This window comes from Myotis myotis, unplaced genomic scaffold (genome assembly GCF_014108235.1).
Source record: "Myotis myotis isolate mMyoMyo1 unplaced genomic scaffold, mMyoMyo1.p scaffold_m19_p_2, whole genome shotgun sequence".
NCBI classification, from domain to species: Eukaryota; Metazoa; Chordata; class Mammalia; order Chiroptera; family Vespertilionidae; genus Myotis; species Myotis myotis.
The window spans coordinates 217,680,955-217,751,878 of NW_023416324.1; the positions used below are offsets into that span (position 1 = coordinate 217,680,955).

The 70,924-nt window shown below is 49.3% G+C and overlaps 2 protein-coding genes across 2 annotated transcripts; both read left to right on the plus strand.

Annotated features, from left to right (window-relative positions):
• Positions 1-4,576: 4,576 nt before the first annotated feature.
• LOC118675835 (beta-defensin 12-like) lies at positions 4,577-17,384 on the plus strand. The gene is made up of 4 exons (XM_036348606.1): positions 4,577-4,649; positions 5,075-5,116; positions 8,450-8,573; positions 17,306-17,384. Exons 1-4 carry the CDS (start codon positions 4,580-4,582, stop codon positions 17,382-17,384), a joined length of 315 nt encoding a protein of 104 aa, XP_036204499.1. The 5' UTR covers positions 4,577-4,579.
• A 1,937-nt stretch (positions 17,385-19,321) lies between these two features.
• On the plus strand, positions 19,322-26,926 carry LOC118676082 (beta-defensin 107-like). Its single transcript, XM_036349408.1, has 2 exons — positions 19,322-19,391; positions 26,784-26,926. Exons 1-2 carry the CDS (start codon positions 19,322-19,324, stop codon positions 26,924-26,926), a joined length of 213 nt encoding a protein of 70 aa, XP_036205301.1.
• The last annotated feature ends 43,998 nt before the right edge of the window (positions 26,927-70,924 follow it).

Below are 70,924 nucleotides of genomic sequence, written 5' to 3' on the forward strand. Positions count from 1 at the left end.
TCCAGGGGTACCTTTGCTGGCTTATCTGTGTTTCTGCAAACCTGTGACACTCTGTCCCAGATAGTAATGGAAAAGGGGAGGTGTTTGTAAAAGAAGCACTAGGGGACTGTCACCTCCTGGAGCCAGTGGTCCCCGCAGGGCCATGGGGCCCAGGGCGCCCTTGTTTCAGGGAGTTGACCTTGGCCACGTCCTCCCCGAGGCAGGCCCTGTCTCCGGTCCACCCCCTCTGATGCCCATCTTGCAAAGGGGCTCATGTTACCTGGGGCCAGAAGGAGGAAAACAGCGAGGAGCAAGAGGATTGTCTTCATGACTTCCGGGGTCTGGAGAGACCAGCTCGGCGTCCATGAAAAATGAAGCAAATACCCCCATTTATGTGTTTTCCCAGACCAAGCCCGATCTTGATCGCTGAGGCATGCAGAACTGTCTCTGTGCTCGGCTGCACTGAGCCCACGTACCTCGGTGGGTGTCAGCCTGCGGCTCCGGGTGTTTTTTTGTGTGTTTTTTTTTAAAAAATATATTTTATTGATTATTTACAGAGAGGAAGGGAGAGGAATAGAGAGCCAGAAACATCGATGAGAGAGAAACATCGATCAGCTGCCTCCTGCACACCTCCTACTGGGGATGTGCCCGCAACCAAGGTACATGCCCCTGACCGGAATCGAACCCGGGACCCTTCAGTCTGCAGACCGACACTCTAGCCACTGAGCCAAACCGGTCAGGGCCCGGGTGTTGGTTTTACTCTGGAAAGTTCCCAAGAAGAACTTGGGATGTCTGGAGGGCAGAGCAGGTGTGCACTGAGGACCCAGCACAGACATGTGTCAGCAGGGTCTGGCGGCTGGCATTTCTAACGGTGCCGACGCTCCATGACAGCCTCGGTCTACTCCCCTGTACACCGACAGGACCTGGGCGATGTCCCAATGTGTCGGGCAGAGCTGGTGCCAAGCCCAGGAGAGACTGGGTTCCCGCTCCAGTATCTATGAGCCGCACACACTCGGCACATAGCTTCATGAGGCACACCCATCACCATTTATCTTTTAAATACATTTTTTTTTATTAATTTCAGAGAGGAAGGGAGAGGGAGAGAGATAGAAACATCAATGAAGCAAATCATTGATCGGCTGCCTCCTGCACACCCCACACTGGGGATTGAGTCCAAAACCCAGGCATTGAATCGTGGCCTCATGATTCATTGGTTGGTGCTCAACCCCTGGGTTCACCATTTATTTTAAAACTAGTGGCGTGGCCTAGTGCACAAAATTCATGTGGGGGGGGGGCGTTCCTCAGCCTGGCCCGCACCCTCTCCAATCTGGGACCCCTCAAGGGATGTCCAACTGCTGGCAGTCAGACATCCCTCTTGCAATACGGGACTGCTGGCTCCTAACCGCTCACCTGCCTGCCTGCCTGATTGCCCCTAAGCACTCTGCCTGCTGGCCTGCTCACCCCCAACTGCCCCCTTGCTGGCCTGCTCACCCCCAACTGCCCTCCCCTCTTGGCCCCTAACCACCTCTACCTCAGCCCTGCCACCATGGCTTTGTCCAGAAGAACATCCGGAAGGTCTCCTGGAAGGTCTCCCAGTCTAATTAGCATATTACTTTTTTATTAGTATAGAGAGGCCTGGTGCATGGGTGGGGGCCAGCTGGTTAGCCCTGAAGGGTGTCCCAGATCAGGATGGGGGGTTCCCTTGGGGGGTGGGGCAGCCTGGGCAAGGGGCCTGTGGTGGTTTGCAGGCCAGCCATGCTCCCATGGGGTAAGGGTCCCCGCTGGGGGTTGTGGCCAGCCTGGGTGAGGGGTTGATGGCTGTTTGCAGGCTGGCCACGCCCCCCAGCAGGGACCCACACCTCGATGGTGGCCAGGCCAGCCTGAAAGAGGGGCTGAGGGCCGTTTGCAGGCCCTTTCCTCGGCGGCCGGCCCAGTGGACCCAAGCCTCCCGTGCACTTGGGCTGGCTCCTTGGTGGCCGCCCACAGGCCCCTCCTTCGGCGGCCGGCCCAGTAGGGCAAGAAGCTTGGCTTCATCCATCGCCAGGGGTGACCCAAGCCTCCCACCTGCTCAGGCTGGCTCCATGGCCACTGCCATCTTTGTCCTGCTACTTTGCATACTCACTCCTGATTGGCTGGTGGGTGTTGTGAAGAGATGGTCAATTTACATATTTCTCTTTTATTAATGTAGATGTGACTCTTCTTGCCTGGCTGGGTGGCTCAGTGGTTGAGCGTTGACCTATGACCAGGAGGTCACGGTTTGATTCCTGGTCAGGACACATGCTTGGGTTGTGGGCTCGATCCCCAGTGTGGGCCATGCAGGAGGCAGCTGACCAATGATTCTGTCATCATTGATGTTTCTCTCTCTCTCTCCCTCTTCCTTCCTCTCTGAAATCAATTAAAAAAATTTGACTCTTCCTGTATGCCACACACTTTAAGTGCCACATGCATCAGAGTAAATTCTTAAACAACTCCCTGGATAGTTGTGAGCTTACGGGGTTCTTGATTGACATTTCATATGTGTGTTTTTGTGTGTGTGTGTGTGTGTGTGTGTGTGTGTGTAGTACTTTCATCGTTAAATATATATATATAAATAGTCTTCTAAATCTTATTTAAGAACAGGTGCCATGGTTATTAACATTAGTAATTACTAATGTAGATACATTAGGGGTGGGTGGGGGAGGATACGGTACTGTCTTTGAAATTTTTCAGTAACTGAAGATTCCTCCTTAAAAAGACTATTAGGGAATGTCCCATCTATCCTCAGCCTTGGTCACTATGACATTTTTAGGGTTTTTTTGTGCATATTCATTATAAATTATGAATAATCCAGTTAAGAATGATTGAAAATGCAAATTTTCTCTATTCTCTTCCAAACATCACTTAAAAAAATTTAAGTCTACAAGAAAAGACAAACTTCCAGATAGTCTCTGTGACAAATGGTTTCAGTCACCTCATTGGTTACCTCACGATCTCGTTGTTTGGGCCTTTCTGAGGCGAGTCTTTGTCAGCAGGTGAAGGGGGGAAGGTGGGGTCCTTGTGGGACTGCCTGGAGCGAGGGAGGGCCCACCCGGCAGGGGACCCGCTGCTTCGTGTTAACTCCCCAGCTTCTCTTCCCAACCTGGACGCACAGTGCCGGTCCGTTTCGGCTGCTGTGGCCAAATACCACATTCTGGGTGTGGTCTGTAAACACCGAACATTCATGTCTCCTGTTCTGGAGGCCAGAGGGCAGGACCAGGGAGTCAGTGGTGGGCTTTGGTGAGGACCCTCTGCCAGGGCACTTCTCCATGTCTTCCCCCTGGAAGGGGCAGGGTCTCTCTGGAGTCCCTTGTAAGAAGGCATCGCTCGCATCCCATTCATGAGGAATTAGCACCCAATCGCCTCCCAAAGGCCCCACCTCCTAACACCATCGGCTTGGGAGTTAGGGTTTCCACATTAGAATTGGGGGTTGGGGGCAGAAGCATTGGAGGTGTCTGAGCGCTCACAATAGCCCCGTAACTCTCCTGGAGGCAGTGTGGCCTGGCCCGGTTAGTAAAATGCCCAAACACTGCAAGGCAGTAGGCTCCCCTCTAGCCCTGTCCCCACACACGAGTGTGTCTTCCTGAAGGTGACGTAGCGAGGCCTGGGGACAAGCACACAGCCATCAGCGCTGGCGCGTTCTCTGGCCGGGACAGTCCCTCATGAACGATGGCCCTGAAAAAGTGCTCCCAGAGAGGCTGGCTCCCAGCTGGCTAGAGTGAAGAGTGGAGGTCGTACCAGTCACCACAGCCAGGCACTCAGTAAGACCTTCCATCCCTTGTTTCAGGTCATTCTCTCCAGTGTCCTGCGAGGACCTACCATGACTACATCCTCATTTTAAGGATAAGGAATGTGAAGTTCAAAAAAATTAAGCGACCTGTTCAAGGTCATCTCCTTAAAAATTCTGTCATCAGAGTCTGCATTGGCGGGTGGTCCTGTTGTCTGTTCCAGAAACGAAGGACAGAGCATCGCTTGGGCAGAGACAACAGGGTGGGCTGACTTGGCTGCAGTGACATGAAGACAACTTCTGACTCCCACCTCCTTCATGATTCCCAGGACGTGGTAACCATGACTCGGACCTGCTGGGTGACATTGTTACAGGCTCAGGGATTGGGTGCTGACTGCCTTCCCCCCTTCCTCCTGGGTCATTTACAGACAATCCCATGGGAGCCAGGACAGTGCTGGCCCACCCTGCTGAGCTCGGACCAGGCCTCCTGTGAGCATCCCGGTCCGAACATCACCACAGAGCCTCCAGCACCTGGAGAGGCCATGGGAGACCCCTGTTCTCTCTCCGTGATGCAGCCGGTTCCCGTTTGATGGAGGAGGAATGACTCCCCGTCCTGGGCATGGCTGTGTGAGGCTCTGGGCTTCAACGCCCGCCTGCTGCCCTTTCCACAGAGCAGAGTGCTTGATGGAGGCTGAGGGCTGTCCCCCATCCTGTCTGCTCTTGAACCGGGGAAATGGAGCATGTCCCTGTGCTCTCTTTGTTGATTCGCTTCACTGCCCAAGAGCAGGGCACATGGTTCTCGAATATAAGTGGGCCTCCTGTCCCCTCAAAGCTGTGGAGACACGTCTTCTGCCAGCAATGGCCCCAAGCAGGAAGATGCTGTATTTTGTCTTTGTCTTTTTCTTCATTTTGGCTCAATGTCCATCAGGTAAAGGAGAATGGCTGGGATTTCAATGGGGCAGAGCATAAAATGGGATGACTCTCCTATGCACCACCCTAAAACTGGGAGTAATGGTCAGCTCCCCACTGTGCGTCTCACAGGAATTTCTTGAACTTTCTGTGGAATTGTCTAAGAGGGAACAGCTATTTTCTTCTCCTCCTCCTCCTCCTTCTTCTTCTTCTTCTTCTTCTTCTTCTTCTTCTTCTTCTTCTTCTTCTTCTTCTTCTTCTTCTTCTTCTTCTTTTAACTTCTTCCTGGTTACCAGGAGGGCTAGGCTTCAGAAATAAAATAAATCTGCATCCCTGTGTCCTGCTGCCCCTAACAGGAGATCTGTGGGGTTGGAGTACTGTTTCCTACAGCCCTGTTCCCTGCATTGATTTTAATTTTCAAAATGTGCTTTGCTTTGAATTTAGGGTCCCGGGCAGGACTTGAGTATTCCCAGCCATTCCCTGGAGGTGAGTTAAACCCTTTGTGTGTAGTTTCACTTTGAGGAACACTGGCCTGTCCGCTATCTCTGATTCCTGGACACAGGAGGTGAAGGAGAGAGCAGTAAAAATAGAATTGCCCGAACTCCCACTCACTCTTCTCTTTCTTCCTCTTGGTCCCAGCACCGTATTTGGATTTTTTATTTCACGAGAAATCTGTGTTACTGGGTTGTAATGTTGGTTTGGACCTGGTGGCTACACTCATGGTGATCCCTAAACCAAGGTCAGAGGATTGAGCTGGAACCAGCCCATTAGCACTGCTCTGGGAACATGCTGATCCATCGCTTCCAGGCTCTTTCCTGAATCCAGTAAAGTGTGTCCCAAATGCATGTCACTGGCCTAAGAGGGAGAAAGGATCATTCAGCAAACACTCCATGACAGAGAGCTCTTAACAAATAGCCCACTGATGTGTGTGTGTGTGTGTGTGTGTGTGTGTGTGTGTGTACTTTACAGGAAGAGAGCGTATTATACACAGAACAGAAATAAATGTTCTGGGGTAATTGCAAACAGAATTTAAAAATGTTTAGACAGAATTTCAGAGTGAGGAAATTAAGGCTGATACTAGTCATTGAGTACTTACTGTGCACTGGGCAGTCTATTAACTACTTTCTGTGGATTATCTCATTTCATTTTCAAAACATCCCTAGGTCTGGCTGGCATAACTCAGGAGTTGAGCTCCAGTCCAGCTACCAAGAGGTCACCGGTGTGATTTCCAGTCAGGGCACATGCCTGGGCTGCAGGCTCAGTAGGGGGGATGATCCACAGAAAAGGGGGGGGCCGCGCAGGAGGCAGCTGATTGACAATGTTTCTCTTTCATCAGTGTTTCTATCTCTCTTTCCCTCTCCTTTCCTCTTTCTCTAAAAATCAATAAAAACATATTAAATAGAGACACCCCTAGGTGGTAGGTACTATTACAACCACCATCTATATATATAAAGAGCCAGGCTCCGTAAGGACCTAAGGCTTGACCTAACACCAGAAGTCAGTGCTGGGTTGCCATGGCGACTCAGCACTGACTGTAGCCAGTGCTGGGGGCATTGACTGCCAAGGGGCCTGCTGATTAGACCCGGAGAGAGGCCTGCAGAGAGAGAGGCAGGGTCTGATCTGCAGCCTTAGTGGCAGCTGTTGATCAGCCCCGCCTCTTTGATCAGGCCCAGAGACACTCACTGGCATAGAAGCCGACCAATCAGAACCTAATCTGGATGAACTACGAAAGCAGACCCTAAGGTGGGGGCTGAGGAGGGGTTTTAAGGGCAACAGCTATTTGGTGTAAGGTGTAAGAAAGCGGTTCAATTTTTAAATGACCGGTTTGGCAGTATAGTGCATATGGCTGGCTATCAGTCCAGATATAGGGATTATGTGTTTTTGTCTGCCAAGAGCATCTCCTCCTGCTGAAAAGCCCCCGCCCCCATTTTAGCAATCCTACCCCATATAATCTATCTATACTTACAAAAGGGTAATATGCTAACTAGACCGGGTCAACTGGCCATCTTCCGGACATCCAACTTCCTTCCAGACAAAGCCATGGTGGTGGGGGCTGAGGCAGAGGCAGTTAGGGGCAATCAAGCTGGCAGGGGAGAGCAGTTAGGGGCGAGATCAGGCCAGCAGGGGAGGGCAGTTTGGGGTGATCAGGCAGGCAGAGGCAGTTGGGGGCAAGATCAGGCTGGCAGGGGAGAGCAGTTGGGGTGAGATCGGGCAAGCAGGCAGAGGCAGCTAGAGGTGATCAGGCAGGCAGGCAGGGAGGTTAGGGGCGATCAGGCAGGCAGGCAGGTGAGCAGTTAGAAGCCAGCAGTCCCAGATTGCAAGAGTGATGTCCAACCCCTGGTTTAGGTCCAATCCCTGTGGAGAGGGTGCAGGCTGGGCTGAGGGAACCCCTCAATTGGAGAGGGTGCAGGCTGGGCTGAGGGAACCCCTCCCTCCCCAGTGCACAAATTTCGTGCACCAGGCCACTAGTTTTACATATAATGAAGCAGAGACATAGATGGGATGTTATGTAACTCTGCCCGGAGGGTGGGGTGGGGTCACAAATAGTAAGTGCTAAATTAGGCTTTGCCGGGGGACATCAAAGTCAAGTTTTAATTCTGTGATTCTCAACCAGGTAGAACAGTGCCCACCAGTACTCTTAAGCAGGGGTGGCACCGCAGCACGGGCGTTGGGCAATCAGACCGTCTGCTGCCTGAGAAGTGCAGATGCTGTCATACAGAATCGTTGTGCTGGCACCTCTGGGTACCAACTGGATATAAGCCCTGCATGCAAACACCCAGAGAGGGTCCCCAGGTGATGGCGGGAGAATGGACCCTCTAGCTTGCAGTGACTGAGCTCCTGGAGAGAATCCCGAATCCCAAAGAGCAGGTCACATCATCAGTGCTGGCCCCTGAGAACTAGAGGAGCACAGGAATGTTCCTTTTGTGGCAAAGACACTGCGTACCTGGGCCATGAGGTTAGCTTGGACACTCTTGCGGTCATGTAGGGAAACTTTTGCTTAGCCCTGACCAGTTTTGCTCAGTGGTTAGGCATCAGCCCATGGACCAAAGGGTCTCGGGTTTGATTCCTGGTCAAGGGCATATACCTGGGCTGCAGGTTCAATCTCCAGCCCTGGTTGGGACACGGGGGCGGGCAACCAGTTAATGTCTCTCTCTCTCTCCGACCCTCCCTCCAACTGTCTCTAAGAATCAATGGAAAAAATATCCTCAGGTGAAGATTACTAGTAAGAAAAACCCCCCAAAACCTTCTGCTTAAAGTACCAACAAAAAGAGCTAATTGAGTGAGTAGTGCTGGAAAAATATTCTCACATAACTTGTTCCATTTCACCACTAAAACAATGTAGACGTTGACTGGTGTTTGTAGCACGTCCACGTGACAACTGAGAAGGCTGAGGTTCAACAGTTTCCTGAGGACACAAGGCCATTCCAAGACGCAAATTATAACTGAACCTAAGTCTTTAACTCCTCCACCAAGAACCTTTTAACACTCCATGGTGTCCCTCCCATCATCGTCACATAGCCTTCATGCAGTGCCAGGTGTGCAAGGGACAGTCCTGTACACGCATGTGTTGATGATGCTCCCTTTTGACCAGGCAGGTTAGAAGCACAGGGGGGACCAGGATAGCACCTCCCTGTGGCTTAAAAATGAACTCTCTCCAACTCCATTTTGAAAAAAGCAGAGCTCTTTGAAAAATCCCCAATGGTTCTTGAAAACACCCTTTATCATCATAAATACAAACCCTCTCCTTTTGTGGCCTTGGACCTTTTCCCCACCTCCAGGGTCCGGGAAAGAGACGTGAGCAGCTCTTTCTCCGTGTAGGTGAGTTTGCTGCTTGTGAGCCATGCAGGCTGGGGCGGGGCAAGTGCAGGAAGATGTGCACTGAGGATGAGAAGGTGGTCGGAAGTTGCAAGCTGAACTTCTTCTGCTGCCGACGGAGGATCGAGTAAGTCAGACCAGCGCTCACCCGGCCTCTGCGGCAGCCCTGGCTACTCAGAGAAGGTCAAGGAGGTGATGTGGCTGAACACAGTCATGCAGTGCGTGAGGGTCAGGGCCCTTCACATTCCCCCCCTTGTTTTGTTTCTTCGCTTTTGTTTTAAATTTATCTTTGCTGTTGAAAGTCCTCATTTCCCCCATTGACCTTCGTCCACCCTGCACCCCATCCTGCTACAGGCCTTCACCACCTATTGTCTATGTCCATGGGTTATGCATCTCCAAATAGAAGTTCTTTGTTACTTTCATCTCACCCCCACCTCCCCCCTTCCCTTTGAGATTTGTCAGTCTGCTCCATGCTTCTGTGTCTCTGGATCTATTTTGTTCATCAGTTTATTTTGTTCCTTAGATTCCACACATGAGTGAGATCGCGTTTTACTTGTCTTTCTCTGAGCGGCTTATTTCACACAGCAGAATACTCTCCAGGTCCTTACATGCTAGATCTCAAAGGGCAAGAGGTCCCTTGTATTAGTAGAGTGTCTAATACCTGAGAAAGCTCTTCCTCCTATGACTCAAGATCTCTGCATGAGGCGGATGTTACCATCTCCATTTACACTGGGAGAAATGGAGGCCCAGAGAGATGGTCCTTTCCTCAAGGTGGTAGCCAGACCAGGAGAGGACGCTCACACCACTGTCACATTCTGCGTATCTGCCTACATGCACCAATTCTCACAAAACAGGAAAACATCTATGGAGTTCTACTTCTATGGAATCCAATAAATGCATTGTACCCCCACCAGCTCCTGGTAGGCCAACATATTGTCCTTTCTTGATTCTAGTGCTTACGGGGTTCCTATAAAACAACTCACACCAACTCAGTTAATGTCTATGCCCCAACTTGGCCTTTTCACTTCTTGCCAGTGAATGACAACGTTAGAGATCAATTTAAAATATTCAGCACGGAATGTACCTGAATGCTGAAATTGTGTCAATGATCTGATTATGCTAATCCCTGTTACCCCTTCTTGGTTCTGGGTTTCATTCCCAAGCCCCCTGTCAATAACTGGAAGGGAATGAAGATGCCTATAAAGCAGGATTGATCAGGTTGGGCTGAATTCTCAAGAGGTAGTGGATAAAACATTAGGCATCATTAACTCCCATATACCCAATTAAGGTACTGGACCACAAATGCAAGAATAGCAGAGAAATTGTGATTAGAAGCACTTAATCTTACGCAGACCTAAGGGTGTAACAGAAAGCAAAAGAAGGCAGGGCACAGGGTTTCTTTGGAAAATGTGCTGATAAGCACAGTAAGTTGTAATACAACGTAAGCGACACTTAGCACGAATACAGTCGCTGGTTTAGTGTTCAGGAGATCCAGAGGGAAAGGAATAGGATGGAGTCCCAGGCCTGGAGCCACTCTAGCTGGGTGTGCTGCTGAGCGTCATCAGAGAGTGAGGAGCAGGTGATTGTGACTTCACTCTGCCCCTCAAGGGTGAGAAAACCACCAGTTTTACACCAGTCCTATGAGATGGGCTTCAAGGAGGGTCCTTGGGGAACTGTTCATGCCGGACTCACACCTGAAAGTATATGCAGGCAAGGAGGTCTGGCTGCGGTTGGCAGGACAAGAAGAAAAATTCAACAACAGAGTGTATTAGGCAGGGCAAGGTGTGATTCCCATGGACCAAGTGAATGCTATTCAAGGTCACTGGGCTGGAACCATCCTAAATGGACAATCCCCAGGAATGTGGCTCATTAAGCAAAGGAACCCAGCAGTAAGGGATTTTAGGATGTAGCCCTGGGAGAGAGGAGTGGAAGGAGCTTCATAAGAGATCAACCAGAAGGAATACTCATTCTGCAGGAAACTGAGCAATGTCATGCGTCGTACAGGATCCTTGAAAGAACGCACACATGCGCTTCCCCAGCCAAGTCCTGCGTTTCTTTCTCTCAGTGACAACAGAGCACCACCCCGTTAGCAAAGTAGAGCAGCACACGCATCTCACACTCTGTGTCAAGGTCTGGGCCTGTGCGGCTCAGGGTCTCAAGACTGAAATCACGGTGTTTGCGGGGACGCTGATGTCATCGGAGGCAAGAGCCCTTTTCCAAGCCCCCGTGGCCGCTGGGAGGCTCAGTCGCGTGCAGGTGCCTGCTCCTTGCCGTCTGCCAGCGGCCACCGCCACTGAGAGCAGGTTGCCAGGCCCGTGGCTCTTGCTCCATTAAGAGGCAGCTTTTCTCCTTCTAGGCCAAGGCCAGGCCATCACTCTCAGACTTCAAAACTACTTGACTTTTTTTTAACCGCACAAATGAGGGTTGCGGGGAGACAAAGTTGGCCTGAGGACTGAATGGTCCCAGGTTTGAGGGTTCGATTCCAGTCAAGGGCACATACTTCCATTGCAGGCTCGATTCGCGGATTGGGGTGTGTGTGGGAGGCAACCAATTGATGTGTCTCTCTCACATCGATTTTTCTCTCTCTGTCTCTCCCCTCCTTACAATTCTGTTTAAAAAAATCAATAGAAAAAATATCCTTGGGTGAGGATTAATAAAAAATAAAAATAACAAAGGAATTAAATGGTAAACCAGACAGCATCTATTAAACACAAAAGAAGGCAATAATGGAGTAACAGAAGAACAAAAAAGATATGATATTTAGAAAACAAAGAGCAAAGCAGATTTAAACCCCACCTTATCAATTATGACATTAAATGCAAAATTAATTAAACACTCCAATTAGCAATTGTCAGAAAAAAATCTTTAAAATTATCCAACTATATGCTGTGCACAAGAGGCACACTTTTGATTTGGTGGCTATACTAATAACAAACAAAATGTGCTCTAAGAGAAGATCATTACCAGAGGCAAGAGGAACTTTTTATAATAATGATTAAATCCATCAAGGAAACAATAATTATAAAGATGCTAGAGGCCTGGTGCACGAATTCGTGCCTGGGTGCTGTCCCTCGGGGTGGCCTGCGGGGATTGGGCTGAAACCAGTAGCCCAACGCCGTCTGCTGCTCCTGCCTGTTGCCCCCACTCATCCTGGCCCCACTGCACCTGCCACAGGCTGGTGCCCAGTCAGTCCCGATCGGGAGAGGATCGCAGCAGCGCTCACCAGCCCTGAGCCCTGCATCTGGTGCCCATCCAGAGAAGGGTGGTGGGGGGGGTCAGGATGTGATTGGCCCTCTGGATGGGCCGTGGGATGCCCTTGCAGGCCCAGGATCTGGATCCATCCCGCTGACGTTCACACCGGTTGTAGGGAGCCACCTGGCAGCCACTCTTATAATGTTTCTTTTCACGGAGCTTTTAGGAAGGGGAAGTGGCCATGGTGCCCAAGGCCGACTTCCAGGAGGGCGGCAGCACTGTCGGGATCGTGCTGGCAGCGCCGGTCCATCAGTGCCTGGCCCATTCTCTGGAGATTCAACCTGCAGGACACTGAGGGAGGGAGTGGCTGCCACGGGGCTGGTGGGCCACCGGGATGGGTTGGTCAGCTGAGCGGTGATCCTGCTGTGGGAGTGCACTGACCACGACGGGCAGCCTTCTGGTGGTCAGTGAATGTCATAGCAACCGTTCGACTGGTCGTTCGGTCAACTGGTCATTCGGTCACTTAGCCTTTTATATTTATACTAGAGGCCCAGGGCGAGACATTTGTGCAATGGGGGGGGGGGGTTGGGGGGGGAGGTTCCCTCAGCCCGGCCTGTGCCCTCTCGAAGTCCGGGATCCCTCGGGGTATGTCCGCCTGCTGGCTTAAGCCCACTCCCTACTTCTAGCTAAGCAGCACACCCACTGTGGGAGCGCACTGACCACCAGGGGGCAGCTTCTGAGTGTCTGCCCCCTGGTGGTCAGTGTGCATCATAGTGACCAGTCATTCCACCGTTCGGTTGATTTGCATATTAGGGTTATATTATATCCTATCTAATAATAGACAAACATGGTAATTAACCGTAACTTTGCTACCCTTCCCATTGGCTAATCAGCAAGATATGCAAATTAACTGCCAACAAAGATGGCGGCCAGCAGCCACGCAGCTGAAGCGAACATGAGGCTTGCTTGCTCCAGTGATGGAGGAAGCCTAGGTTCCCCGCCTGCCACAGCCCAGCTCTGAGCTCTGGATGCAACAATGTTGCAATTATAGAAGCTAAACAAACCCAGAAACCTGCTTTCAGCCAGCCACAGCCTCAGAGCTGGAGCCGGGCCTCAGCTCCAGTGACAGCCATAGAAGGTAAATAAATCCCAGGAAAAAAAAAAGAAAAAAAAAAGAGGCTGGGAGCTTCAGTCACCCTTAGCCCCTTACCCAGACTGGCCAGGCACCCCAGTGGGGACCCCTACCCTGAAGGGGGTGTGATCAGCTGCAAACAGCCATCATCCCCTCATCCAGGCTGGCCAGGCACCCAAGCAGAACCCCCACCCTGATCCAGATCACCCTTCAGGGCAAACCAGCCGGCTCCCACCCATGCACCAGGCCTCTATCCTATATAATAAAAGGATAATATGCAAACTGCCCCTAACAGCAGAAAGACTGGGAATGACTGGTCACTGTGACACACACTGACCACCAGGGGGCAGACGCTCAATGCAGGAGCTACCCTCTGGTGGTCAGTGTGTTCTCACAGCGGGGAGCTCTGCTCAGCCACAAGCCAGGCTGATGGCTGCCTGCCGGGGTCCAGCCCCAGCGGGTCCAGGGGTCCCCAAAGGTGTGGACGGAGTTGGCGAAGAAGGAATGACACGGAGACAGTGTTCAGTTGATCAGTAGCCTAGCCAGGATCTCCAGCCAGGATCTCCAGCCAAGTTCTGGTCAGGATCTCCAGCGAGGTTCTGGTTAGGATCTCCAGCCAGGTTCTGTAGCCATGTTCCCTCGCTAGGTTCTTCAGCCAGGTTCTGTCCAGGTTCTCCAGCCAGGTTCAGTCACCAGGTTCTAGTCAGGTTCTCTTGCCAATTTCTGTAGTCAGGTTCAGTCCAGGATCTTTTGCCATGTTCTCTCCAGCAAAGTTCTTCTGTCTCTAGAGAACGTTCTGTGTAGGTTCTGTGCCTAGGTTCTGTCTCTCTTGGTTCTGTCTTCTTACATCTGTATTTATACCAGTTGATTCCAATCCTATCAATCTCTATTTCAAAGGTTAGGGCGTTTCTTATCTCCATTCCAGGGAGTAAAGATTATGTAGCTTAAGCATGATTGTTCATAGTTAAAGTGATTAATTACCCGCCTGGCACTTAGTTGAGGGGTTTTATTCCCTCCCTAACTTCAGGGGAAAATCCCTACCTGGGGAAACAACCTTTCTCAGAGACCTTGGTTAAAACACATAGTGCCAAGAAGGTGAGCAAACATATTAAGAACAGTATGCCATATATGCCAGGTCCCTTGAAACAGCAAGCATGGACCGGCTCCTGGCAGCTGCCAGTACAGCGGTGGTGGTAGGAGCCTCTCCTGCCTCCTCAGCAGCACTAAGGACGTCCCACTGCAGTTTAGGCCTGCTCCCCGCTGGCAAGTGGACATCCCCCGAGGGCTGCCGGGCTGCCAGAGGGATGTCTGATTGCCATCTTAGGCCCAATCCCTCCAGGGAGCAGGCCTAAGCCAGCAGGTGGTCATCCCCTGAGGGGTCCCAAACTGCGAGAGGGCACAGGCCGGGCTGAGGGACCCCCTCTCCCCCCCGGGCCTCTAGTAGGATATATAAAAGCCTAATATGCAAAGTGTCCCCTCAAGAGTTCGATTGCTTGCTATGACATGTGCTGACCACCAGGGGGCAGTGTGGCATGAAGGAAGGCCCCCCGCTGGCAGATGGCAGCCAGGGAAGGGAGGCCCCCATGCATGTGTTTTGTGCTCTGGGCCTCTAGTATATACATATGCCCCTAATACCAGAAACTTAACATGTGTGAAGTGAAAAACTGACAGAATTAGAGGGAAAAATAGATAATTCAACAATAGTAGGAGACGTCAATCTCCCACTTTCAATAATGGATAAAACAACTAGAAAGAAGATCAGTAAGGAATAATGAAATTTGAACAACAGTGTAAACCGATTAGACCTCACAGCATACTCCACACAATAGCAAAGTACATATTCTTCTCAATCAAGTTTACATGAAATTTCTCCAGGATGGGCCATATGTTAGGCCAAAATAAGTTTAAAAGAATTGAAAATTCGTTCTCCAACCACAAGGGAATAAAAGAAGGGGATTTGGAAAAGTCACAAATGTGTGATGATTAAACCACCCCTCTTGCAATAAATAATGAGTCAAAGGAGAAATCACAAGAGAAACAGAAAATAGTTCAAGATAAATGAAAACAAAAAAGTAAATCCCAAAACTTATGGGATGCAACTAAACCAATGCTTAGGGGAAATTTTATAGTCGCAAATGCCTGTATGGAAAAAACCTCAAATCAATAAACTTTAGAAGCTACAAATTAAGAGCCAACTAAACCCAAAGCAAAAATAAATAAATAAATAAAGCCAAAGCAAGCAGAAGAAAGGAAATAATAAAGATTAGAGTAGAAATTAATGAAATAGAGACTAAGAAAATGATAAAGTAAGTTAACAGAACCAAAAGTCCGTGTGTTATTTTGAAATGATCAACAAGATAGGCAAACTTGTAGCTACCAGCCGTGGGCAAACTATGGCCCGCGGGCCGGATCCGGCCGTTTGAAATGAATAAAACTAAAAAAAAAAAAAAAGACCGTACCCTTTTATGTAATGATGTTTACTTTGAATTTATATTAGTTCACACAAACACTCCATCCATGCTTTTGTTCCGGCCTCCGGTCCAGTTTAAGAACCCACTGTGGCCCTCGAGTCAGAAAGTTTGCCCACCCCTGACTAGACTAACCAAGAACAAAGCAAGTAAGAATACCGAAATCACGAAAATCAGAAACGACAGAGGGAGAGAGAACATGACTACCGTTCTTACCAAAATAAAAGTATTATCAGGATATGACGAGAAGGCCACCACTGGGACCTTAAAAACTCATCATGCCAGTCTCACCTGAGGAAAACGTCAGACAAACCCCATGGAGGGGTCGGCAGCCGGCCAAATGCCTGACCAGTAGCCTTGAAATTATTAGTCATGCAAAATGAAGGAAGTTGCTCTGGCTGGTGTGGCTCAGTTGGTTGAGCATCATTGCCAGAAGGTTGTTGGTTTGATTCCTGGTCAGGGCACATACCCAGGTCGCGGGTTTGATTTCTGGTTGGGGTGCATACAGGAGGCAAGTAGTTGATGTTTCTCTCTCACATTGATGTCTCTCCTTCTCTCCTCCCTTCCTCTCTCTACCTCAAAAAAATAAAACATACAAACATATTTAAAGGAAAACCTCTGAGAAACTGTCACAGACCTGAGGAGACTCAGAAGATGTGACAACCATGGAAAGTGGGATCCAGGCGCAGAATGAGGACATGAGTGGGAAAACTAGTGAAATCTGAAGAAAGTCTGTAGTTTTGTTGAAAATTTATACATTATATAATTTGTGTTATTTTATATTCTAAATATATTTTTCCTATATTTATATACTATGTACTTATAAGTATAGATTTAGATTACAAATATATTATATATGGAAAAGAAGAAAAACATAGCACTTGAATCTATGCAAGAATAAATCAATATGGTCAGTAATCTTGTGATAACTTTTATAGTGACAGCTGATTCCTAGACTTAATGTGGTAATCACATCATAAGGGATCAGATAAATGCTGAATCACGATGCTATACACTTGAAACTTATATACTATTATATGCCAACTATACATTAATAAAACATTTTTTTAAATCCTAGAAACACTCACAACGTATTACCAGGGAATACTACAGACAATTGTATGGTAACATTTTTTTCCCTGGTTTAATAAGGACGTGTTTATTTTGAGGGGAAAAAAGGTCCCAAACATCAGGCTGTTCACAAAAATAACCCACAGTATCAACTTTAGAAAACAAATCTTAAAACTATTACACTAGCCCTAACCAGTTTGGCTCAGTGGATAGAGCGTCAGCCTGCGGACTCAAGGGTCCCGGGTTCCATTCCGGTCAAGGGCATGTACCTTGGTTGTGGGCACATCCCCAGTAGGGTGTGTGCAGGAGGCAGCTGATCGATGTTTCTCTCTCATCGATGTTTCTAACTCTCTATCCCTCTCCCTTCCTCTCTGTAAAAAATCAATAAAATAAAATAAAAAAAAACAAAAAAACTATTACACTAATTATTTACCTAGAGGATGCATTTGACAAGCCAACTCCCATTCACAAAAATACATTGTTCCCTGTGTGCTGAGCACTCTTACATGGGGTATAAAACACACACCTCTAACTCCAAGCTGCGCTCAGTGCTACTCAACCAATGCCATTGCCTTTGCAGTTAGGGAAGCAACGACTGAACTCACATATGAATGAAAAGAACTGTGCTCCCTGCGTAACAGGAGATTGTTCTGGAGACAGTTGATAAGAACCAGACATCCTTTTTACTGTTAAGTCATACAGAGGTATCAAAATTAAAAGCAAAAATTACAGGGTTAAGACTTAACTACTAGGAGCATCAAAGGAAGTGAACACGGGACTAGGCGCAGGGCAATAGGAATCAATGGACACGGGAGGGACAAGATTGGGAGAACAGTGAGCATGTGCTGAAGGTACTAGGGAGAGGATCTGGTGAAAATTTTGATCTCAGACAAGCGCCTAGATAAAGAAATAGTGGGACAACATTTCTAAACCCCACTATGTGCTTAAGAGTCATCCTCGCATTGGCGCTGCCTCTGTCACCCTCTCCTTCCTCAGCCTCTTTTCCATCATCCTTGATCAACGCCAGCTGGTCATCCCCCCGATCTTCATCTTCATCATCATCATCATCCGGTAGGTCCCCCTCCTCAGCAGAGTCCTCCGCACCCCTCGGACTCCATCTTCACGTCAGACTCATCTTTCTTCAGGAAGCTGGTGGTCTGCCCCTCTCCTGTCTCGTTCTTCATCTCTACTGGGGATGAGAAGGACAAGCCTGCTTGTTTGCTCTGTTCTTTTCAATTTTTTCCAGGCTTTCCAGTCGATAATCCACTTTTTGTTTCATTTGGGTCAATTCCTTCTTAATGGCCCGAAGCCCCGTCTTAAGGTTCTCTTTTGGAAGCAGGTGTTTCTGTCTGAACCTCCTGGGCAGGGAGGTGGGGAGGGCCAAAGGTTCTTTATGAGACTGTTTCGTGAGAAACAGCTTAAAACCAATATTCCAAAAAGGCAACATCAGGACGGCAGAATTTGGGACCCTTCAACATAAATGCCAAAATGGGCTGGAAAATAAATAAAAAATCTGGATAGACCTTTGACACGTAAAAAGAATGAACCAGCAATAAGAAAAAATCTCACACAGTACCAGTAAAACCCAGAGCAGATGGCTTCTCTGGTGAGTTCTAAAGATGACACTTCATTTTCTCCTGGCTTGCATATTTTTTAGACCAGACGTTCGGTTCAGTTCTTCTCAGTGATCTTCCCCATGCCCAGTGGCTACTAGGCCCCCCTATGAATGACTTTTCTTTTCCAAGGATAGAAGTGTTGTTGTTATTGTGGTTTTGTTACAGTAGGTAGATAGTTATTAATAAAAGAGAAGGGAAAAACGGGCTGAGCCTAAGTCAGTAAACTACAAATTCACAGACATTGCAGGGAACAGCTGGAGTCACTCTGCCAAATGGATTCAAGTTTGAGTGGGCAGGAAAGACCGGCTTTCCTATCACCCCAGGGAACAATGAGCCAGTTTCCCAAATTAACAGGGGGAAGGAGAAACAGTGAGAGGGAAATTCCTTTACTGCCTGCATGTGCAGTGGAAGTCAAGATGGCAATCATAAACGGGAGGAACAAACCTGGAAAAAAAGATCGGATACAATAAGGATGCAAGCCCAGGAAAAGCCAGGAAAGGAATTGGATGGTTTGAGAGAAAGCCTGCTCTCTCCTAAGCCCAAGGAAACAGGAAACACAAAGGTCTCTTTAGCAGCAGGGCCGAGGGCAATGCCAAGGGGCCCGGGCACCACTGGGCCCTGGCGGGGGATGTACAAATAGGGAATGAGGGACAAGGAAGTGAGGTAATGACCACGGTCGCCCTGTGCCAGGGTGAGCAGCTCTGGGCCCTGTTGACCCTCCTGGGCCCCACATGTGGGCTGCTGCCCGGCAGCTGGACTTCTTTCTCAGCATGAGGGAGCTAAGCCACCTGGCGGTGGATGAGGCAACAGGCGTGGGCACCTGGGGCAGTAAACACGATCTGCCTGCTGAGTGGATTGTCCAGGGTACTCTAGTAAATCCTGCCACTATTGCTAAAACCCTCTTACGTGTGTGTCCCTGAAATTCCTTTTCTGTGACCCAGGGAAGAAACTATTTCCAAACTGGTCATCTCTAGTAACAGTGTTAAATGTCTCCTTGCCTCAGCCTCACTTTATTTTAACCAGTGCTGTCTGTTTGCCCTTAAAGCACAGAGGGTACGGTGCATGTAAAATCTTGGGTAGGAAGAAAAGCAATGGTGGGTGTAGATCTCATGGAGGAGGTGGACCTTGAGATGGGGCTTGAGGGAGAAGCAGGAGCTGCCTCGGCAGAGACGTAGGCGAGCGTTCCAGGCAGGAAGACAGGGTCCCGGCCTTCCTCTCCCATAAACGTGACGTAGGTAAAGCCTGACTTGTCAGCCCACACCTTGTTTAATGAGGCATTCAGAACAGTCGATTCTTAAGGAACATTGCAAACCCGAGTTGACTGCTCGTCCTTTCAGAGCCTCAGCACTTGTTCTAAGTTCCTGTTAGAAGCGTTGGGTGCGGCCTCTCTCCATGGATGCCTGGTGCCATGAGAATCTTTCTCTTAACGGTCGCTGTCCTCCTCCTTCTTGCTCAGATCTTCTCAGGTAAGAGGGAAAGGATGGAAGGATTGCAGTCTGTTCAGGATCTGTCTTTTGAGAAGAAAGCTGGGCTTTTAGGAAAGTGCACAACTCACCCCATAGTTTAAAAAGAACCCAAGATGCACGAGTTACTGGAAATCCTTCCCTGAGCTCAGACACAGGACAATGGGGCCACACTGACCCAGACATCTTTAACCAGAGAGTATGCAGTTAATTGTCCTAAAAGTTCTACAAAAGGTTCAGACTTCTTTCCTTTTAAAGTCATCTTCTCCTCTGCAATCTCCTACCAGCTTCAGGTTGTTTACAGTGACTGCTGGGAAATGAGAGAAAAATCTCAGAGGCAAATTCCAGACACTCTTGCTCATTTAGGGAAGTACAGCCTTTGTTGCCTCGATGAAACCAAACATATGGCAACAGGTTCTTAACAGTCTATTTTTCCATGTCTCCCTAAATCAGCAGTTCTCAACCTGTGGGTGCGACCCTTTGGGGGTCGAACGACCCTTTCACAGGGGTTGCCTATGACCATCAGAAAACACATATATAATTACATATTGTCTTTGTGATTAATCACTATGCTTTCATTATGTTCAATTTGTCACAATGAAATTGGGGGTCACCACAACATGAGGAACTGTATTAAAGGGTTGCGGCATTAGGAAGGTTGAGAACCACTGCCCTAAATTGTCCAAATCTCCTAATCTTGGATTATTTTGGACTTTCTTTCTAGCTCGCACACACCCATGCAAATTACATCATTTAAACCACTAACATCTTGATTAGTTCACTTTTAAGTTCTGAGTCCTTTGAAATGGTCTCTATTTGCTCAACACCCTAAGAACTCTTTTTGTCCATCCCCCCTCAACTGTCTATCACCCCTGTTATGACGCTGCTCCATGCATGGGTCCTGAATTCCTGCACTTGTTCACCATGCAGTTGGGCCTTGGTAGGCCTAATGAACCAATAGATACTGAATATGTGCTCACTGTTCATGAGAGATTGTTCTGAGAACTATAGTAAAGACAGGTAGAATGGAAGTAAAAATATAATTAGAGCATGGCCTTTGCCCTTAATTTGCTTGATGTTTTATTGGTTTATTGTTTCTGTGTTGGTCAAAAATAGGTTGCCTACAACAGTAAATAGCATTTGATAAATTTAAAATAGATGAAGTGAATGTCCAAGACAGGAAGATGTACAGAATACTGTAATAGCTGCAGAGGCTTGGTTCTCGCTCCGGGATCAGGAATGGCTTCCTGGGAGGTGGATTTCCATTGCTCTTTTGAAAGCAGCCAGGACTACAAGTAAAGACCAGAGCCGAGAATAATGCCCTCGCATTTCACAGTCTCACTTGCAGAATCAAGTTACTTAGCTCTTGCCCCCAGTCTCTTGCCCTGGGGGTCACACTGGGCACCCAGGCCAGGGAATTGACTTTAAGCTGTCCTCTCCACCTCCTTTCATCAGGACTCCAATTCCTCAAGCGCTCCCTACCCCTCACTCAGCTCGAGCACATTTGAATTCCCAATAAGCACAGAGCGGGCACAAATTAGGACCACCGCCCCAGAGAATCTCAGAGTCAAAAGTGAGCTTGATGATCAATACAAGAGGCAATAGCCACCGACAATTATGCCAAGATGCTTGAGGCTGACCTCACTTCCAGTCCTCATACATGAGCTCTATGAACTCTGTGCTTCCAATTCTTTTCTATAAATGGTAATGACAATAGGGCTGTTTATAAGATGAAGGCACCTGCTATATGAATTAAAGGCAAACTTGTTTTACTAAAGAAAGTTTAAAATAGAGTGACTAAAAAAAGATAGCTTATTTCCCTTTCATGTCAAAGTCTAAAAATAAATAAGCTGACTAGGCTGGATAGAAGGCTCTTGCCCATTAAGTCAAATTGGCACTAGGGAGAAAGGTCAACTCGCCATTCTAAACCCATGACTGTTTTATCTGGTTTTAAAGATGCTACAGTGGTTCTCAACATTCCTAATGTCGCGGCCCTTTAATACAGTTCCTCATGTGGTGGTGACCCCCAACCATAAAATTATTTTTGTTGCTACTTCATCACTGTAATTTTGCTCCTGTGATGAATCGTCATGTAAATATCTGATCTGCAGGATGTATTTTCAGGGGTCGCGACCCACAGGTTGAGAACCGCTGCAACAGGATCACCCTAATACCAAAACCAGATAAAGACAACACAATGAAAGAGAATTACAGGCCAATATCTCTCATGAACATAGATGCCAAAATCCTCAACAAAATTCTAGCAAATCAGATCCAGCAGTACATCAGAAAGATCATATACCATGACCAAGTAGGATTTATCCCAGGGATGCAAGGATGGTACAATATCCACAAATCAATAAATGTGATACATCACATAAACAAATTGAAAGAAAAAAACCACATAGTCATATCAATTGATGTAGAAAAAGTATTTGACAAAATCCAACACCCATTTTTGATAAAAACTCTCAGCAAGGTAGGAATAGAAGGATCATACCTCAACATAATAAAAGCCGTATACGAGAAACCCACAGCCAACATCAACCTCAATGGGCAAAAACTAAAATCATTTCCCCTAAGAACAGGAACAAGACAGGGATGCCAACTCTCACCACTCCTGTTCGACATAGTACTGGAAGTATTAGCCATTGCGATCAGACAAGAAGAAGAAAAAAAAGGCATCCAACTTGGAAAAGAAGTAAAACTGTCTTTATTCACAGATGACATGATATTGTACATACAAAACCCTAAAGACTCCATCAAAAAATTATTAGACTTAATAAATGAATTTGGCAGTGTAGCAGGATACAAAATTAATGCCAAAAAATCTATGGAATTTTTATACACCAATAGTGAACTTTCAGAAAGAGAGACTAAAAAAGCAATCCCATTTACCATCGCACCAAAAAAAATAAGATACCTAGGAATAAACTTAACTAAGGAGGTAAAAGACCTATACTCGGAAAACTACAGGACACTGAAAAAAAGAGATAGAGGAAGACATAAACAGATGGAAGAACATACCATGTTCATGGATTGATAGAATCAACATCATTAAAATGTCCATACTACCCAAAGCAAGCTATAGATTCAATGCACTCCCCATTAAAATACCAATGGCATATTTCACAGACCTAGAATGAACTTTCCAAAAATTCATCTGGAATAAAAAAAGACCCCGAATAGCCACAGCAATCCTGAGAAAGAGCAAAGTAGGTGGGATCTCAATACCAGATATCAAGCTGTATTACAAAGCCACTGTTCTCAAAACAGCTTGGTACTGGCACAAGAACAGACATATAGACCAATGGAATAGAATAGAGAACCCAGATATCGACCCGAACCAATATGCTCAATTAATATTTGACAAAGGAGGCAAGAACATACAATGGAGTCAAGAGAGTCTCTTCAATAAATGGTGCTGGGAAAATTGGACAGATACATGCAAAAAAATGAAACTAGACCAATAACTTACACGATACACAAAAATAAACTCAAAATGGATAAAGGACTTAAATGTACAATGGGAAACCATAAAAATACTAGAGGAATCCACAGGCATTTTGGCATTTTCCCAGACATATGCCAAAGCAATTTCTTCACTGATACCGCTCCTAGGGCAATGGAAACTAAAGAGAAAATAAACAAATGGGACTACATCAAAATAAAAAGCTTAGGCTGATGAAAAGGGACAGATCCAGAGATAGAGAAGCAGTGATCAGACTATCACTCCCCAGAGGGAAAGTAAGGGAGGGAGGGGGTAAGGGGAAGAGATCAACCAAAGGACTTGTATGCAGGCATATAAGCCAAACCAATGGACACAGACAACAGGGGGATGAGAGCATGAGTGTGTGTGGGGGGGGGGGGGGGGCGTTAATGGGGAGATGAGGACACATTTGTAATACCTTAACCAATAAAGAAATTAAAGATTAAAAAAAAGCTTTTGCACAGCAAAAGAAACCATCAACAAAACAACAAGAAAGCCCACTGTATGGGAGAACATATTTGCAAGTGTTATCACTGATAAAGATTTAATCTCCAACATTTACAGGGAACTCATACAATTTAATAAAAGGAAGATAAATGACCCAATAAAAAAGTGGGCAACGGACCTAAATAGATACTTTTCTTTTTTAAAATATATTTTATTAATTTTTTACAGAGAGGAAGGGAGAGAGATAAAGAGTTAGAAACATCAATCAGCTGCCTCCTGCACACTCTCTACTGGGGATGTGCCCACAACCAAGGTACATGCCCTTGACTGGAATCGAACCTGGGACCTTGAGTCCGTAGGCCGACGCTCTATCCACTGAGCCAAACCCGTTAGGGCAATAGATACTTTTCTAAAGAAGACAGAAGGAAGGCCAAGAGACATATGAAAACATGCTCAAAGCCACTAATTATCTGAGAGATGCAAATCAAAACGACAATGAGGTACCACCTCACACCTGTCAGAATGACTATCATCAACAAATCAACAAATGGTAAGTGCTGGCGAGGATGCGGAGAAAAAGGAACCCTCGTGCATGCTTGTGGGAATGCAGACTGGTGCAGTCACTGTGGAGAACAGTATGGAGTTTCCTCAAAAAACTAAAAATGGAACTCCCATTTGACCTAGTAATCCCACTTCTAGGAATATATCCCAAGAAACTAGAAACACCAATCAGAAAGGATATATGCAATCCTATGTTCATAGCAGCACAATTCACCATAGCTAAGATTTGGAAACAGCCTAAGTGCCCATCAACAGATGAATGATTAGAAAACTGTGGTACATCTACATGATGGAATACTATGCTGCTATAAAAAAGAAGGAATTCTTACCATTTGCAGCAGCATGGATGGAACTGGAAAGCATTATGCTAAGTGAAATAAGCCAGTCAATGAAGGAAAAATACCACATGATCTCACTCATTCATGGATAATAGAGACCATTATAACCTGATGAACAAAAAGATAGATACAGAGGCAGAGCAGCATTGATCAGACTGTCAAATTACAGTGGGAAGGCCGAGGAGTGTTGGGAAGGGGGGGAAAGAGATCAACCAAAGGACTTGTATGCATGCATATAAGCACAACCAATGGACACAAGACACTGCAGGGGGTAGGGGTGGGATGAGGGCATGTGACAGGGGGTAGGAGAGGCTGGGGGAAGATCAATGGGAAAAAAAGGAGATATATGTACTACTATGTGTAATACTTTAAACAATAACATAAAATTTAAAAAATAAAAATAAATAAAGATGCTCTAACAGGAAAAGCTAAAGGTAAGTCAAGAACACGATGAAAAAGACGACCTAGAAACATCTGTTCACTTCTGTATCATTGATCCACACAGGCACTGATGTCGTTAGCTCAGTGTCCACGTGTCCAGCTAAAACCCAGGGGTCCTCGTACTGAAAGTCTGCAAGGAAGACACCTGCCCGGGGACAGTGTCACAGCCTCCGTGTTTCTGTCAACGGCTGTCACGGTGCCAGGCACACTCTGTGCTCTGACAGGGTTACCTGTTATTATTGCCCCCTGTCACATGCCCTCATCCCACCCCTACCCCCTGCAGTGTCTTGTGTCCATTGGTTGTGCTTATATGCATGCATACAAGTCCTTTGGTTGATTTCTCCCCCCCCCCCCCTTCCCAACACTCCCCGGCCTTCCCGCTGTAATTTGACAGTCTGATCAATGCTGCTCTGCTTCTGTATCTATCTTTTTGTTCATCAGGTTATAATTGCCTTTTTTTTCATTGCGCTTGTCATTATTGTCCTAATTATCTGCCCCAATTCACTATGTAAGCACGCTATGCATGTTTCATGTCGGCCGAGGTGGGGAAGCCGGGACGTGGTTGGAATGTCTGTAAGGAGGATTTCCGAAAGGTCAGTGGCCTCTAGGGCAGTGGTTCTCAGCCTTTCTAACTCCGCAACCCTTTAATACAGCTCCTCATGTTGTGGTGACCCCGAACCATAACATTATTTTCGTTGCTACTTCATTACTGTAATGTTGCTACTGTTATGAATCATCATGTAACTATCTGATATGCAGGATGTATTTTCATTGTTACAAATTGAGCATAATGAAAAAATAGTGATGAATCACAAAAAAAAATATGTAATTACATATGTGTTTTCCGATGGTCTTAGGCGGCCCCTGTGAAAGGGTCATTCGACCCCCAAAGGGTCGCGACCCACAGGTTGAGAACCTCTGCTCTAGGGGGACCCTGCCAAAGGCAGCAGCCCCTACCTTGACTTTTCCAAACAAGTCCGATTCGGGGTGTTTTGCTAGAATCTCTGTGTCGTCTTTAAAGACCTGACCTTGGAGAAGCATATACTTTCTCAAGGATGCTTAGCTATTGGTTGTATCTAGAGATTAATTTTAGTTCAAGCTGTTAGGACAATAGAAGCCCAAGGAGGCAGGCGAACAGGCTTCTTGGTGGCGGTAGCCAAGTCGTGCCTTAGCCTCTCTTTCGCAGAAACGTGTGTGAGAGCAGCTGTTCATCCGTTGCTCAGGGTCTGCCGGTCAGATGCCTGAGAGACTTCAGTGATCTATAACTCCCAGCATCCCCAATTCAACTTTGGACTGTTCACACATTTTCCCCTTTGAGCCGAAATCTAAGTCTTTGCCGTTTCTTCCTGTTGGTTGGAGCCCTCACTTGGACATGAACAAGCCTAATATCTCATTTCTGTAACAGCTAAAACGCACCTTTTCCTCCCAGTGTTGTTCTTTCCAAGAAGAAGCAGGACTCCTCTGGAGGGACTGCCAGTGTTTTCAACTCTTTCTCCTGAGAATGCATGGCCCCCTCCCCCCAGCCACTCCTCGCTGGAAACATTTTCGTTCTCTTCAGCTTCGCCTCTCGGTTCTGAATGAACACATGTTGCGTATGTTCTAAACGTGCTTGCTGGGCTACAGACGCTATTCTGCTGCCCCTCTTTACAGAGCCGGCTACTACCATGACCTTTTTATGCTTGAACCCCACAACCCTGTCCCTACCTGCCTGTAATGTAAATAGCACAGTCTTCACTGTTTGCTACATATCAGAGACTATTAATGTGGAGACATGAAAACGTCATTTATTGGAAAGAACTATTTCTTGAAACTAGAAAGTATATTGTTTCCCGCCCAGGAACAAAAATTCTGTTGCTTATTCCCTAGACATGATTAGGACAGAGGGAACTCTTTGTTTGTTGGTTGGTTTTCCTAAATGAATATCAAGTCAGGACTCTGCACCGACTTCCAGGGACCTGAGCTCAGACACAGCTCTCTGGTGACATGGCTTGTCGCAGACTTATGCTCTGTCTCCAGGAGGTTCCTGGTGGGGAATTCTGCACTTGGCCTGGGTGATGTAAAGTTTGTCACCCAGGAATTAATTACTGGGTAACTGAAGACTAATTTCTTCCTTCACAGCCAGGGGAGGACCTCGAAGGCATATTCGTTGTGCAAAGATGTCTGGTCGCTGTGAGATCGAATGCCTTTCCTTTGAAGATAAGATTGGAGGCTGTAGAGCTGAGCTAACTCCATTTTGCTGCAAAAGGAGAAAAAGGAATTGAACACTAAGCAGCAGCTACAGAAATGAAAACGGTGGAGACACTGGCATCTGTGAGCTCAGTGCCTGATGCTCTCAGGATCTTTGCACATTTTGGGTTCTCTGACGCAGTCTGTTCAGTGTCTGATGCTGCAGAAATACCGTTTCTAAACTGTGAGCTTCTGGAGGGATGACGCTGTGCCCAGCTCACCTGTGCACCCACAGTTCCTGGTATGGGGCCTAGGGATTATTTGATTGATTGATTGATTGATTGGGTGAGCCAGTGAATTAGTAGACTAAATAGGTAAATTGGAAATGTTGGACTGAGACCCACATGAACTGAGTTGGAGTGACAGTCCCAGCTTCAAACATGTGTGTGAGCTTGGCCTTCTCTTCCAAGACTCTGGTACCTGTAACTGAGGAGACTGAACTGCGTGGTGACTGGACTGCCTGCTGGACACGGCTTGGCGGCCTCAGCCTCGCTGTCAGGCATTCCTCCTCCTCCTCTCCTTCCTCAGCAGCAAAGGCCAGAATCCCTTCCACTCCTCGTCTGACCTAGAGTGTCACCTTCCACAAGGAAAGGGGCCCTGTCACCACTCACCTGCCCACAGACGGACAGCACCTCCATTCTGGCCCCCGTGGTGAGAGCCTCTCGATCCCAGCCCACCGAGCTCTCAGCCCTGATCTCTTAGTAGCGATCCCAGGACCAGCCCTGACCTGTGGCAGTGCTCACCTCTGGCTGTTTCTGAACCTAGTTACGGTGTCATCCATCGCCTTCATTTCCCCCCCTTTGCCTCGAGGACGGTCTTCTGGATATTTCTCTGCCTCCTCTTCATTTCTCATCTTCCTCCTCATCACTCCTCAGACTCCTTTGTGCCCTCTCCCACTCCCATTGCTTCAGTCTCACCCAGTGACCCAACTCCCCACTTCTCTGGCTCCAAGCCCCTTCCTACCCCACGCTGTGTGTTGTGCAGCCTCCCACCTGCCTCTGCCAGACTCCTCCCCTGGCCTGCTAGTGCCACAGCCCCCTGCATGCCAGGCATTCACAGTCCTGGGGGCGGCTGTTTTATATATATATATTAGAGGCCTGGTGCATGAAATTCATGCACACATAGGGTCCCTAGGCCTGGCTGGATATTGGGCTTATCTTTGGGGTGACCAGTGGGGCCTGGTGCCGCCATCCTGCCATGGTCCCACACTTGTCAGGGCCCATCAGGGCCGGTAGTGCCTCCACTGCTGCCCGCTGGCAGCTCCGAGTTGCCAACACCTGCCATGTTCTGCACCGCCCCCTGGTGGTTAGCGCATGTCTAACTCCTGGTCAGTTGAACTCCTGCCTGTGGGGACAATTTGCATATTAGCCTTTTATTATATAGGATTTCAGAGAGAGGAAGGGAGAGGGGGAGAGAAACATCAATGATGAGAGAGAATCATGGATTGGCTGCCTCCTGCACCCCCTCATTGGGGATCGAGCTGGCAACCTAGGCATGTGCCCTTGAGCAGAATTAAACCTGGGACCCTTCAGTCTGCAGGCCAGCACTCTATCCACTTAGACAAAGCAGCCAGGGCTGGGCAGCTGTTTCTATTTCCGGTTCTGGTGGGCTGTGCTCCCAGGGCAGTAGGGGTTGGCTCCAGGCTCCTGCTCCCTATCATTCTCAGTGAACCCCCCAGGACCCTCAAAGGGACCGGCAGCACCCACTCTCTACTCCCTGGGCAATAAGAGGCCTGCCAAGCTGGGCCCTGCTTTGCTGTGCACTTGGCTTTCCACCCCTGCCCTCCTGGCCCAGGTGTCCTCTGAAGGCTGAATGCTGGCTGCAGGTGCCTCAACTCCTTTGTCTGGGCTCTGGTCACCAAGAGCCTTGCCCTAGAATTTTAAGCATCGCTCACGGGGTGCCCCCATCTCCGAGGTCTGAGCCCCCAGCTCCGAGGTCTGAGCACCCTGCATGGTGCCCCAGGCTCACAGGAGCAGCCCAGCTGCACCCACCACCTCAGTACCTTGAACGCCAGCCTCCAAGAGGCGTTTCCCATTCTCTCCCCAGGCCTAGAGTGGGGACTGTGTTGATGCTTGTTAAACTCTATGTCCTTCCAGCCTTCCAGGGACCATGTGACCAGTTCCCTGCATGAAATGCCCTCTGTTTCAAACACGCAGCGTGCTTTCGTGCACCTGAAGAATACCTAGAACTCTGAAACGTCAGAGCTAGAAGTAGCCTTGGAGTTAATCCAAATCAATGTTTCCAGAACCAAGTGGATTGTACTGATATAGAATTTTCTACAAATCCGTGCTCTGAGCACCACACTAAAACTGCTTTTTTTGTTGTTGCTGTTGTTAATCATCACCTGAAAAATTCCACAATAAAAATAAAAATTCCACACTCTCTTCTAACTCTAACTTCCTGTTGAAACTCATTAGGGGCCTTCATTGCAGTCCATCACTTTCTTTCTCAAACTATCTCCATTTAACATCTCAGGTTTTAGTAAATAGTCTTGTCATTTACTCAGGCATGGGTTAAAATGGCTTACTCAAGGATGTTCACATTCCCTCCTAAATCATACAATTCACTCAATAAATAAATCTATGAAAGTGGTTCATCAATATTCGCAAATCGGGTGGTAATGTTCCCCTCCCCCTCTGTCCTCACTGACATTGTTCTAGCTCAGCAGCTTCAGCCCCCACTGCTGTTAAACTAGTTCATCCTCACTGCCACTGTCCTCACTGTAAGGTTTACTTAGGATTCTGGGATTGGACATGACAAGGAATAAGGACTATTTCCACCTTCTCATGTTTCACATGTGTGTATGCGTGAACACATGCGTACACCCCCCTACACATCACCATGTCAGTGTTTCAACCACAACAACTAAATATCAGATTCACACTCAGATGTGTAAGAATACCTAGAACTCTGAAACGTCTGAGCTAGAAGTAGCCTTGGAGTTAATCCAAATCAATGTTTCCAGAGTAAAGTGGGTTGTACTGACATAGAATTTTCTACAAATCCGTGCTCTGAGCGCCACGCTAACACTGCTTTGTTGTTGTTGTTAATCATCCTGAGCATATTTTTCCATTGATTTTTAGTGAGAGTGGAAGGGGAGGGAGAGACAGAGAGAGACACATGGATTGGTTGCCTCCTGCATGGGGATTGAGCCTGCAGCCGAGGTATGTGTCCTTGACCACAATCGAACTGGCAACCCTTCAGTTCAAGGGCCGACTGTCTATCCACTAACCCAAACTCGCCTGGGCTACACTCTAACACTTGCTTTATGGGAACTCTTAAACTAAGAATCCTGATTTTTAAAACAACTTATGCAGTAATGTTTGAGAACTCTCGACCGCTGAACAGAGGTGCATCTGAGATTCAAAGATGACGCACTTCCCTAGCGAGGAGAACTCCTAACCAGCCCTTTTGGCTTCTGGGGCCAGTGGTGTTTCACTGTGTTGCACTTGTCCATTTGAGAAGGACACGTTGAGGGGAAATGAACAAAATGGCTCACCTTCTTGCTCCAGGTACAGAAGCTCAGACTTTCATGGGAAAGACAGATGTGTGTCCAGCAAACTAACATACAATGTGGCAAGTTTTAAATATACACATTATTGATTTCAGAGAGGAAGAGAGAGAGAGAAAGAGAGAGAGAGAGAGAGAGAGAGAAGAGAGAGAGAGAGAGGGAGCTCAATGATGATGAAGAATCATTGATTGACCCTAGCTGGTTTGGCTCACTGGATAGAGCGTTGGCCTGGGGACTGAAAGGTCCCAGGTTCGATTCCGGTCAAGGGCATGTACCTTGGTTGCAGGCACATCCCCAGTAGGGGGTGTGAAGGAGGCAGCTGATCAATGTTTCTCTCTCATCGATGTTTCTAACTCTCTATCCCTCTCCCTTCCTCTCTGTAAAAAAATCAATAAAATATATATATATTTTAAAAAGAATCATTGATTGGCTGCCTCCTGCATGCCCCACAGTGGGGGTTGAGTTCCCAATCTGGGTTTATACTCCAACAGTAACCGAACCGTGACCTCCTGGTTCATAGGTCCACGCTCACCCACCGAGCCACGCCTGCGGGGCCAATCTGGCAAGTTTTAGAATGTGCTGGGAGAACTGTGGAATTCAGAGCAGGCGTGGGGGTGATGGATTTTGACTGGCGTTATTGGAGTCTGCAGAGAGTGCACAGACACAATGTCCTGTCCTTGTTTATGCCAATTGCTCTATCAACCCACCCTAAATCACGTTAACTGAAACCAAAGGGTTGTCTGATAAATGTCCACTTTACTGCCAATATATTGGTAGCTTATGTTCCCATTTGACAATTATTTTCATTTACGACTGCCACTTCCATTATTCTGCAGAACTGAGCTTCTAAAATAATGAGGATTCTCTGTCTTCCCTTGAAGGCCATTCTGATCCTAGGGGGCCCTTCTGTCCCTGGATGTCCTGAATGAGGTATTAAAGTGTCCTCATTACACAACAAAGGCATTCCACCAGCCTTAGGAGTTGCCCACTGCGGCCTGTCTCTACGGGCACCGTCGCCCACGAGAACTCTCCTTTGCCACTTTCTTCTTTTTGAACCAAGTCTCAGGTGACAAAAACAAGTTTATATCAGCCTTGGTAAGTTCAAAAAATGTGAGAGCTTGAGGGAATTCTACACACAAGACACAATCCCCAGGACCTACACGCCAAGAAGGGGCCCCGTGGTAAATCAGTGATGGGAGCGGCCATTGCCTGATCCCTGAATAATCTCTCTGGTGTGTGACACACACACTAAATCAGAGAGACACCAACTTAGCTAAGATGCAGTCAGAGGCTTTCCAGGTGCCTGCAACCATCTCTGCTTCACCTCTGAACCTGAACAGGATCCGTGTAATGGAAAAGGGGGCCTTTCCTAACAATTCTTTATCTCTAAAACTCCTCTGCGTATGTTCTCCAAGAGTTAGTGATGCTAAGATCTGATGGGAGAGAGGCATGACCAAGCTCCTGCTGCAGCTGGAAATGGCAGGGACCTCGTTGTAAGGATCACTCTGAGCTAAGAAAACTATGCCAAGGTTGCTGATCTTCAGAGCTTGGCTCTGTCTCCGTGGCTTTATTTTAGCCTTTGGCTCTCGGTGCTGCCTATCAGCCCCTGGGCTTCCCACATAGAACCTGCACAGACGTTTCAAGCTGACTGTCATGCCGAGTGTGCCCTTTACATTCAAGGTGGAAGGAAGGGCCATCCTGCCCAGCAAGGGAACAGGTCAGTATCTAACACTTCCGGCCAAGTGTGTTCAAGGGGGAATGAGCAGGGTCACTATTCCAGAAATAAAATGCTTTTGCTTCCCCCATGAGCAGGGCCATAGGGTTTAGTAAAATGTAGATAGTGGACCTAGAGGCAACAATAGTGCATTAGTAGCAGTAGTAGTGGTAGTAGCAGTAGTTTGTTAATCCTCAACCGAGGATGTTTTCCATTGATATTTAGAGAGAGTAGAAGGGAGGGGGGGAGAGAGAAACATCAATTTGAGAGAGACACGTCAATTGGTTACTTCCCGCATGCACCCTGACTGGGGCCGGGGATGGAACCTGTGCCGGAAGCCAGTCCATCTTTGCTGCTTGACACAGTCGCTGCAGGAAAGAAACATCTGCACAGCATATGTTTCAAGGGACCTGGCGTATATAGCATACTGTTCTTAATATGTTTGCTCCCCTTAGTGCTGTGTTTTAACCAAGGTCACCTCTCCGAGAAAGGTTGTTTCCCCAGGTAGGAATTTTTCCCTGAAGTCAGGGAGGGGATGAAACTCCTTAACTAAGTGCCAGGCGGGCAGTTAATCACTACAAACAATCATGCTTAAACTACATAATCTTTACTCCCTGGAATGGAGATAAGAAACGCCCTAACCTTTGTAATAGAAATTGACAGGATTAAAATCAACTGGGATAAATACGGATGTAACAAGACAATAAACAGCAGAACTTCGCTGGAGATCCAGACCAGAACTTGGCTGGAGATTCTGGCTAGAGATCCTGGCTAGGCTGCTGATCAACTGAACGCTGTCTCTGTGTCATTCCTTCTTCGCCGACTCCATCCACACCTTTGGGGACCCCTGGACCTGCTGGGGTTGGACTCCGGCAAACCTGCAACCCAAGTATGTGCCCTTGACCGAGAATCGAACCCGAGACCCTTCAGTGATCAGACTGATGCTCCAACCAGTGAGTCACACCGGCCAGGCCACTAGTACCTCATTATTCATGGCAGTCAATCAAAAGGGGAGGAGAATGAGAATGGTGGTGATGGTAATATTAAGTCTGCAGACATACAGATAAACCAGTCAGTCCCTATTCTGAAGAAGATGACTCAGTCTTCAATTCTGTAGAAATTTCATCTACATTTTATCCACCAGGAGGCAGATGTGCACTTTGACTTCATAAGGAGATAGTGTGTTAGGGAGAAAGGCCTCCATTCTCTGAAATCCCAGACTCTGCAAACCTGCAAGGGCAGGATGATGTTCAGCTGAGGGCTGACGTTGATCAGGGGTTTTCAAATGGGTTTCCCACTGAATGCTTTCTGTGTACAAAGCCGTACCTGAAGCCGTTACAAAAAGCAGGTAGAAACTAAGCTGCTTGGGGCGAAGTGGTGGGTGTTGAGGGCGACTGGGAGATGGGACCAGAGTCCCTGTAGCTCTAGGTCCTGGGTAGATGGGGATTGGGTTGGTCCTGGCGGTGGGATGGGCAGCCAGGAGAGAGGGAGAGCCCTGGGGTGAGTCCAGTGGCCGACATTTACTAACTGTACAGAGGGGCTTCAATATTTTCAGAACTGTGTGTGCATGCCCGTGTGGCTGGGCCAACAAACTCATCTTTCACAGCAAAAAGTCAGTCTATACACACAAAATGGAAATATGTCCTTGGAGAAAATCATAATGACTTCAGCCTTTAATGTTCACACAGTTTCTTCTTCTTTTTTTTAATCTTGAAGGGATATTTTAGGGGAAGTGTCTCTTGTCTAGAGGAAATATTTATATGAATTCAGCAATTCTATCAGCTTCTCTTTTTGTTTTGTGAAATTCAATTAAAATTATATCTGAAATATGATTGTTATGGTTTTATAAAAGTATCTCTACCCATTTGCTTATTACCCATGCTTCTCTTTTTGTATTTGCATATTAAGTTGTCCAAAATGATGTTCACCTAATGTGATTGGTTATTCTGGCTGGTGGGACTGGGGTTGTGTTTTTACTTCCATCTTTGGGACTTCAGCATGTTTAACTGAATTCTTTTTATTTTTTGGCTTTTTTTTAATTTCTTGAAGTTTTACGAAGAGTATTACAAATGTCTCCTTTTTTCTCCCCCTTGACATTCCCCTGGCTTCCCTCACCCCCCAGTGTCTTGTGTCCATTAGTTATTCTCATATGCATGCATATAAGTCCTTCGGTTGATCTCCTACTCCCCCCAACCCTCCCCAGGGTTCCTACTGTAGTTTGACATTCTGCTCAATGCTGCTCTGCCTCTGTATCCATTTTTGTTCATCAGTCTATAATGTTTCTTATTATCCATAAATGAGTGAGTTCATGTGGTATTTTTCTCAGCTTCCCAGGGGCTGTCTCAGTCTCACAGGGGCCATCTCAGCCTCACAGGGGGGGGTTGTTTCAGCCTCACAGGGGCCGTCCCACCCCCACCGGGGCTGTCCCAGCCTCTCGGGGGCCATCTCGGCGGCACAAAGTTTGGCATTCTGTCTTTTGTTGGGTGGCTCCTTGCTGGACAAAATCTCCAGGTGTTCCTGGCGGCTGAATATCTGGTATGCTTGCTTGGATTTCGTTTTCTACCAAGTGCACAGACTGCCTGTCTGCCGTCACCCAGCATCCCATGTGAGACTGGACCTGGTGGGCCTGCCTGTGCGTTTGCTGGTACAGCGGTTCCACGTCACCGTGTCCGGCTCCGGCTTCCTCCAAACCTGATTCTGCTTCTTTATTGTGTCCCTTATGTATGTGAGGAGTTGAAATCTGTATTCTGCTGGGCTGGGCTGCAAAAGCATCGGTGGTTCTCTTTGTGTCACGAGCACAGCTTGGGTGGGGATGTAAATTGAGTAGGGCGGGGTCCCGGGAATCACCAGGGCAGGGCCAAGGGCAATGGCGTCTCCGCTTCTACTCACCTCTCCACAACTCAGCGACTCGCGTCCCGAGTGCCGGCAAGCAGTTCCTCGAGGCAGCCACTCTCGCTCTCCTGGTCGTTGCAAGGCCGTCCGCTTCTCCCCGTAGGGGTCTGGGAGGTTAATATCCCACCCCAACCACGCTAGGTGGATTTAATAGTCCGCCTCCCCTTCTGGTTGAAAAAAACCCCGCATCCAGTTGCAGCCAGCCTGGCGCGCGATTCCGTACCTCCGTTCTTGGAGCCTCTGCACAACCTACTCAGTCTCAATGCTCTACTTTCTTTCCTTCCAGTTGTAGAGCTTCCACTGGGCCAGCTTTCCCACGGTTCTGAATGACAGCTGTTTCTTTTATAGTTGGTAGTCTCGATGTTGTTGTGGGACACAGCATGCACAAGTCTGTACCTTACGCCACCATCTTGGTTCCCCTAACTGAATTCTTTATAATGGAAAGATGCCAGTTTTTATTTTAGTGTGATTATTTTTAGAAAAAGAAATACAGGAAGAAAACATAGCAATGACCTAGTCATTCAACAAATATTTATTGAACAAGTGGATGCCAGGTTGCCATGCTTACTGATAACTAGGGTTTTGGTTACTACACCTTGTAAATATTTTCTCCTAGGATTCCCTGCAATTATAGTATGCTGCCACTAGGCGGCAGTAGGCGCAGCAGTATTTTGGGAGGTGTTTCTCCCCGCCCCTCACCCCCAAACCACCCCCCCGCCCCCCCCCCCCCCCCCGCCCCCAGATAAGACTTTGGATTTCAGATTTGTAATTCTCATTGACAACATTTTTGTTTTGTTAATTATGTCTATTGTATATATGTTTTGTTTTATTTTTTTGATAGACACATACTTCTTTTTTAAACATTTTTTTTTTTTTATTGATTTCAGAGAGGAAGGGAGAGGGAGAGATAGAAACATCATTGATGAGAATCATGGATCAGCTGCCTCCTGCACGCCCCCTAGTGGGGATCGAGGCTGTGACCCAAGCATGTGCCCTTGACTGGAATGGAACCCGGGACCTTCAGTCTGCAGGCCGATGCTCTATCTACTGAACCAAACTGGCCAGGCCCGTATATATGTTTTAAATCCCACAAGATATTATTTAAAACAGTCAATATGTATTTAGTTTTGTTTTACTTTGGCACTCTTCCTATTTAATTTACTCCCTTCATCTGGGATCGTTTTCCCTCTGCCTGACGAACAGTTAATGTTTATTTTCAGTGTGGGAAAGCTTGCGAGAAACCTTGACAACTGCTTAGTGATCCAAAAACATCTTTATTTCATGTTCCCTTCTGAAGGACCTTGTAGCCTTGTGCTTCTCGCTCCATTTAACATAACTGTGTCTTTCCTGCTGGTTACTTTTAAAATTTTCTCTTTTACTGGTGATTCCCGGGGACCCTGCCCTACTCAGATTACATCCTCAACCACGCTGTGCTAGTGACGCAAAGAGAACCACCGACCTTTACTTCATTGTTCATCAGTCTGGCAGTGAGCGCTCAGGAGTGCTTAGAGCTCCTTGAACCTGGGGCTTGATGGGCTTTGGAAATACTCAGCCATGATTTCTTTAAGTGCCGCGTCTGCTTTATCCTCGCCTTCTAAGACTGTACTCTTACACATGTTACACTTTTACCCAGGGCCCCCATTCTCTAACGTTCTTTCTCTGCATGTCCAACCCCATGTCCTTTCCATGCCTCGGTCTGTGTACATCGTTCTCTGTGAAGCCCAATTCTAGCTCATGCTCCCCTTTCCTGCTCGCACAGATGCCCTCTTATTTCTGAGCAGAGCGCCTGCAGGATGCCCCTGCGGCGTGTGGAGGGAAGAGCAGAGGCTCGGGCCCTGGAGGCTGTGTCCGAGTCCTGGCCACCGCCAGCCTGTGCCCTGGAGGGTGAGCTGCGGTTTGTTCCTCTGTATAAAACTGTCCCCGTGCCCATCTCCTGGGGGGTGGGATGTGCAGATGAGGGCATCAACGTGAAGACAGGAAGGCACTGCTGTACTAATGGGAGCTGTCAGCGCCCATGTTGGTGAGGGTGGTGGAGTCAGAACCTGTCCTTCATTCTGAGCCACAAAGAACAATGCACACACATGTTCACACCACACGTGTGCAAGTGCATGTGCACAGAGGCCTGAGCACATCTCTGGAGCCTGAGCTACTTGCACTTCCCCTGGAAGCCACCAAACCAACCTCAACCACAAGCTAGTGGGCGACACGGTGCTGATGTGAGAACTAGCCGGGCTTTTCTGGCCTTTTTCTTTGGGCCAAACGACTTGTCCTCACATGACACAATTGGAGTTGTGATGAAAAGGGGCCGCATGCTAGCCTGACTAACTGAGGGAAGGGCTGCGATTTCAGAGAAGTAAAGTTACCACAAAGGATGTTCTGAAATTAAACTTTTTATATTAAAAAGCAGTCTATCCTGGGTAGACATGTCCTAGGCTGGTATATTCCCTGATAAAGATCAATTTTGGTCTTAACTGAGCCTATTGTCTTTTTTGCATCTGATAACATACCTTGGTAACTTGTCCACAACTAACGCAACCGGGCGAGACCACAGATTCCCTCATGGTTATTATTATCATGTTAATTGTGGACTGTGAACTCTCCTGCACCACCCAAGTAAAAGAAGCCTGGGTCTATCATTTTACTTTTACCCAATCCCACCTCCTCTTTGCTTTCTCCCGCCTCCCCAATCTCTCACCAGTGGATTTCATGTAACCCACTTATATCTACTCCTTCATGGTAACTTATAGAAGTTGGTGAAAAACCTCCATTCTCCATCAGGTTGTTGAGATTCTGCTTCCTGCCAATCATCGCCAACAACAACCGGGACCTGAGATGAGAAGCTGGGCCAGGATGCACAGTCCTCAGTCCACACATCAGGAGAGCAATGAGGTGGATAGAAGGTGAAGTGCATCTATGCAAGTGGTGGGGCCTGATGGTAAGACCAAACTTGAGGTGAGCTGGGGCGGGGGAGCAGGTACAGCCAGCCTGTGAGGACCAGAAGTGTGCGCCTGGACTGTGTCTGGGGTACAAGTCTCAGGTGCCAATTTAGGTGAGGAATTCCTGTGGGACCACCTTTCCGTGAGCACATACCCTAGACGACACGGGATTTAGGAGTGTACAGTTCTGGTCCCAGTTTACCTGAGCACTGCAAGGGCCAACCTCACAGGCTCTCAGGAGCAGAGCCAGGTCTGAAGCTTAGGTGTTTCAACATGATTGTGGTAGCTATAAAGATGATAAATTTATTAGCAATAAGAAAGTCCCTAAGAGGGTTGTTCTCTGTCCAAAAGAACATGCCTGTAAATGCAGGCCCAGGCTCAGATCAATTTTAGAGAATTTCCTCTATCAGAACTGCTGCAACGACACATGAAGTGCAAATTAGAAAAGAAGCAAATTTGGTCTAAAACGTTTGGAATAATTTCCTCCTCTGACTGTCACGGGACCAAACTGGGTGCCAAAGAAAAGGCTTCTAATGTTCCCACCACAGCAATCTAGGTTCTTACACTTTTTAACTATCTCATGTTTTCCTCTAGTACAGTGGTCGGCAACCTGCGGCTCATGAGCCACATGCATCTCTTTGGCCCCTTGAGTGTGGCTCTTCCACAAAATACCACGTGCAGGCGCGCACATACAGTGCGATTGAAACTCTGTGGCCCATGCGCAGAAGTGGGCTTTGGGCCTGGGTGAGTCTATTTTGAAGAACTGGCTTTAGAAGTGGGGGGTGTCTGTTGGTCGGTCAGTGGGTAGGTCGGGCGAGGGGAGAAGGGGCGCAGGCGGGCCGCAGGATACGCGGCGCGCGAGATTCATGCATGAGTTGAGTGAGTCAATCAGCAGTCTCATTGTCTCAATTTCAACAGATGGGTCGAAAAGTATGACCAGTGTAAGAAACGGTTTTGTTGCTATTTTGAAAGAAAAAATTAATCACGAGATACTTACCATTGCATCATTCATCAAGAAGCGCTTTGTGCGCAGACATTTCCAGAAGAAATTTGCAAAGTTATGGAATCGGTGAGTAAGATTATCAACTCCATTATAGCTAAAGCTCTTGATCATCGCCAGTTTAAAGAATTTTTAGTTGAAATGGAGAGTGAGTATGCAGATCTGCTGCTGCATAACAAGGTACGTTGGTTTTCAAGAGGAAACGTTTTGAAACGTTTCGCTTCCTTATTAACAGAAATTAAAGCATTTCTCCTTGAGAAGGGTGTTCACTATCCTGAACTAACAAACAATCAGGGGATCCAAAAATTTTATTTCATGGTAGACATTACGTCTCATCTAAATCAGCTTAATCGTAAACTGCAGGGGAAAGGAAACACAGTTTTTTTCGATGTTAGAAGAAGTTATTTCATTTGAAAACAAATGATCTCTTTTTGCTCAAGATTTTGAAAGAGAAACTTTGATTTACTTTCCAAGCCTGTTGAAACATTGCTAAGAAAATAATTCTGATATTGACATTTGCTATTTCAAAACAACACTTTTAAATATGAGGGAAGCTTTTCTCAACAGGTTTCAGGAATTCAGAAACAGCAAAGCGACGTTAGCCTTTGTTAAAAAACCTCTCAATGCTACTGTAACAGAATTAAATTTTTCTCCCTTTAATATTGACATTGGCAACTTTGAAATGCAATTGCTGGATTTAAAAAACAAAGAACTGTGGAGCTCAAAGTTTGAACCTCTTTGTGCTGATATAGAAATATAGGAGAAAAACAAATGTGAACTTAGTTCACAGCACAAGTGGTCTGCTTTGAAAGACCTGGAGAAGGAAGATATGTTGATTTTTAACACCTGGAATAGTATTCCTGACTCATATAATCAACTGAAAAACTAGAGTTTGCTGTTCTTTCCTTATTCGGGTCTACATATTTATGCGAACAATCATTTTCAAGCATGAACCTAATCAAGAGTAAACAGAAGTTGTCTTATTGATGAGAACCTGGAATCGTGCCTAAAATTAAAAACAACAACATACAAACCTGACTTACCCAAACTTTCCAAGGAGATGCAAGGCCATTGTTCACATTAGTGTTTGTCGGTCATTGTCATGATTTAATTTTATGGATATTGTAAGGTAAATTGTAAGGAATCTAATTTTATCAATAAATACATCGTTATTAAGTATGATATCAAGTTTTATTCAACGTACCTATAGTTTAACTAAGACTTAAAACGTTAAGTGAAGTTTAGTAAGTTAATTTTAGGGAACATTGTAGAGTGAAAGAAGATGTGGTGTCGAGGACGGAGAAAGGTATGTTGAGATGGTTTGGATGTATAGAGAGGATGAACGAAAGGAGATAGACGAAACAAGTATACAAGATGAGTGTGGATGGGAGAGTTGGAAGGGGTCGACCTCAGCGAACGTACCTCCATCAGATTGAGGATGTTTTAAGCAAAGGTCAGCTTAGGAGTACCCTAATTAAGTTAATAACAATGTACCTACCTATACAGTTTAAGTTCAAAAAATTTGGCTGTCAAAAGAAATTTCAGTCATTGTACTGTTGATATTTGGCTCTGTTGTCTAATGAGTTTGCCAACTACTGGCCTATATAATTCAACTCTGCCTTCATTATTGGACACAGTGACGGGCAGCCCGAGTCCAACCAAGGGTTTACAAGTAACTTTAGGGATAGGGATAGGGATAGGGTTAGGGCTAGGGTATAGTATAAGGGCTAGAGATAGGGTTAGGGTTAGGGTTACACAGTTAGGGTTAGGACAATAGCTGTCGTCCGTGACTCCCAGGACTGCACGTAGCTGCATCCCATTCACAGCCTCTTTAGATCCTTTAGTCTTTTTCATTTTGTGAGTTGTCACTGAAGTCTAGAAAACACTCAGACCTTATGTATCTGTTGATCTAGGCTTCTATCTCTTTCATTTTCCCTGTTGTAGCTTTTGAAGAAGATGGTGGAGAGAGCTTGCAAGTTCTAGATTTTTAAAGATATATATATATATATATATATTTTTTTTAATATATTTTATTGATTTTTTACAGAGAGGAAGGGAGAGAGATAGAGAGTTAGAAACATCGATGAGAGAGAAACATCGATCAGCTGCCTCCTGCACATCTCCTACTGGGGATGTGCCCGCAACCCAGGCACATGCCCCTGACCGGAATCGAACCTGGGACCCTTCAGTCCGCAGGCCGACGCTCTATCCACTGAGCCAAACCGGTTTTGGCTAAAGATATATTTTATTGATTTTTTACCTAGAGGAAGGGAGAGGGATAGAGAGTCAGAAACATTGATGAGGAGAAACCAAGATGAGGGCATAGGTAAACACCGGAGATTGCTGCCTCACACAACCACTTCAAAAATACAACTAAAAGACATAACGGACATCATCCAGAACCACAGGAAGGCTGGCTGAGTGGAATTTCTACAACTAGAAGGAAAGAGAAAAGCATACTGAGACTCAGAGGAGGTGCGGTGCTGAAGTAAATACAAAGGTGCAGTGGTGCATGCGGAGAGGGCTGGCGGCTGAGGGCGCGGTTGTCTTTTTCAATCGGGAGGGAGTCTCAGGCTCTGAGCTCCAGTTCTGGGCGAGTCTTTGGGGACCCAGGCTCATACGGGAGAAACGGGACTGTCTGGCATCAGTCGGACCTCGAGGGCAGCTTTCTCTTGGAGGCACTTGCAGCGATAGCCAGGACCTTTGAAGGCGGGACTGAGAGCAGCCATACTGCTGGAGCGCTTGGCCTGCCCTGTTGATGCCCTGGGACCCTGCCCCACCCAAGCCGAGCAAGGAGGCTTTTGCATGTGAAATGCCCGGCCCTTTGTAATCTGAAAATAACTTAACTGCAGCTGCCCCAAGGCTCCAGGGCAACTTGCATTGTTTTACAGCTGGATAACTGCAGTCAGAGGCTAGCTTAGCACCTACTTAGATCCAAGAGCCAGTGTACCCAGTGTCAGAGTGGGACTTTCCAATTACAACTCAGATCCATAAGGGACACACTCAGGGGGCAGACTCAGTGAGCACCAAAGCCCCACTGAAGCAAGTCTTGCCCCATAAGGGTGTCTTCAGCAAAGAAGTTCTTCCACCGTAGACACAGCTGATTCTCACAGCCAACTGGCCTGGAGGGCAAATCCTCCTAGTTTTAGCTACAACAATCAGGCTTAACTACAACAAGACTGTGCACAAAGCCCACAAGGGGGTGCACCAAGAGTGTCTACCTCAGGTAATTGGGACACTTAGCACAGAAAGCCACTCTATCAACACAGCGAAGCATAAAAAATGCCGACACAAAGAAACAGGACACAAATATCAGAAATGGAGGAAAGCAAACTGCTGGATATAGAGTTCAAAACCACACTTTTAAGGTCTTTAAAGAACTGTCTAGAAGCTGCCGATAAATTTAGTAAGACCCTCGAAAAGACTGGTGAGACCGCTGATAAATAGAGTGAGATCCTCAAGAAATCTAGGGAGACCCTCGATGTTGTGATAAAGAACCAACTAGAAATTAAGCATACACAGACTGAAATAAAGAATATTATACACACTCCCAACAGCATACCAGAGGATCACAAGAATCAAGTCAAAGATTTGAAATACGAAGAAGCAAAAAACACCCAACCAGAAAAGCAAAATGAAAAAAGAATCCAAAAATATGAAGATAGTGTAAGGAGCCTCTGGGACAGCTTCAAGCGTACCAACATCCAAATTATGGGGGTGCTAGAAGAAGAGAGAGAGCAAGATATTAAAAACATATTTGAAGAAATAATGACAGAAAACTTCACCTACCTGGTGAAAGAAATAGACTTACAAGTCCAGGAAGCGCAGAGAACCGCAAACAAAAGGAATCCAAAAAGGACCACACCAAGACTCATCATAATTAAAATGCCAAGAGCAAAAGACAAAGAGAAAATCCTAAAAGCAGCAAGAAAAAGACAGTCAGTTACCTATAAGGGAATACCCATACGACTGTCAGCTGATTTCTCAACAGAAACTTTGCAGGCCAGAAGGAATGGCAAGAAATATTCAAAGTGATGAATACCAAGAACCTACAACCAAGATTACTTTATCCAGCAAAGCTATCATTCAGAACTGAAGGTCAGATAAAGAGCTTCACAGATAAGGAAAAGCTAAAGGAGTTCATCACCACCAAACCAATATTATATGAAATGCTGAAAGGTATCCTTTAAGAAGAGGAAGAAGAAGAAAAAGGTAAAGATACAAATTATGAACAACAAATACACATCTATCAACAAGTGAATCTAAAAATCAAGAGAATAAATAATCTGATGAACAGTATGAACTGGCGATTATAATAGAATCAGGGACATAGAAAGGGAATGGACTGACTATTCCTGGGGGGGGAAAGGGGTGTGGGGGATGCGGGAAGAGACTGGACAAAAATCGTATACCTATGGATGAGGACAGTGGGTGGGGAGTGAGGGAGGAAGGTGGGGTGGGAACTGGATGGAGGGGAGTTATGGTGGGAAAAAGAGGAACAAATGTAATAATCTGAACAATAAAGATATAATTAAAAAAAAAAGAAATATTGATGGAAGAGAAACATCCATCAGCTGCTTCCTGCACATCCCCTACTGGGTATATGCCCTCAACCAAGGTATGTGCCCCTGATGGCTCAGCGCTCAGAGCTCCAGCCGGGTGTGAGGCTGAGAGTGAGGTGAGCCGCACTCGTACAGGATGTGAGGAGAGCCCCCGCCGCCCCCACCCCCCCAGGTGTGATGCGGGAGGTGACAGTGTCTTGAACCAGTGGCGGGGCTGCTCACACTTGGCTTTCCTTTGTTGCTGCAACTGTTATGTCTCAGGCAGGAGCCATAGCCACCCACCCCTCCATCTGTCCTGTGTCTTGTGTGCTGAGCCCTTTTGTGTGTTACATTCCCCAGGTTAAGTGGACGTTGTCCTAAAAATGATGTGTTTTAGCTATAAGCACATGTCTGCGTGAGTGGTATTGCGGCTGTCATCCCAGGTCCAGGTGTTTCTGGGGTTTTGCTGTCTCTTCCCCATTGTCTGCGAAATCAGTGAAGATGAAAGGAGAAAAAATTTGTTGCTATTTTCAGGTTGAAAGTTTGCAAAGAGTACAGATTGAGCTTCTGGATGTGAAAGTTTTCTTGACCGTTCCAAAGGTGTGAAGAAAGAGGAGCAGAGGTTTTGCACTTTGGATGTTGCTATGAAACTGTTCTGTAAGTTAAGAAATAACCTCTAGTTCTCCCCCATTTGTTCCTAAGATATGTCCATGGCGATACCTGTTTTTACTAAGGGAATGCGATCCCCAAGGCCTCAGCTTTAGGTCTCAATGCTGGCAACTGTAGTCTGTGGAGCCCCCCCAGCTGTCCATGTGCTATTGGTTTTTGTGTTATTTCTAGAAATTGTCTAACCTGCCAAGTGTGCTGCGGTTTTCCTAAATATCACCCCGCTTCACCATCTCCTAAAACGTTTCTATTGGGAAGACCCAGCTTATTCTCTCTGTCTGTCTTTCTTCACCTCCCTGAGGCTTGCAGAACCCTTGGCTGAGCTGGCTCGGCACAATCCCTCCCTTCCACGCTTTGAAAGATCCAAGAAGAAAATATCCGTGTGCGGGGACTAACCCCCCAAAAAGAAGGAAAAGGGTCAGTGTGTGGATTTTATAATTTATAGAAAGAAGATCCCGAGAGGTCTTGCTGAAAAGAAAATATCCTGTGGATGCTCTAGGCAAGGTCCGCTAAGTTCCAGGGAGGGAGCCAAAGCTCAGGAGTCCCCTCCGTGGTAAGGTGTGGGATTGCGCATGAGGAGGAGCAGATTTTGAAAGGAGCCATTTTGTGCTAAAAAATTTCCAAGAGTTTTTGTTGTCTTTTGATTGATAAGAGAGCAGTTGGATGAAGCAACGTCAAAGGACGCCGCCTGTCAGGCAATTTCTGCACCAAAGCGACCCTCTGCTGCTCTCTTGTGGCCATTGCAGGAAAACACACGGTGCTTCTGTCCTTGGTGCTGAAATTTCAGGTCCCACAAAATCTCTCCAGAAAAAAACCCGAAAAAGAAAACCCAGAAAATCCTGGAGGTTGTCCAGGGCAGCAATGATTGCGTCGCTGAATGGATTGAAGTGACGGGTGTAGACTTGTGACCTGTTTCCGGCCCAGCCCTGGCAAGGGAGGCCTCAGAGAGCGCGGCCCTGGCCTGGTGTCGGGGTGCGTTCAGGATGCGAGCTGGTCCCCTGTAGGCGGGCATGGTTGAGGCAGTGAATCATTCCCCAGGAGGCTCCCATTGTGGAGCCTCCAGTCCGTCCTTGGAGTCTCAGGGGTCTGGCGAGAACATGTTATTCCCGCGATGGTGAGCGAGAGGCGGCCATTGTTGAGGCCCCCAGTGACCTGGAGGCCGCTATGATTGAGGCAGCCATTTCCTCGGGGATGGCCACGCCTGAAGAAGCAGCCAGCCATCGGTCCCGAGGAGGCTGTCGTTGTTGAGGGCGCAGCTAGATGCAGATTTTATAATGGGAACGTGTTAATACCACTAGAAAAAGATTCTGCTGAATGGCTTGGTGCAGAAACCTTTTTTTTATTTTAGTAAAAAGTTGTTTTTATTAGTTTAGAAAGGAAGAGAGAGGGGGAGAGAGAAATATCCGTGCTGAGAATCCTTGATGAGAGAGAATTCCCTGAAGTCACTGTTATGGCTGTGGTTGTGCATCCCTTGCAGCCCTGCCAAGGGGCGTCCTGGAGACAGGTGCACTGAGGTCCCCTGTCAGGTGACTCTCTCACTGTGTCCAAGCTGCTCATTTTGTGCTCTTTTAAAAGAAACCAGAGAGTGTTGGGTTGTACAAGGTGGTTCTGGCAACCTGATGCTGTAAGCAGCTCGTATTCCCTGTGAAAGATGTAAATTTCAAACCATTCCCAGCCACCCTAAGTGGAAATAAACATGTTTTCCTGCACCTGTTTTCAGCATGTGGCATCCATAGGCATTCCTGTTGAAGTGCGCATGCGATAAAGGAGGATTTTTGTTGTGTCATTTCCCCTTTCCTAAAGGTGAATGTGATAAGCATAAAGCAGTGCGTCATCATTTAAGAATGCTCTGGATCCTGTGAAGTTCAAATGCCAAATGCAGTCACTGTGTTTCAAATAAGCTGAGGAAAGAGAAGCCATCTTTTTTGAAAGTGAAAGGTTTGCATGCTAGTTTTTTTCTTCCACTCCTTGTGCAAATACTATGCTACACAAATAAGATTTTTTTAAAACCACACACATTCAGAATGAAAATATGTTCCTTGGAATTGAAGTATTGAGGGAGGAGAGCATCCTAGTATTCCAAACTTGCTCCCAGGAACCTCTCTGAGAGCCCTTGTGTCTCTCTGTCCGTGTTGCTGAGAGGATTCCATTTGGCCTGTCCCTGCTTGCCCAGCAGGTGGAGCCAAGTCCTAGCTGAGGAGGAATGTTTGTGTTTGTGATGGAGAGACTTGTTTGTCATCCATGATGTGAGGCTACTGAGTGGGCACTGAGGCCAGAGCTGACAAAGCAGAGGACGCCTGACCATTGAACCACAATGGATCTGTTATCCATTTCCAACAGGGGGGTATGCTTGGCTTGCACTCTCCCTTCTCTGCTAAGGGATTCAGGCGGGTTGCATGTTTCCTCAGCACTCCATGTACGTGTCCATGCAGGGTGGCAAGCCTGTGTTTGTCCTTCCTCTCAGAAATGTGTGTGTGCCCCCCCCCCATCCTTCCAAATCCTTTACTGACCCAGACATTCCTCCACCTTGGGTGCGGTGCAGTGCAGTGACCGTTTGCGTTTGCGCAGTTGCAATGGTTGAGATTGTGCGGAAAGGATTGTCTGCCATTTTACCTGAGTGGAGAGCAGCCCGCTTTGCAGTTTCTCTTTCTCATCTGCTGCTTTCCATCGCTTCCATTCTCAACGGTGCTTTCCATGGAGGCAGTACTTCCAGTGCGCTGCTGTCTGGAATGATGGCTGCAGGGGTAGGTGCCTTGTGGTGCCTGATATGAAAAATGTGCAGTCCCTCCTGTGTCTGCGTAATGCTACTCAGTCCTTCATTTTAATTGCTTTGCCCTCCACAAGCCTTCCCCGGGAGTTGTCCTCACGTGTCTGGGACGGCACGCAAGCATGTGACAGAGCTCCTGTGGCTCTTGCTGGTGCCTTCCCATTCGTGCATTAACACTGCGTACGCAGTCATGACTCAGCACTTGGGGACACGGTCATGGCCATTGCTTCTCCGTGCCTGCGAGGCAACGTTTTCCTTTGGTGCGTGCAGGATGGCCGCTGCCATCACGCGTCGGCTATTTCTGCTTTGCTATCCTCCGCTGTGTGTTCTCTGTGGTATTTTTCCAGGACCAGGGGCCCTGGTTCCAGACTTCGGTTGCTGTGTTGTGCTTTGCTGTTTTCTCTCAGCTAACACATTTTTTCCTCTCAGGTTAGATTTTCAGTGCTAGCAAGTGGTATGTAGTGGGAAAGGGACGAAAGAGGGAGGGAGCGAAGGACAGAAGGAAGGAAGGAAGGAAGGAAGGAAGGAAGGAAGGAAGGAAGGAAGGAAGGAAGGAGGGAGGAGAGCGAGTGAGGGTACAGTAGCCTAACAGCGATAGCTAGGTGCTCTCCCGGTTATGCCTGCAGTTCCTTTTCATGGGGCTTTCCGCAGGAATCAAGACAGGGTTATGCAGTGGTGGCATCTTCAGATCTTGCTTCCAAAGCACTTTCCCTGTGTGAGTGGCAGCATGTGCTCAGCGTTCCTTGCAAGCTGGCACGTGGTTGGTCATGTGAGGTGCATGGCTGCTGTGTCTCCAGTGTGCCACCTATTGCCTTTACTTTGCTCTCAGCCATTTTCCATTTTCCCAATCTCAGGATGCAAGATGCTGTGCTGTTTGCAACCAGATGCTGCTAATCTCTTAACCTTCCCCTGTGTTAGCTTTCTCAGCTCATTCGTGGAGTACAGCTTGCTCTAGGTAACTGGTTGCCATGTGCCCCGGTGACCACCTCCCCAGTTCACAGTTGCTGGTTACCAGGTTCCCGTTAGCTGGTTAATGCTTACTAGTTCGTCAGTTGCCAGCCTACTGTTTACTGGATACGAGGTTACTCGTGAGGGTTTCCAAGTTACCAGGTTAGTGGTAACTAGGTTGCCTGTGGCCAAATTACCAGTTACCAATTGCCAGGTAACTGGTTACCGATTACTAGGTTGCCAATTACCAGGTTACTGGTTACTGGTTGCCAGGTTACCAGGTACCAGGTTACCTGTTACCAGGTTACTGGTGACCAGGTTACCGGTAACCAGGTTACAGGTTACCAGCTACAAGTGAGCCGGTCACCTGTTACCTGTTATGAGGGTGCTGGTTACCTGGTGACTGGTTACCAGGTCCAGGGTTATCAGGTCACCAGGTCAACAGGTACCTGTCCCCAGGTCACTAGGTAGTAGGCCAATGCCTATGTCTTTGGCTATGCCTATAGCTATGGGCTACGGCTATGGGCCATTGGATATGGTATATGGGATATGGCTATGGCTATGGCTATGGGCTACGGCTATGGGCCACTGGATATGGTATATGGGATATGGCTATGGCTATGGGTATGACTGTGCCTATGGATATGTCTGTGCCTATTGGTATGTCTTTGGCTATGGGTATGTCTGTGGCTGGGCCTGTGGCTCAGGGTTAGGGTTAGGGTTAGGATTGGGGTTAGGGGTTGGGTTTAGGGTTAGGGTTGGGGTTGGGGTTGGGGTTAAGGTTAGAGGTTAAGGGTTAGAGTTAGGGCTAGGGCTAGGGCTAGGGGTTAGGGTTAGGGGTTAGGGTTAGGGTTAGGGTTAGGGTTGTGGCTCTGCCCAGGATAGGGTTAGGGTTAGGATTAGGGTTATGGTTACGGTTAGGTTTAGGGCTCTGCCCAGAATAGGGTTGGGGTTAGTGTTAGGGTTAGGCTTAGGGCTCTGCCCAGGATACAGTTAGGGTTAGGGTTAGGGTTAGGGTTAGGGTTAGGGTTAGGGTTAGGCGTAGGGCTCTGTCCTGGATAGGGTTAGGGTTCGGGTTATGGTGAAGCAGCGCGTGTCCGGAATGTCTGACATCCCCCCGAATATGGCTGAAATGACGACCGTCTGCGGGCCTGCTCACCAGGCACGTGTTGAGCCCTCGCGGGACACGGAGGCGCTGTCCCCTCGGGAAGTCGCGGGTCTGAGTCTACATGGGACAGACTTAGCCGTTCTGGGCCCTGGGCCACGGCTCCATAGAAGTCCATCTGGCAGCCTCGGACTCCAGGCTCTCAGGGGCCTTCTGTGTCGACTGGTGATGGCTCTCCCCACAGCCATGAATGTCTGGAGCCCTGCCCTCTCCGCGGGTTTCCTGACTGCCTAAGTGGGTGTCACCCCTGCCCAGGCCGCGCTGTTAGCCTCCAGCCCTGCTCTCAGACATGTGGGACCAGCTGGGACCCCGGACAGGTCCTCACCTGGGAGCTGGAGGTCACGCCTCCCACAGGGCTACACTGCTGCTTAGAGATAAGTAGCCCCTGGCACCCAGGAGGCTTCTCATGCGTCATTGGCATTATTCGTACTTGCTGACCGGCGGCTGAACATGCTGTCACCCTGCATCTCTGAGGACCTCGCATCACTGGGCAGTGGTGGCAGTGATGCCCAGAGACCCTCTAATGCTGGGTGTTGTTGCAGGGCAGGTGAGCGAGCAGCGGAGGTGGCTCAGGTCCCTCCTACTGGCCGGTCTCCCTTCCAGGCCTGGGGGTGCCACGGCGCAGGCGGGCACACTGGGAGGCAGCCGGGGGAAGGCCTTTCAGGTGGACTGGCCTCCGTCTTCCCCAGAGCAGAGCTGATTGGCTTGGTGTGTCACCTGCCACCTGAGTTCCCCAGCAGGTCACCTAACCTCAGGCCACGAGCAGGTCAGACAGTGACCTCTCCCCCTCACAGCTGTGGGCTCGGGATTAAGGTGGCGCCCTCCCCGGGCTGGACTTCACTCCTGAGGCTGTGAGCCTCTTCGGGAGAGACGAAGGCCTGCCCTACAAATGCTGTAATCCACTGACCTGGTCCCACTTGATGCCACGGGGAGAGTCAACATAGGCTACTGAGCAGCGAAAGAAACATGGAAATCGACCTGTGTTTTATGATGATGATGATTTAGTGCAGGAAACAGTTTATTTTTTGTATGCTTCAAAAAATTGTAAATATTTTTTAAAATATATTTTTATTGATTTCAGAGAGGAAGGAAGAGGGAGAGAGAGATAGAAATATCAATGATGAGAGAGAATCACTGATTGGCTGCCTCCTGCCTCCTCCCGGGGACCAAACCCACAACCCAGGCATGTGTCCTTGACCGGAATTGAACCCGGGACCCTTCAGTCTGCAGGCTGACGCTCTATCTGCTGAGCCAGACCGGCTAGGGCTTAAATATATTTTTTATTGTTGATGGTATTATAGATATCTCCCATTTTCCTCTCCTCCCAGCCCCTACCCACCCCAGGCATATGCCTTAAAATGGTAAAGCAGATTCCCTTTGTTCCCTGAGCTATATAAGTATCACATAAGCATCTATGTTCAGCCATCTGAATGTTGTTGGCATGGCTCCTGCCTGACCCGGCTGTTCCTATGGGACGCCCTCAACTTGACAACTTGATGGGAACTGCAAAATCCTCCCAACAACTTCGTTAATTACACGGCCGTTTGGCACCTGAGTCTGAGCTCTTGCAACATCACTGCCGTTGTCCACATCCGCCTTGGCTCCTCTCACCTGTCGGCATTCGCCACGCCGACATCACCTACACGCACACGTTCCTGCCCCAACTACACTGCCAATCTTCGGGCCCGGCCTTCCTACCGCTGAGCTCAGTCGTTCTCTTACAGCAGCGGTTCTCAACCTGCGGGCGAACGACCCTTTCACAGGGGTCGCCTAAGACCATCCTGCATATCAGAGATTTACATGACGATTCATCACAGTAGCAACATGACAGTTATGAAGTAGCAACGAAAATAATGTTATGGTTGGGTCACAGCAGGAGGAGCTGTATTTGAAGGGCCAGAAGGTTGAGAACCGCTGCTCGTGAGGGACCCGTCCTGCAGGTGCGAGATGCCCACGGTAACTACAAAACGCTGCGTGTGAATTGGCCTCATCCCGGCCGGGGCGGCAGCGTGTGGACAATGTCAGATGGCAGCCCGGTGACGGGGCAGGGCTGGGACCCCACAGGTCCCAGTGGCTGTGGTCCTTCAGATCCAGGGCCATCACGTGGTGTGTGTGTGTGCGTGCGTGTGCGTGCGTGTGAGTGTGTGTGTGCATGCCGGGACGCCTGCTCACCAGCTCCCTCTGGACCGCCGTGTCCTGCTGTGTTCCTCGGTGCCGACACAGAGCATTCACCCTTGTCACAGAGGTCACAGAGGTCACAGAGGTCACAGGCTGCCGGGGGCAGGGCTACTGGATTGGGGGGAGGAGACTCTGAGCTCAGCCAGTGCAGCCTGGGCCTTCAGGAGCTCCTGCCCAGAGGCTCCCACACTGCCTGCTGCCCCACTGGCCCAGGATGCTGGGCTGGAGGCACCTGGAGGCCTGGGCCGCGGGGAGGGCTGTGGGCTCCCGGCAGGAGCAGAGGGACCCGCGTCCAGGCCAGTGACCGCAGCCGCTCCACCTCCCGGCTTGTAAACTATCACTAAAACCCTGTGGCTCACTGAAAGTACAGCTTCTGCCAATAAAGCCAAAAAGGCATAATTTTGATTCATTCACCCCCGGGGAGGGGAAGGGGCTATCATCTGTCATTGTTTTCATTTGACAATCCGAGGAAAGGGTCAGCGCCCCGGGGAAGTCGGGAGCTGCAGCTTTATCATTCTTCCTGCACTGCTCTCAGCCCGGGCTGTGAGCACAGAGAGAGGCACTGGGCTCCACCCCTCCCCCACGTCCTGGGCTGGCCCACGTGGCACCAGAAAATGATTTTTTAAGGCAACAACCACAAATGTGAAGACTTATCATTGATGCATTCTGGAAAATTCCAGAAATTCCAGAAACAGCAGGCCGTCACTGCTCAGGTGACTGGGACTCGGTGGCGTGGCGAGACAGTCACGCAGAACAACATTAGGTGCTGGTGGAAGTGGAGAAATGGGGACCCCACCCAGAGCGATGGCTCTGAGAATGCCGCACGTGTCAGCCCTCGGAACAGAGTTTAAGGAGAAAAACTGCAGTTGCTGCTCCCTGAGCAGCGGGGGAGGTGGGTGGGTAAGGGAAGGGGGGTGTGGTGCTGACAGGGCCCGAAGCCCTCTGTGCTGCAGGGGCTGTGAGGTTAGTGTGGTGCTGCCCGTGACAGCCAGGAGGCTGTGGCCGGAGGTTGCCATCCTGGGTTCAGACATGCTTGTGGGGTCGTCTGCAGTGACTGGGTCCGGCCCACGTGCCCACTGAGTGACATGGCCTGGGCTCCTTGTTCCCACGCGCTGGGCCGAGTCCCCCTCTCTCTTTGTTTCTTTAATATTTGTGTTGATTGCAGAGAGGAAGGGAGAGGGAGAGATAGAGAGAGAAACATCAGTGATGAGAGAATCACAGGTCGGCTTCCTCCTGCATGCCCCACACTGAGGATCAAGCCCGAAACCCCGGCCTACACCCTGACCGGGAATCGAACCCTGACCTCCTGGTTCATAGGTCGACACTCACCCATTGAGCCAGCTGGCCGGACCCAAGTCCCGTTCCTAGTGTGGCACCGATGGCACCCAGAGGTCCTGTGCCTACGGGGAGACGTAAGGTGCCCGGGAAGCCCCAGGTGCCGACGCCAGGCCTTGCCCTCTCCCTGGAAAGTGTGATGAACCCGAAATGAAACGCCCTGTACCAGGAAAGAGGGAAGACTGAGCTGAAATGGCATCGCCCCGGGCGATGTGAGCTGTAACATCCCAGCGAAACAGACGCAAACCAGTATCTGTGGGTCCCGCAGGCACCCCTGGGCCTTGGAGCATGGATGTGAGTCGGGGCTTGAGTGCTCTGCCGTGGGGTCAGTCATTGCCCCTTCGCCCTCCCCTGCCCCGTGGGGATCAGTCGTTGCCCCTTCATCCTCCCTGCTCCGTGTCCACGGCCGCATGGTGCTGAGGGGATGAGTCCAGTAAATGGTGGTTTGTTTCCTCTCTGGAATGTGCTGCACGATCCATCGGGTCCACTTCCTGGTGATTCACACTTGACAGGTCACCTCCCCTCTTTCGAAGCGACTTTGAGGTGGGTGTGGGGGTGTCCTGGCCACACGGCAGGGACAGGAAGGGCTGTGTCAGGCCCTGTGAAAATGGACACTGCCCACCGTTTCCTGCATCTCCCTCCTTGGGGCCTGGGCCGACCCTTTTGACCCATCGGCAGCCCAGGGAGCTGGACGGGCGGGTCTTAGGAGAGTCACTCCACGAGGGGCTGGGGGCGGGGGAAGGGGTGGCCGGCACTCGCTCTCAGGGTGACTGGCCACATGGCCGCCCCCACCTCTTCTCCTTCTTAGCCCCATGGGGAGCCTCCCTCTGCATCAGGTCAGAACTCTTACCACCCAGTTCCGAGCGAGATGGAAAAACAAGCTGTGTGCTGACCGTCACAGACATGCCTGTGAGTAGCTGACACGACGGCGTCCTGTTCTCAGCTCGGCCTCCGAGCACCGACAGCACCCAGCTGTCACCCAGTGTCACCCAGTGTCACCCAGTGTCACCCAGTGCCCAGTGACGCCGAGGAGAGGGCGGTGGGCACGGGCCTCGGGCCAGGTCTAGTCTGGAGCAGGAAGGAGCCGCCAGGGAAGTCGGGGCGAAGGACGCCGCTGGGGCAGGGAGGGGAGAAGGCTGCTGAGGGGCGGCCCAGGTCCTCCCCAGACAGCCCGCCTGGGTGTGGGCAGGGCTCTGCCGCCATCGCTCCCAGGTCTCCGAGCCCCCGTGGGTGCCTGGACCCGGGGCAGCCGGACTGTGAGTGCTCTGTCCCCGCACCTGCACGGCTTCCCCTCACGGACGCCCGCTGGGCTTCCCGCGTCCTGAGCTGCAGCCCAGCACCTTCACCCGCACCCGCACCCGCACCCCTGGCTCCTCCCGGGGCCGCCACGCGCCTGCTCTCCACACTGGGTCACTCTCCTAGCGCCCACTCTGTGCTTGGTCGGCGTTACTGGAGGCCAAGTGACCATACAGTCTATTTTTCTAAATAATGGGAATTTATTCCCTTAAAGGTGAAAACTTTTAAAACCCATTTTGGATGTGTAGCACGTGACACATTTGTTGTTTGCATTCTTAAACAGATCATTTATCCTTCATGTGCATATGTGGGATTCAGTGCCTTGTTAAGAAAAGAAAAAGAAGAAAATTTTGCCCAGCCAGTGTGGCTCAGTGGTTGAGAGTTGACCTATGAACCAGGAGGTCACAGTTTGATTCCCAGTCAGGTTACACGCCCAGGTTGCGGGCTTGATCCCCAGTGTGGGGTGTGCAGGAGGCAGCTGATCCATGATTCTCCCTCATCATTAATGTTTCTACCTCTCTCTCCCTCTACCCCCCTCTCTGAAATCAATAAAAAAATATATTATTTAAAAAATCGTCAGCCTCCACTTTACACCAAACGTCTGGAAGAGTCACTTCCTGCTCCTACTCCCTCACTTTCCCTTCACATTTTAATAACCCTGACTGATCCCCCTGTCCCCTCTCCCTCCCTCTTCCTCTCTTCCTCCCCCTCCCATCCCCTCTCCCAGCAGAGAAGCAGAATCTATCAACCCTGACTCCTCTGGGTAGGGAAACCTCCCCACAGTCACCCCTGACTCCCTAGTCGGTCATTCCAGCGAATCCCTATCTCTTCCCTCCACACAGACAAGTAACGGCGCCCGCCCTGCAGGCCCTTCCCTGCTGCCAGGAAAAGGCCCCTACCAGCCTGCCTCCACCTCGACACCTCTCATTTCTCAGTCACCCTCCTGTGTGGACGTCTCACCCCCACCTGTGCCTTAGGTGGGGTCCTCGGGGTCCCTCTGTGGCCTTCCTCCCCCTCCTCGCTCCACGGACAGAGCTGCTAGCACGCAGGTGGCCCAGCCGGTGCCCAGCGATGCCTCCCTCCACCTGAACGTACCTGCTTCTCAACAATGAACCACAACATCACACGTTTAAACAGGTGGAGGGCGACCGTTTGGAGGGGACGTTTGTCACGGACTAAAAAGTCTTCAGCCTCACGGGCAGGCGTGGCTCAATGGCTGAGCGTCGACCCGTGAACCAGGAGGTCGGGGTTCGAGTCCTGGTCAGGGCACGTGCCCGGGTTGGGGAACTCCAGTCCCCTCCAGCTGACTGAGGAGACACCCACCGCCTCTCTTGGGGAGCGGGCGGGGAGGGAACCCTCCAGAAGCCCCTTCCTAAAGACGTTTTCCAGTGAAACAGCACCAAGGGGGCGGGGGGGAGGTTAGGTGCTTTCGTTAACCAGAGGTAACAATACAATGTTAGGGCCAGGAAGTGCTGTTTCGTGTGGTTTAACATTTCACGGTTCCCCGTGATTTTCACAAGAAGCTCGGAGTCACTGCAGGGTAACGATGTTATCGTGAAAAATCAATGTCCGATCGGGCTGAGGTGTGCAGGCCCAGCGAGAGCATGAAGGTGGGAGGCCCCGGCTTCTCGTCAGACAGGGACCAGCCACAGGAGCATAAATGCCACCGAGCAGAGCCCGCGGGCGGCCGTGGCTGCAGAGCGCGGGGCGCAGTGGCCGAGCTTCGTGCAGGGTGGGCGGCCCTGAGGAGCCATCTCTCCCTGAGAAGCCGGGGTTTCCATTTTCCTTCCGTTATCTCTCCGGTTTCCTGTCACCTACAATCGGAGAACAATGAGGCAGGCTCGAGGAGCGAGGGCCATTCCTGGTGGTCCCCTTCTCCTGATAGGCAGGGCGGTGCTGGACTACGTGCTTGTCATCAGGAACGCTTTCCTGCGCCCCACTGGGGCCGCCTGCCGGGAGGGAAAGTGTCCTTCTGTCTGTCCGGGCGTGGCCGAGACAAACAGGCAAGGAAACGCGTTCACTTTTCGTCGGCGGGTGACTGCCCCGCAGGGAGCATCAGAACGTGGCTTTGACTATAACGACAGGCACCGACTGACACCTGAGAGAGGAAGGGAGAGAGATAGAGAGTTAGAAACATCGATGAGAGAGAAACATCGATCAGCTGCCTCCTGCACATCTCCCACTGGGGATACGCCCGCAACCCAGGTACATGCCCTTGACCGGAATCGAACCTGGGACCTTTGAGTCCGCAGGCCGACGCTCTATCCACTGAGCCAAACCGGTTTTGGCTGAAAAAATTCTTGGTGTCAGAAAGGAAGGACGCGCGTGTGCAAGGGACCGGCATTCAGCTGATCCGGGAGCCTCGGAGGCACACTTGGCCTCCCCCCCCCTCCCCCGCACACTCACTGGTCAGCCGGTCAGCCGGTCAGCCGGTCAGCCGGCGCGGCCTCGTGGGCGCTGGGTCAGGGGCAGGAGCTCTCTGCTCCCAGCCCTGCCTCCGCGGCCTGCTCTCCAGGTCCCACGCCGATGTGGACTGTCCCTCTGGGTCACAGCTGACCGACTCCATGCCTAGGACCCCAGTCTGTGTTGTGGGCTGCACACAAACGCCCCCCGCCCCCGCCCCAGGGAAGCCCTGCTGTGGTTGCTGGGGACAGCGGACAAACCCTTCAGGATGACATGGAGGAGACGCTCTCTCTGCCTGGGGTGTCCTCGCCATCCGGGAAAGAGCCATGAGGAAAGCTGTCACTGCCTCTGCCGCCCGAGAGCATACAGGAAGCAAGAGGCCCCCGGGACCCCTGTCCTCAGCGATGGCAGGACTTTCCAGTTGTTACAGATTCGCAGTCCAACACCAGACAAGGCAGCCAGCCCGCCCAAGTCTGCGTTGAGTCAGGAGTCCAGTCCAGGGGCCTGGTCCAGAGCCCCCCTTCGTCCCCCAGCAGAGGAGCCGCCTCCACGGGCAGCAGCGTTCGTCGAGGCACAGAGTCAGCGTCTCCACGAACCCCGAAGGCACCGCGTGGCCCCCTCGATGTTTAGCGCTCCCATGCCCGCACCTGCTCTCATCAGTCCTGTGACCATGCCTCCCAGCCCCGCATTCTCAGCACGTCGAACAAGGATACAAAACAGCCCGCCGGCGCAGCCCAGTGGCTGAGCGTCGAACTATGAACCGGGAGGTCGCAGTTCGATTCCCGGTCAGGGCACATGCCCTAGTGTGGGGCCTGCAGGAGGCAGCCGATCTGTGATTCTCTCTCATCATGGATGTTTCCATCTCTTCCTCTCTCCTGCCTCTCTCTGAAATCAATACAAATATTAAAAAAATAATACAAAACAAACTTGCAGAGGAATCAGCCTGAGCATGGACAGGCTGTGTCCTTACTGATGGTCTCGACTCTGGAACACAGAGAAGGGGGAGGGTGCCATGGAGAAGGGGAAGGGGAGGGCGCCATGGAGAAGGGAAGGGGGAGAGTGAAGGGGGGTCGGAGGGAGGAAGCCATGGAGAAGGGGGAGGGGAGATAGAGATGAGCGAAACACTGACCTGAATCTCAAGCTATTACTGAGGCCTTAACTTTTTGATGAGCCGGATGGTATCTACACTAATAAAAGAGAAACATGGTAATTGGCGTACGACCGCTACCCTTCCCATTGGCTAATCAGCGAGATATGCGAATTAACTGACAGCCAAGATGGCGTCCGGCAGCCAGGCAGCTGAGAACAGGAGGCTTGGTTGCCCCAGAGAAGGAGGAAGCCAAGGTTCCCGTCTGCAGCTGCGGGGCTCTGAGCTCCTGAAGCAACAACTCCAAAAGATACAATGTTTCAATTATAGAAGCTAAAAGATGGCGGTTAATTTGCATACTCAGGCTCCAAGCAGAGCGAAGCCAAACAGCCCTGAAGGGCAGAGAGGCCTCAGGGCCCCGGGATCAGCGGAGCCGAGAGGGAACCCAGCCCCGGTTATCAGCGGAGCCGAGAGGCCTACCGGCCAGGGGTCAGCAGAGCAGCGAGGCCTCCCAGCACCGGGATCAGTGTGACAGGGGGCAGCGACCAAACCCCTGATCGCCCTGCGGGCTCTGGGTGTGACAGGGTGCGGAGCCCCAATCCTCTCATTGGCCCTGCTCTGTGTGTGAGAGGGGGGAGCTCTCCAACCCCCTGATGGGCCCTGCTCTGTGCGTGACAGGGGGTGGCGCCGCAACCTCCCTATCAACCCTGCCTTGAGTGTGACAGGGGGCGGTGCCCCAACCCCCCAATCGGCCCTACCCTGAACGTGACTGAGGGTGGCATCGCAACCTCCCGATCCGCCCTGCTCTGTGCATGACAGGGGGCGGTGCCCCAACTCCCCAATCGGCCCTGCTCTGAGCCCGACCAAGGGCTGCACCTAGGGATTAGGCCTGCCCTCTGCCACCCGGGAGCAGGCCTAAGCCAGCAGGTCGTTATCTCCTGAGGGGTCCCAGACTGCGAGAGGGCACAGGCCGGGCTGAGGGACCTCCTCTCCCCACCCCGAGTGCACAAATTTTTGTGCACTGGGCCTCTAGTATATATATATTATTGATTTCAGAGAGGAAGGGAGAGGGAGAGAGATAGAAAGGGCAATGATGAGAAAGACTCATTGATTGGCTGCCTCCTGCACGCCCCCTACTGGGGATCGAGCCCACAACCCAGGCCTGTGCTCTGACTGGGAATCAAACCCGGGACCTCTTGGTTCACAGATCGATGCTCAATCCACTGAGCCACACAAGCCGGCCGGGTGTTAGCTTGAAGTTCAAAGCTCAGCATGATCTTAAAGATGTCTGCCACACCCAGTTCCCTCATCAGCTGTCTCATTTTTTGTTTATGTAAATAAAAGCACATGCTGACACAGTCCTCCCCCCACCCCTGCAAGTCTGTATTTTGCTTCTCACTTGGCCTCATGCTCTGAAGACCTTGACAGCAGCACGCAGCTCACTCTTGCCCTCGCTCAGAGCTGCCTGGTGTTCCAGCAGACCGGGCGCAGTAACCCAGGCCCTCCCACCCTCTGCCTGTGAGCTCTGTCCCGGGAGCCATGGTATGTGTAGGTCACTGTGCAGGTGGCCGGTGTGACCGAGTTACCGAGCTGGGGCTGCTGGCCAGGTCCCCGTGTCTCCCCACCTGTGGGGACAAGACAGGTCCCTCCCCGATGCTGCCGCTTCCACACCCACCTCGGGTGCAGCACCTGCTCCCAGCCTAGCCCAGTGCCTCTGGCCTTCGGACAGTGTGCTCATCAGTGGGGGGAGAAATGGAGTGTTAGTTTCAGTGGCCTTCCTGTTGTTGGGAACGACGAAGAGCCACTGGACTGTGTGTTCTTGGAAGAACGATCCGGACCTCTCGTCCAACATCCACTGAACACCCAGCACCGGCTTTGGGAGGCGCCTAGTGAGACCGCATCGCACCGCCCTCCCCTCCCTCCGCCTCGGTGGCTCCCTCTGGGTGAGGAGGAAGCGCACAGCACCGGGAGACCCGCTGAGGTGGCTTATCTGCTCCTGTTTGGTGGCTGTTTGGTGGCCCAGGGGGCTTTGCCGGTGCCAGCGTGAGCCAGTCAGGCTGAGCCAGGGCGACCCTAGGGGCGCCGTTTAAGCACCCGGGCCCCTCCCCGCCCAGGCCGGCGTCCCTCTCCTCTGAGGCCCCCACCTCCGCCCCTGTGCTCACAACCACTTTTGTCGCAGCCACAGGCCCCTGGTCACCTCGGGGTGACCTCGCCCAGGGCGCAGGCTGTCTCCGCTGGCGGAAGCCGGTGGCTGAGGGTTGGAAATAACACAGACATTTTTGATGGAAGCAAAATGGGGCAACGGCGTCACGGCCATCCGAGATTGAACTCAGGTAAGGCAGGGCGGGCGCTGTGCCCATGTCATGGCAGCCACAGCAGCCGGGAAGCAGGGGGGCGGCCGGGCCGTGGGGGGCCTGCGAGGAGCCCAGGCTGCCAGCTTCCTCCGTGGGCAGGAGCACAGGCTCTGGCCCAGCTGGTTCTGCGAACACCCCACGTGTGGGCACCTAGCGGCTCCCAGAGCCTCCTCAGCTGACTTCCTTAATCCCACACCAGGAACCAGGAGTCCTCAGTCACCAGCCAGGGTTTAACCAAGCCCGGCCGGGGAGCCTTGGGGCGAGCGCAGATTTTTTTTTTTCCAAAGAGACTTTCCAAGTTTATTTAGTAATGACCTATTCACCCAAGAAGACATCTTACATCAATTAACCTGAGAGGAAGTATTACATGTGCCTGGTGAGACCTATTATCCATTTATTTTATTTAATTAAAGAATAAACAGTGTTGATGTTCTACGACTATTCTTTTAAAAATTTGCTCTAAAAAGGAAAAAGCTAAAACTTGAGAACACTAGAATCTTATAATCAAAGTCCTAGTGGTTGTCTCTTCTTGAACATGTATTTATTGGAGGAATTAAAGATGAAGTGAGCTCATATGTTTTAATAGAAATGTTATTTACCTTGGGTTCCATGAACTTGGATGGTAAAGTATTACATCTTTATTTTTACCAGCCTCTGATACCTACCATTTCCTAAAAGTATGATTGTAGGTAAAAAACCACAGACACTGTTACTTTGTTACCAATAAACTGATACTTCTGTATTACATTAGACTTGATGTAGCTATCAGGATCTTTTATAGTATCACCACTGGGAAAGTATAGTAGTAAACAGACCCCTCTCCAATAGATATTGAATGCATTCTTGAAGAAGTATGCATCACAGCACCACAAATTGTAATAGCTGTAACATTTTGATTACTGTTAGTATTTACAAGGGAGCCAATTAGAGCGTCTTAAGTGTGTAAAATAACATGTGAGTTATTATTTTAGGAGAATGTAGCGAAGATGGTTCCCCAGACTGAAGAGAATCATGGCAAACAGATTTACAACCTATTTCAGAGGGAGAGAAAATACTGGGTTCCATGTGTTTCATTTCATTTCCTCTCTCCGCACAATAAGGCTTTTCTTACAAAGTCCCCTCTTTTACTCTTGTCACTCTAATGACCATTTGCTGGCACCAGGCCACTGTCGATACTCTCCTATATTTTGTTTAATGCAACGTATTTAAACAGTCAGATTCAACCTCTTCCCTATTCTGTACTGGCACCGATTAATGAGCATCCACATACTATTGAAAACCCTCTCTTCCTTTCTGACCTTTTCGTTATATGTACACATTCTTTTCCTTCTATCAGCCTAACATTTAAAGAACAGACTTAAGTAAGTCCAGGAGCCTTGGGGCGAGCGTGGGGAGCGCACCCTAGATGCTTCCGTTACTCAGGCAGGCCGTCAGTACAGAGAGGTGTGAAGTATCTCGAGACCCAGAGACCCCGCGAGAGTAACCCGGAGGCCGCCATGACTGAGGCCCTCCGTACGGCGGTGCCTCCAGGAACGAGGCAGCCCGCTGGAGTCCGCCGTCCGTGTCACCTGGAGTCCGCTGTGAGTGCGGCGTTCCGTGCCCTGGAGGCCGCCATGACTGAGGCAGGAAGTCCGTACGGCGCGGGCGTAAAGTCTCAGGAACCAGGCAACCTGGGAGAGTCCGCCGCCCTTGCTCCGTTGCGGAGGCATTCAGTGCCCTGGAGGCCGCCTGTACTGCCTGGCCTGCGCGAATGAGGCATCCGGAACGGGACAGGTCGCCTGTACTGAGGTCACTGGTTGCTAGCTACTAGGTTACTTGTTACAGGCACCAGGCTACTTGCCCTGGCCGGCTTGGCTCAGTGGATAGAGCGTTGGCCTGCGGACTGAGGGGTCCAGGGTTTGATTCCGCCCGGGGGCGCATGCCTCGGTTTCCGGCTGGGTCCCCAGTGGGGGGCATGTAGGAGGCAGCCCATCAGTGATTCTCTGTCATCATTGATGTTTCTCTCTCTCCCCTGTCCCTTCCTCTCTGAAATCAATAAAGAAATATATTAAAAAAACAAAAACAAAAAACAACAAGTACCGGGCTACTGGTAACTGAAAAATCAGACAGAGGCCGAAAACCAGGACTACAGGCTTTATTAGAGGAGAAGGACCTGCCGGCTGTCTCGCAAGGGGAGGACAGCAGCACGTGCAGGGTGGGTACGCTTCTGAAGGGCAGAATGGGAAGGAGTGGGGGCTTAGTGCACTCTGCGCTCACGGATTGGTGGCTTACTGCATGGTCCAGATAGGACAAGGGCTTAGGGTATGTGGCAGGTGTGCATTGGTGGTCCAATGTCTAGTCCATATAAGGTACCTGGTTAGTCACTCAGGTATTTCCAGGCTGCAGGTTACATCATACTCCGCCCACCAGTTGGGGGAAGGGAGAATCTATCAGTAACCAGTCCACTAGGTTAAGGATGACCACGTACTAGTTTCTAGGTCACTAATTACCAGGTACTGGTTGACAGGTCACTAGGTTAAAAGGTTCCTAGTTGCCAGCTACTAGGTCACTAGGTACTGTGTTCCTAGTTAATACCTACTTGGTTGCTTGACAGTACTTACTAGGCTAATGGTTTCTGGTTACTATGTTCCTGGTTACTAGTTTCCAGGTGACTGGTTACCAGTTTATTAGGTTAAGTATTACATCAATGCATGTATATACTTACGACACAAACCTTAAAGGAAGCTGTCAGCCAATTCCTTTGAAAAAAGTATCCTCTGCTCCCCTGTTGTGGCCCTTTAAAGAATAACACCTCCATCTTCTGTCCGTGGTGCTGAAATTTTAGCTAATGCCCTGTGAATGTGATGAAGAATTGTACCCCAAAAAACACAACCAGCCCTGACCGGTTTGGCTTAGTGGATAGAGCGTTGGGCTGTGGACTGAAGGGCCCCAGGTTCGATTCCAGTCAAGGGCATGTACCTTGGTTGTGGGCACATACCCAGTGGGGGGTGTGCAGGAGGCAGCTGATGGATGTTTCTCTCTGATCGATGTTTCTCACTCTCTATCCGTCTCCCTTCCTCTCTGTAAAAAAATCAATAAAATATATTAAAAAAAAATACAAACAAACCAACAGACAAAGACCACAGAAAACCCTAGAAAATCATCGAGGCTGTCCAGGGTGCAATTATTCCCCCCTCCCCCCTCCGCCTGGTTGTACTGAAGTCACAGGTCTGGATTTTGCACCCCTTCTGGTCCCAGCCCTGCAAAGGGAGGCTTTGGCTGCTGCAGTGACATGGGGAAGCTGTGCGTTCACTAATTCAGTCCATAACCTAGAGGCTGCCATTATTGAAGCAGTCAGTCCTGGGGAGGCCGCCATTAACAAGGCAGCCAGTACCGGACTGGTCACCTTTCCTGAGGCAGCCAGTAAGCCGGCGGCCATTGTGATTGTGGCAGCCAGTCCCTTGGATGACCCCATTATGGAGGCAGCCAGTCTGTGCAGTGAGGTGCAGGGGTACTGGGAGAAGGTGTTATTCCCGCTCAACTCAGCGGCCCCTGGAGAGGCCTCCTTTACTGAGGCAGCCAGTACCCTGGAGGCTGCAATGATGGATGCAATCAGAAGCCTAGAGGTGGGTATTCCTGAGGCAGTCCTTCCCCTGTAGGCTGCTCTTATTGATGCCATCAGTACCAGGGAGGCTGTGATTGTTGATGGCACCTCCAGATGCAGGGTTATCATGGGAATGTGTTAGTACCACGAGAAAAAAAAAATTCAACTTAAACTTTTGTGTTGAAACCCAGTGTTTTTTTAAAACTATTTTTTTTTATTGATTTCAGAGATGAAGGGAGAGGGAGGGAGGGAGGGAGGGAGAGATGGAAACATCAATTATGAGTGAGAATCATGGATCAGTTGCCTCCTGTACCCCCTCCCCCCCCCCCCTGTGGATTGAGCCCACAACCAGGGCATGTGTCCTGATTGGGAATTGAACCAGGGACCTTTCAGTTTGTAGGCCATCGCCCTACCCATTGAACCACAGTGGCCAGGGTTACAGTGTGTTTTTTAGAAATATATATTTATCCTATTTCATAAGGGAAGAGAGAAACGCGAATGATGAGTGATCATCCTAGATTGGCTGCCTTCTGCAAGAAGAAAGATGGACACGTGTTCTCATCTGCTAAGCGGAAGGAATAGATCCTTGTCAGTGTTGCTCACTGGTTAGACTTTTGGATGCCTAGGGAAGGGTCGCTTGGGTGATTCCTGGTCCAGAGCACATACCTGGGATAAATGTTTCTTCGCCTGCCCCGGTCTGGGCTCCTGTGGGAGCCAAAGATCCATGTGTCTCTTGCATATTCATGTTTGCTTGCTTGTTTCCTCTCTCTTCTCCCCCTCCCTCCCTTCCACGTTGTCTAAGAAAGTGAACGTGAAAAACATCTCTTTTGTAAAGAATTAATGAAAACATACACACGAAAAAAGTACAAAGAAGGAAAAGATTTTGAGGGTGTGAAAAAGCAGCATACCCCTAAAGAAAGGCACCATGATGAGCAGAGCATTCAGCTCTGCTGATGTTTTTCAATGCAATGTGTCTATAAGATAAAAATAAAATGTCTGAGTGTCCCTCAGCTGGCAAGCTCCTGACATAACACGACGAGGCCACTGTAGTGCAGTCCTTGCAGGGTCTCCCAAGCCACCACGTTAGGGGCGAGGCTTTAGGGGGTGAGGCCGGGAGGAGCAGGGGAAAGCGAGGTGTGAAGGAGGTGGGGAATGGACAGAGGAGGGTCCTGCATGTGCTCCCCTCTACTGCCTTGTGTCACTGCTCCCAGAATCACCCCCACTGAGAAGATGTGAGCAGACTTACCCGGTGTCGGTGACCGAGGGACATACAGGCTGAGGGACACACAGACTGAGGGACACATAGACCGAGGGACAGACAGATAATCGAGGCTGCAGTGGCCTGGAGAGGTGACATCCGGGAACCTGTGACCACTGTGCTGGTTCCTTGTATCCTCCCAGATGTACCTTCTTAGTGGTTTTTGACTCCAGAACCCTGGATTCCATTTCCACACACAGCCCCCACTTCATGGCGACTCTGCCCAAGACCCAAGACCCCTTTGTACATCCATTCACACAGCAGTTGTTTGGAAAGTGATCTCAAACTTATTTTATGTGGTTATGATATGTATGAAAAATAAATCAGAGCAAGCAGTTATCTGTGTGATGTATTATACACACATTTGTATTATACACACATTGTATTTTAGAAAATGACATTTCTCGTACAAAGTTGCCTTCCTAAGTGTAATTAAATGAGCATGTTAAAAACTTTGTAAGTGTGAATGTTTTACTTGGGAAATGTTTAGCAGCTTGGTAAGTATGAGTGTGTATTGCTGCCCAAGGAACTGTTGGGGGTCATGTGTTGTCACCAAAGCAGAATGTTTGCTCAATGACTGGTCCCCTTGTAGAGACAGCCTGCATGATTTACCTTCATTCTATGTTATGAAGCAATAGGCAGAAGGTAGAAGTAGGCTTGTACTGATGGAACACCTTGCACTTGCTGTGATGATGGAAGCAGGCCTGATGCTCCAAGCAGCATAAGAACACCAGCAAGGTAAAGGCTCTCATCCCCCTGGCATGTAATCTACCCAGGCAGGGCCTCATTGTCTTTGTAGAAACAGGTCATCCAAATAGCAACACACAGCCCAGTGAGCGAGGCTCAATGACTGAGTGTTGACCTATGAACCAAGAAGTCACACTGATTCCTGGTAAGAGCACCCCCATCACCTGATTGTTTCTGTTTGTCTCCCTGTCCCTGTCTGTCTCAGATCAAGAAGAACAGATTTAAAATAAAACTGGAAACTGAAATCTCCTCCTACCCTCCCCCAAAAGGTATCAGATTTTACTGAGAACACCCACCACTTGTCTTCCTTAGTCATCGTGAGAATTCCAGTTCGTGAATGTTCACAGTATCTCACTTTAAAACCTGTGTGCACATCTACACCCAAACAGCGGAGCATCCCATCCTGGATAATTTTCCATGTCCTTGCAAAGGAAGTGAGATGTCTCACAGTGGAAATGGAAACAAATGGCAGAAAAAGCTGGGCATGAAGATCAAGGCTAATCATTGCAACCTGGAAAAGGTGTATTCAAGAAATTAAGGCGTGACAATTCAAACCAGATCCTTCCTCTATTTGGAGGTTTGGGCACGGGGACACCAACATTTTTAATGTGAATGAGGACTGGATTGTGCAAAGCTTTCCTTTACCCCCTGAGAGATACTCATCAGAGGTGCTGGGCCACTTGGAAATGTGTGGTGTTTCAATGCGAGGCTGAGGGTGGGGAGGTTGCCCCTCCTGACCTGGGCGAGAGAGCCCACCTCCCAGTGTGCACAGGGCCCCTGCTTGGGCGTCATCAGCTCCATGAGTCCAGGCTGGCTCCTCCCGAGTCCGCTGAGACGCAGAGAAAACAATATCCCAACGGGCAGATTTCCCCTGGTCCCGAGGTGCTGTGTCAGGATTGGGTTGATGTGGGAAAAGGGGAGTGTGAAGGTGTGGTTCAATGGTTGTTTCTGAGAGTTTGAGGTCACCCACCCAGGCCGTCAATCATTGTAGGGAAAGAGGTTCCCATTGTTCCCATGGAAATGCCACCCTTTTTTCAATGACTCCCTTTGTATGCATGTTCCATGTGATGATTGATGCAATATTCTTTCCCCTCTAAAAAGAAACCTTGCACAGAAGCAGCTGGTCTGAAGAATTGCGACGCTGGGATCAGCTGTAAGATAGCTGTGGGGAATGCTGAAGCACCCAACAGAGTAGAGAGGGTGACCATTTTGCTCAGGGGACATTGTCCAAAGGAGGAGATGTTTGTCTTTCAGAGCAGGTGAGCTGGGAGGCAGTGAGTGGATCCCCTGTTTGTTGCACAGCCTGCAAAGGTGCTGTTGTTGTGTCAGTGCCCAGTGAGTGCCATGAGATCCTGGGTGAGAGGGAAGTGTATGAGAGACCATGAGCTATGCCAACCTTGGTCCTGCAGTTGGACTTGGCTCCCCTGGTGTGGAAGCAGGCCCAGGTCTTTGCACCTGGATTTATGTCAGCACCACAAACGGACAGACAGACAGACAGACAGACAGACAGACAGGCAGACACACAAGGGCTCTCGTTGAGGTTCCTGATGAGGAAGTTTCCTAATAGCCTAATGCCGTTGTCAAAATGTGAATTTGAAGGGGCATATGCCGATTCTGAATGAGTGTTTTATAGATGGAAAGACCCAATGTTGTTCTTGTAGCCATTTTTGTATCATGTATTTCCAGAAGGGAGTGAAAAGAAGAAGAGCTGGATGCCCCCATGTTGTGATGGTGAAAGATGTGTTGTGTTTCATCAGTTTGTTTCACACACAGTCAGTGACTGTTCTGGATGGAACTGTGGTGGAGTGAAAAAGTTCATCAATGAACAAGCACTGGTTCCTGCTGGTAAAAGTTCCGTTTAGGACGGGCAACGGCCTGTAGGAAGTGGTGTCAAGAGGCGCAGGAGAGCCGAAACTGGTTTGGCTCAGTGGATAGAGCGTCGGCCTGCGGACCGAGGGGTTCCAGGTTCGATTCCAGTCGAGGGCATGTGCCTGGGTTGCGGGCACATCCCCAGTGGGAGATGTTCAGGAGGCGGCTGATCGATGTTTCTCTCTCATCGATGTTTCTAACTGTCTATCTCTCTCCCTTCCTCTCTGTAAAAAAATCATTAAAAATATATTAAAAAAAAAAAGAAAGAAAGAAAGAGGCGCAGGAGAAGATGTGTATTTGTGGTCCAGGGGGCTGGGAAGGGTTTGAAATGGCCACTTGAAAAAGTGAATGGAAGCAGTAGCCGGTGTTTGTCAATGCTAGAGCATGAGATTGCCAGAAGTCCTCAGCACTCTGTAGGGAAAGCAGACCCCAAGGAACATACTAGTCAGGGAGGGTGCTCACTCAGTGCAGCAGTGTGTGGCGAATCCCTTGTCAGTGCTGGGAGGGACGTGGTGCAGACCCAGAGCCTTGACCTCATTCTGTCCAGGGGTCACATGATGGCGGCCGTGGCCAGCATGCCTGAAATGGTGGGTCTAGTTTTTGTTCATGGTCCCATGGCTTTAGGTGTAAGGTCAGCAGCAGGGCTCGAGGCACAAGGTGTTTGTTGAATGTCCCAGTGAAGCTTCCTTTTGATTTGCCAAAGAAATGGTCATGAAATTGGTGGGTGAAGCAGTGTGACAGTGAACATGCCAAGCCTGCCATTTCCCCCCTCCTCTGGGTTTTCGCATCTGTATGTGAATGTGTAGCCTGAGGGGACCCACGCTCATGGCCCCGTCCCCATGTTGGTCCCCCATGCTTCCTTTGTAGTGGTCAGAGTGTGCTTTTTGGCTGCTGTTTAGATGTTGTTGTGCTTTTCATGTTCTGAATTGTTTGTCATGGAAGTGTAGAACCCACTGAGACCTTATGTATGTGTTGATGTACGTATCTATCTTTCTCCTTGTGCCTGTTGTAGCCTTTGAAGAAGATGGTGGAGAGAGCTTGGAAGGTCCAGATTCTTTTTAAAAAATATATACGTGATTGATTTTTTACGTAGAGCAGTGGTTGTCAACCTTGTGGCCCTTTCAATAGAGTTGCTCATGTTGTGACCCAAGCATCCAATGATTTTCGTTGCTACTTGATGACTGTGATGTTGATCCTGTTATGAATCGTCATGTAACTATCTGATCTGCAGGATGGTCTTAGGCAAGCCCTGTGAAAGGGTCGTTTTTCACGCCAAAGGGGTTGCGACCCACAGGTTGAGAACCGCTGACTTTGAGGCAGGGAGAGGGCTAGAGAATCAGGAACATGGATGAGAGAAACATTCATCAGTTGCCTGGTGCACACCCCCTAGTGGGGATGTGCCTGCAACCAAGGTACCTGCCTCGGACGGCTCAGCCGTTAGAGCGCTGGCCGGGTGTGAGGCTCAGAGTGAGGTGATGAGAGACCCCCCCACCCCCCCGCCCCCAGTGTGATGCGGGAGGTGTCACAGTGCCCTGCACGAGTGTCCCAGTTGAGGCCGCTCAGGTTTGGTTCCCCGTTGTTGCTGTGACTGTTATTTCTGAGGCAGGAGCCACAGCCACCCAACCCTCCGTCTGTGTAGTGTCTTGTGCTGAGCCCTTTTGTGTGTCCCATTCCCCAGGTGAAGTGGACGTTGTCCTAAAAATGATGTGTTTTAGCTGTAAGCACATGGCCCCATGACTGGTGTTGTGGCTGTGGTCCCACCCAGGCCCGGGTGTTTGTGGGGTTTTGCTGTCTTTTCCCCATGGTCTGTGAAATGAGTGGAGATGAAAGGGGGGGAATTTGTGGATCCTTTCAGCTTGGAAGTTTGCAGAGTGCAGATGGAGCGTCTGGGTGTGGAACTTTTCTTGACTGTTGTAAAGGTGTGAAGAAAGAGGAGCCCAGGGTTTGCGCTTTGCATGTTGCTGTGCACGTGTCCATGTAAGTGAAGAATGAAGCTGTAGTTGTCCCCCATTTGTTCCTCAGGTGTGTCCGTGGGGATACCTGTTGTTAGGAGGGGAACGTGATGGTCAGGCTGCGACAGGAGGCTGTGGCGCACCCCCAGCTGCGCATGTGCTATTGTTTTTTGTGCTCCTTTAAAAAATGGTGTAACCTGCCAAGTGTTTCGCAGTTTTCTTCAAGATTTTCCCGCTTCCTTCCCCGTTTCCTAAAACGTTTCTATTGAAAATCCCTAAGTGCTTTTTGCCTGAATGTCATGTCCATGATGGAACAGCATAGAAGTTTTAGTCAATGATCCCAAAGCATGCATGGATTGTGTCTGCTGAGGGAGATGTCGCCTCAGATCATTTGTGTCCACGTGCCTCGTAAAAGAAGTTGTTTTGGCAGATTGTCAAACTGCAGCGGGACGGCTGGGGAGGGTTGGGGGGCAGGAGGTAGGGGGGTAAGAGATCAAGTAAAGGACTTGTATGCATGCATATAAGCATAACCAATGGACATAAGACACTGGGGGATAGGGGAGGCTAGGGGACTGTCTAGGGAGGGGGGATAAAATGGACACATATGTAATACCCTTTGTAATACTTTAAGCAATAAAAAAAAAATAATAAAATAAAATAAAGAGTTGTTTTGGGACCCAGACACACAGTAGGTGAGAGATGTATGGGAACCAGTCTGGATTTTTCCCATTTGGAGAGGCGGGCTGGCGTCCGTGAGCCTTTGCCGCGGGTCCACCTTTCTGGAGTGTGTGGTGCAGCTGAAGAGCAGCATGTGGAGCGCAGCGTGGCCGGCAGGGGGAGCCCAGACCTCGCTGAAGAGGAATGTGTGTGTGTGTCTTGGTGACGGAGAGATTGGCTTGTTGTCCCTGCACGATGTGAGGGTCCTGAGTGGGCACTGAGGGCAGAGGTGCCCCTTGGTATCGGGTGTATGAAAGCGGGGGAGGGGGGATCCCATGGCTACGTCGTTTTTGTACTGGAACCCGTATTTTTTTTCCGCTGGAATCGTAGAAAGAATTCCCTGACAGAAAGTGTTGTAGTGAGTGTGGAGCTGTGTTGAAGATCAAGTCCAGACTGCCACGTAGGGAGGGTGAAAAGGGTCCCAGTGGGTTCCTTTCTGTCTGGCCTGTCAAGGGTGTTAGGTCGGAGAGAGCCCAGGATCGGATACAAGCAGACATGACAAGATAATGGACTTCCCCTGGAATTTCTCACAGATCAAGGTGCCAGACACAGATAGGGACTTCTTCTGAATACCCCCGCCCATCCCCTGCAGCAGAGAATTCCTCAGCTCATGTCCCCGCCCCTCACCCAACTGCAGTATAAAAAAAGCGCCCCCCTCCCTGTTGGTGTGAATCCACATGCCCTGTCCTTGGGGTACGTGGGTCTCCCGGGGACGCAGAATAAACCTTTTCCTTTCCTTTCTTTTCTGATTCACTGGACTCTATTTCTTGCGCCGCCTCCTGAGCCACCTAACCTAACAAAGGGTGCAGATCGTGGTGGCTGCTATTTCTTCTGCTGGGTCCATATTCCCCTTGGAGTTGGTTCCTCTAGTAAGTCCTGGGCTCCAAGGGTGACCCTCCCATGGGCCTCCTGAGGTTGTCGCCCCTCATTCCCTGTGGGCTTTCCCCTTTTCCACCCTAATGCAGGGCTTCCTTGTCTTTATTGTGTAAATCTTGACCTTTGTGGGCTATTTGCATTTCGTTTGTGTTATGCAAAAATACGAGTGTTGTTGCTCCCTTGTGTGATGGAGATGTGAGTGTCCCCGGCTTGGTTGTGTTGTGGTAATGTCCCTTCT

Coding starts and splice junctions, on each gene's coding strand:
- LOC118675835 (XM_036348606.1), top strand. CDS start 4,580: ATGGCCCCAAGCAGGAAGATGCTGTATTTTGTCTTTGTCTTTTTCTTC. Junction 5,117..8,449: donor TTCCCAGCCATTCCCTGGAG/GTGAGTTAAACC, acceptor TTCTCCGTGTAG/GTGAGTTTGCTGCTTGTGAG. Junction 8,574..17,305: donor TGCTGCCGACGGAGGATCGA/GTAAGTCAGACC, acceptor CTCCTTCCTCAG/CCTCTTTTCCATCATCCTTG.
- LOC118676082 (XM_036349408.1), top strand. CDS start 19,322: ATGCCTGGTGCCATGAGAATCTTTCTCTTAACGGTCGCTGTCCTCCTC. Junction 19,392..26,783: donor TCTTGCTCAGATCTTCTCAG/GTAAGAGGGAAA, acceptor CTTCCTTCACAG/CCAGGGGAGGACCTCGAAGG.